Raw genomic sequence first — 62037 nt, forward strand, 5'->3', positions numbered from 1 at the left:
CTCGACATCAGGCTCCTCATCTCCGGGGCGTCGAGCGGCACCGCAGGTACCGCAGAAGAAAAAAGCGGTACCGGTGCCATCCCTCGATGACCGCATTACGGCCATCCTTCAGGTGCAGCTTAAGGAGCAATTAGAAAGGCTCCTTCCTGCTATCATGACACCGAACCTTCCGGTGCCGGCCCGCACCGAGCTATCGGTACCGGTTGTTGAACAACCCGTATCAATACCGATTGTGGAACCCGTGTTACCCGCTTCCACTGTTTCGGTACCGCTTCACCTAACCTCATCGGTATCGATGCCAGTTCTTGCACCGGAGCCGAGAGCTCACCATCAATCGGTACAGACTTCGGCACCGGTGCGACCGATAACATCTCCTGACTCGGTATCGATGAGGTCGGGTAAGTCGGTGCGCAAAACCCGACACATACAAACGTCGACACCTGAGTCTCGGGACCATTCTTCCCATGTCAGGGACCCTGATCTGTGGGGAGACTCAGAGGAACCCTTTCTTTCTGAAGGCGAATGTTCCTCAGAGGAGGAGGATTCGGCTGTCCCTGACCCATCCTCCAAACAGGTCACTTCCTCTTTCTCCTGTTTTTTGAAAGAGATGTGTGAATCCTTGTCCATTCCTTTGGAGGCTGAATCCAAAAAGTCTAAAGCTTTTTTGGATGCCCTTGATTTTGATCAGCCTCCAAAGGAATTTTTGAAACTTCCCCTTCATGACATCTTGAGGGAAACTTTCTATAAGAATTTAGAGACTCCTTTAACTGTCCCAGGGGCCCCACGTAAACTGGATTCTCTATATAAAGTAATTCCCATTCCTGGGTTCGACAAACCTCAACTTCCACACGAATCATTATTTGTCGAGTCCACCCTTAAAAAGACTTCAGGAGCCAGTGTATATGCATCTGTCCCTCCTGGCAGAGAAGGAAGGGCCATGGATAAATTTGGTAAGAGGCTCTACCAAAATGCTATGTTAGCAAATAGAGCTAGTAATTATGCTTTTCATTTTTCTTTTTATTTAAAGCATCTCCTTACCACCATGGCTTCTTTCGAAAAATATCTTCCTTCACGAAAGCATCCCTCTTTTCACACCTGCTTGTCGTCTCTTTTCCAATTACGTAAGTTTATGGTTAGATCCATATATGACACCTTTGAACTTACATCCAGAGCGACAGCAATGTCGGTGGCTATGCGCCGTTTGGCCTGGCTTCGGGTATCCGAGCTTGATGTTAACCATCAAGATCGGTTAGCCAACGCCCCGTGCCTAGGGGATGAGCTCTTTGGGGATTCCATGGACTCAACCACACAAAAGCTCTCGGCTCATGAGACGCGCTGGGATACCCTGCTTAAAAATAAAAAGAAGCCTCCTCCGCCAAAACCATATAGACAGCAGTCGGCCTATCAACGCCGCTTCACAGCTCGTCCATTAACTACCACTGCTCAGCAACCCAGGCGTCAGAGGCAACAACAACGTCAGCCTCCCAGACAGCAGCAGCAACAACAATCTGTGAAACAACAACCTCAGCAGAAGTCACAGCCCTTTTGACTTCATTCTCCACAGTATAGCCAGTATCCCTATTCCTGCTCTCCTGCCTCAGCCTATAGGAGGTCGACTTTCTCTGTTCCTCAGCCGGTGGGAAGTAATCACGTCGGACCAATGGGTCCTCAACATCATCCGCCACGGCTACTCTCTCAACTTTCAGACTCTTCCACCTCAAAGCCTGCCAAAAGAGTCTGCTTTGAACAGTCCTCAATCGGCCCTCCTTATTCAGGAGGTCCAATCCCTCCTCCTTCTGAACGCTATAGAAGAAGTTCCTCTAGATCAAAAGGGGCAGGGATTCTACTCCCGTTATTTTCTAGTCCCCAAAAAAACAGGAGATCTCAGACCCATCCTAGATCTTCGCGATCTCAACAAACATCTGGTAAAAGAAAAATTCAAGATGCTTTCTTTAGCCATCCTTTATCCCCTTCTAAATCAAAACGACTGGCTATGCTCCCTCGATCTCAAAGAGGCTTACACTCACATACCGATCAATGTAACCTCAAGACCATATCTCCGATTCATGATCAATCATTGTCATTACCAATACAAGGTACTGCCCTTCGGTCTAGCCTCATCTCCAAGGGTATTCACCAAATGTCTCATTGTGGTAGCGGCATTTCTACGCTCTCACCACCTTCATGTATTCCCTTACCTGGACGACTGGTTGATCAAAGCCACATCCGCTCAAGCAGTTCTCCTGGCCACCAACCAAACCATCCACTTTCTACAAATTCTGGGGTTCGAGATCAATCTACCCAAATCTCATATCATCCCCACTCAAAGACTTCAATTCATTGGAGCGATCCTAGATACACTCCAAATGAGAGCTTTCCTACCATCCAATCGTCTTCAGACCCTTCAGTCTCTATGTCAGAAGGTGCTTTCACTACCTTCCATCTCAGCCAGACAGATGATGGTACTCTTGGGGCACATGGCATCCACAGTTCATGTCACACCTCACGCACGTCTTCACCTGCGCACTCCTCAATGGACCCTTGCTACTCAGTGGTCCCAAGCGTCGGATCCTTGCTCACGACACATATCTGTGACATTATCTCTTCGTCAGTCTCTTCAATGGTGGTTGGTATCCTCAAATCTATCCAGAGGTCTTCTGTTCCATCAGCCTCCTCATCAACTAGTCATCACCACCGACGCCTCTCTGTATGCATGGGGAGCTCACTTGAACGAGTTCCAGACTCAAGGTTTTTGGACAGCCCAGGAAAAGAAGCATCAAATCAATTTCCTGGAACTCAGAGCGATGTTTTACGCCCTCAAGGCCTTCCAACATCTTCTCTTTCCTCAGGTCCTTCTGTTGTGCACAGACAATCAGGTTGCGATGTACTACATCAACAAACAGGGTGGGACAGGCTCTCGCCTTTTATGCCAGGAAGCCCAGAAGATCTGGACTTGGGCCATAGATCACCATCTCTTCCTGAAAGCTATATACATTCAGGGAAAACAGAATTCCTTAGCGGACAAACTCAGCAGAATTCTCCAACCTCACGAGTGGACACTCGATCCTGTAACTCTGCAGTCTATCTTCACTCAATGGGGCACTCCTCAGATAGACCTCTTTGCAGCTCCTCACAATCATCAGCTGCCCCTATTCTGCTCCAGACTTTACTCTCCGCACCGTCTAGCAGCAGATGCTTTTCTCCTCGACTGGTCGAATCTGTTCCTGTACGCCTTCCCTCCTCTGCCTCTCATGTTGAGAACCTTGTTCAAGCTCAAGAGGGAACGAGCCACCATGATTCTAATTGCTCCGAGGTGGCCCAGGCAACATTGGTTCTCCCTTCTACTTCAACTCAGTTCCAGGGAACCTTTTCTTCTTCCTCTGTTTCCATCTCTGCTTACGCAACAGCAGGAAACCCTTCTACATCCCAACCTCCAGTCTCTACACCTGACAGCTTGGTATCTCTCGGGCTGACTTCGACTGATACTCTTTTGTCGCAGCCCGTTCGTTCCATTCTGGATGCCTCCAGGAAACCAGCCACTCTGCAATGTTACCATCAAAAGTGGACGAGATTTTCTTCCTGGTGTCTTCTTCATCATCTTGATCCCACTTCCCTGGCAGTGGAGACGTTGTTGGATTATTTACTTTCTTTGTCCGACTCTGGCCTTAAGTCCTCTTCCATCAGAGTCCACCTCAGTGCCATTGCAGCTTTTCATGAGCCAGTCCATGGTAAACTTCTTTCAGCTCATCCCCTGGTATCCAGGTTCATGCGTGGGCTTTTCAATGTGAAACCACCTCTTAAAGCCCCTCCTGTTATCTGGGATCTCAATGTGGTTCTTTCCGCCTTGATGAAGCCTCCATTTGAACCATTGGCTACATCTCCTTTCAAGTTTCTCACTTGGAAAGTGCTTTTCCTTATTGCTCTTACCTCTGCCAGGAGGGTCAGTGAGCTTCATGCACTGGTCGCAGATCCACCTTTTACGGTTTTTCACCATGACAAGGTGGTTTTGCGTACACATCCAAAGTTTCTCCCTAAGGTTGTCTCTGAATTCCAACTCAACCAATCCATTGTTCTGCCGGTTTTCTTCCCAAAACCTCATTCTCATTCTGGGGAACAAGCTCTGCATACTTTGGATTGTAAACGGGCTCTAGCTTACTATCTAGAGCGTACGAAACCCCACAGATCAGTTCCTCAACTTTTTCTGTCCTTTGATCCGAATAAATTGGGACGTCCTGTTTCTAAACGTACGTTGTCTAATTGGCTGGCAGCGTGCATTTCATTCTGTTATGCTCAGACCGGACTGACACTGGAAGGTTCTGTCACGGCCCATAGAGTCAGAGCTATGGCAGCATCTGTAGCTTTCCTCCGTTCCACTCCTATTGAGGAAATCTGCAAAGCTGCTACTTGGTCCTCAGTTCACACTTTTACATCTCATTATTGTCTGGATGCATTCTCCAGACGGGATGGACACTTCGGCCAATCTGTTTTGCAAAATTTGTTTTCATAATGGCCAACCCTCCATCCCTCTTTTTGTTAGCTTGGAGGTCACCCATCAGTCAAGAATATGCTGCCTGCTTGTCCTGGGATAAAGCACAGTTACTTACCGTAACAGGTGTTATCCAGGGACAGCAGGCAGATATTCTTGCGTCCCACCCACCTCCCCGGGTTGGCTTCTTAGCTGGCTTATACTAACTGAGGGACCGCGCGCCTCTGTCGGGCGGGAAGGCACTCGCGCGTGCGCGGTGCGGCCGAGCTAGAACTTTCTAAAGTTCTTAGAGTGCAATCACTCTAAAATTGTCCGTACCGGGGCTCCGTCGGTGCCGTCACCCATCAGTCAAGAATATCTGCCTGCTGTCCCTGGATAACACCTGTTACGGTAAGTAACTGTGCTTTATTTTCAATATAGTGATTGAAATGTGTCAGTATTGAGAATTTATATTTGCTGTGTATATGAAAAATGAATGGAAAACATTGCATTACAATTAGTAAGGGAGATGGGATCTGGGGCAGAGCTTGGATGGGCCTAGGGAGGTTTGTGGTTGGGGTACTCAGTTGATATTTGTTAGACTTAGGGGGTACTTAGCTTGAAGTAGTTGAGAAACACTGCTGTAGGCAATCAGCTGGTGCCAGTGCTACTGGCGTCTCAGGGCCCATCTTTAGGGCCTCTGCAAATGCACGGATGTCGATGTGATGATGTCACGCATATGCATGATGTCATCACGGCGATGTCTGCGCACTTCTGCGTGCCTCAAGCCGTGGCCACTACCTTTAGTGTGGCCCGGCTTGAGAAAGATTGAGATACACTGCTTCATTCTCCCCCACTCCATCATAATTTTCCCTTCTACAGCTTGATCTGCAAACCACACACAGGGTTCTCCCTCTGCTCCTTCCTCTACTACTACTATTTATCATTTCTATAGCACTGTACATTTAACATGCAATAGACCACTGTTCTTCAACCACCGGTCCGCGGACCAATGCCAGTCCGCAGGAAATTTCTGCCAGTCTGTGCAGGGCCAGCAAGATTGCTGCTGCTGCTAAAGCCGACAGGAAGTCTTCTTTCCAACGTCGGAGAGGACGTTCTGGGCCAGCCAATCACTGCCTGGCTGGCCCAGAACGTCCTCTCCGACGTTAGAATTGACATTGGAAAGAAGACTTTCTGCCGACCCAGGGAAAGGAAGGAGGGAGGCTTTTTTTTTTTTTTTGCGTGACAGGGAGGGAAGGAGGTAGGCAGGCAATCAGGCTGGCTTTGGCCAGGGAGGGAGGGAGAGAGACAGACAGGCAGGCTGGTTTCAGGGATGGGGGTGGGACAAAGTATGGAAGGCAGTGAGAGGGACATAGGAAGGAGGCACTGGGAGCACTAAAGACAGGAAGGAGGCTCTGGGGGCACTAAAGACATGGGAAGGAGGCACAGAGGGCCCTAAAGACATGGGAAGGAGGCACTGGGGGTACTAAGGACATGGGAAGGAGGCACCGGGGGCACAGGAAGGAAAGAGGAAGGGAATAGAAAGAGACAATTCTTGGGCCTGAGTGCAGAAAGAAAGAAATTAAAGAAAGGATATACAGACAGAAGGAAACGCAACTAGAGACTCATGAAATCACCAGACAGCAAAGGTAGGAAAAATGATTTTATTTTCAATTTAGTGATCAAAACATGTCAGTTTTGAGAATTTATATCGGCTGTCTATTTTGCACTATATTTGTCTATTTTTCTATAGCTACTGAGGTGACCGAGCTCGCGGAAATGGGGCAGAAACAGGGTTTTTTAATTTTAGTCCTAGTAGTTTGCCAGTCCACAAAATAATTCTTTTATTTCTGCCGGTCCACAGGTGTAAAAAGGTTGAAAAACACTGCAATAGACGGTCCCTGCTGAAAGAGTTTACAATCTAATTTGGACAGATAGAGGTTAGGGAGTTTCTTGTAGAGAGAATGATAGGATGGACATAGGTGATTTTATGGTGAGTGGGAGTTAGCAGTTGAAAGCAGCCTTGAAAAAATTGGCTGTAATACAAGTGGGCTGTGCTGTCCCAAGTACAATCAGTCTGTTCTCAGTCTCCAGCAGGTGGAGGTGGTATGCAGTCTTTACCTGGTTTAGTGTAGGGCTGTTGAATTTTGTTTAAATTGTCCTTCTTGTCCCTGTTTATGGTGCTAGATTGAGCTTGGGGAACCCTTTTGGGGTCTGTCTGACCTCGGGGGTGTCACACTCAACTGGTCAAGTCTCTCCCCCCCATTTCCCCCCACCTCCCCAAATTTTTACTTTAGAGGTGCCTCAGCTGTAAGTCTTGTCACCAAATACAGGCAAGGCATATAGCTTTGAGAGCCAGTTGTAAATTAAAGTTGTATTGAAAAAAAAAATGTCCTTAGGCAGTGCCAGTCTGAAGGAAAGCCTTCAATTAAGTTTAATTGAATTTTATTGCTAACCAGCACTTTTCTTTTTCCCTGTAGCGGTTTTTGCAATGAGCACTTTTAAGCTGAAAGTGCTCATTGTGCTCCAAGTGCACGGTTGATGCAGCCAGCATGTGCACAAAGTGCACCGGCTGCCACAAAGGGGAACCTTGTCAGCTTCGGGTGCCAGTGAGCAGGGTTCCCCTTCACATGTGCAGTGGGGAAGCCCAAGCTTCCCCTACCGCCCACAGGAATTACCCCAGCCGCTGACGGTCAGGGAAATAAGGTTTCCCTTACCTCCAATAGTGCTGGGATCTTACTTGTTGCTGCAGGCCTCGGGGGAGTTTTTCCAGCAGGTTTTTCACAAGTTTTAGCAGAAAGCTCCGCCATCTTTCCTTTGGCCTCAGGTAGCCTTCCCCCTTTCTGCTGTGTCTCCTGCCTTGGCAGTGAGTTCTTCTCTGCCGCCAGGGGGGTTTGTCGTCCCTGATTTTGTTTAGGCATGTACAAGGCTTATCTGCAGATGGGCGGGGGTCTCTGGTTTTTTTGGAGGGCTTTTGCCTTCCGTATCTATCCCCATTCAGCCCCTCTTATCATCAGCTCCGACCCAGTCCCTTCCCTGTCTTCATCCTAGCAGCCGCGGGTCTCATGGGATGAGGATTTGTTATTTGCAGATGTGTTTTTGCCTGATGAGGACTTGGACCCCCAAGATCCTCTGGGGGGGTTGGGGGGGTGGATGATACGGACATGTGCCTTTTGGAGACGCTGGCTGGCGCAGATGAGTCGGTGGTGTGCAGTTTGCACTGAGAAGAACTACATTGCTATAGCACTGAAAAGCGTATGCAGCGCTGTGCATTTAACATACAATAGACAGTCCCTGCTCAGAAGAACTAACAATCTGATTTGACAGACAGAACATCTCAAGGTTGGGGAGATTACATTTGACCTCCCGTTCCTTTCCTATGCCTCGGGATATTCAGGATGTAGTGCATGCGCAGTAGAAGATGCCGAATGTGTCTTTTCATTTGGCGTGGTCCATGGCTCGGCTTTATTCTATTCCTGATAGGGATAGGAATACCTTTAAGTCTTCTGTGGTCTCGGCTATTGCGCCGGTTGAAGGCAGTTCGGCGTTGTAGGACTTGGGATCGTAAGTTAGAGTCTCTTCTTAAGCAAAGTTTTGACTAGCTGCTATGGCAGTCCAGGCGGTGATTTTGGCACTCTGGTAGCCATGGCTTGTTTCCGATGATCCGAGCGAGTTCTTGACCAGGAGTCTGATGACTGGTCTTTGGTGGATCAGTGCCAAAATTAAACTAGGTGCTTATCTCTCGGATGCCATGTAAGATCTGTTGCGGGCTTTGGCTCTTGGAGTGGCTTCTCACCATAACCTGTGGCTTTGGGGTTGGTCGGCGGATGCTGCTTCTAAGGCTAAGCTTAGTAAATTTCCTTTTCGAGGCTCTTTCCTGTTTGGGGAGGAGTTGGACAAGTTGGTTCAGGCTTTGACTGACTCTTAAAGTGCCCCGTCTTCCTGAGGACCATACTCAGTCGGAACTTTGCAGAGTGGCCTCATCCAGGGGTGTTTGCGTGATTTTTATCGATACTGCCCTGGTCGGGGTGTGTGTGTGTGTGTCAGGGTCGTGACTCCTCCGGAGGCCCCTCCGCCGCCTGCCCAGTCCAATGACTCCTTATGGGTCCTTCCCCTGATACCGGTGGGAACCCGTTTGCGGGAGTTTTACTAGGAGTGGGTCAAAATCACTACATTTCAGTGGGTCCTGGAAGTGATGTGAGATTGCTATGCTCTGAAATTTTCCTGGCCCTTGCCAGATCATTTCGTCTTAGGCAGCTTGGAAGAAGCGGGCTTTTCATCAAACACTGCAAAAGTAGCTCGACCTCAAAGCGGTGGTTCTAGTGCCTTCTCAGGAGTTTCGCACCAGCAGGTGTTCCATTTATTTTGTGGTGCTCAAGAAAGAGGGGTCTTTATAGCCCATTTTAGATCTGAAAAGTGTCAACAGGGCGCTCCAGGTTCTGTCTTTTCGTATGGAAACCCCGCGATCCGTAATTATTGCTGTTCAGCTGGGGGAATTTCTGACTTCTCTCGATCTGACAGAGGCCTACCTGCATGTTCCAATTCGGGCCTCCCATCAGCTTTTCCTTCGGTTTCTTATTTTAAGAAAGCACTATCAGTTTTGTTTGCTCCCTTTTGGTCTGGCCATGGCTCCACAGACTTTCACCAAGATTATGATGGTGGTGGTGGTGGCGGCCTTATGCAAGGAGAGCATTCTGGTTCATCCCTATCTAGATGACTGGTTGATTCATGCAGAGTCCATTCAGGAGAGCTCCTGGGTTATGACTCGGGTTGTGGAGTTCCTACAGTCGCTGGATGGTCAACTTGTCCAAAAAATGGTTGATTCCATCTCAGCCCTCGGAGTCCTCTTCAACACCAGCTTGGAGAGAGTCTTCCTTGCAGAGGTCCGCATGTTCAAGTTGCAGATTCACTTTCTGATGGATTGTCAGTGTCCTTGGGCTCAGGATTTTCTACAGGTCTTGAGGTTGATGGCGGCCTCCCTGGATGTGGTCCGGTGGGCTCAGGCTCATATGCACCAAGTTTATTATTAATTTGATATACCGCCTTATCAGTTTTTTCAAGTGGTTATATATTAAGAACATAAGAATGTAAGAATTGCCACTGCTGGATCAGACCAGTGGTCCATCGTGCCCAGCAGTCCACTCATGTGGCGGCTCCTAGGTCAAAGACCAGCGCTCTAAATGAGCCCAGCCTCATCTGCGTACTTTCCAGTTGAGCAGGAACTTGTCCAACTGTCTTGAATCCCTGGAGGGGTCTTTCCCCTACAACAGACTCCTGAAGAGCGTTCCAGTTTTCTACCACTCTCTGAGTGAAGAACTTCCTTACGTTTGTACGGAATTTATCCCCTTTCACCTTTAGAGAGTGCCCTCTCGTTCTCTCTACCTTGGAGAGGGTGAACAACCTGTCTCTATCTACTAAGTCTATTCCCTTCCCACCGCCCAAACCATCCGGCCAGCTCCCTTCCCCTCACCTTCGCAGTTGATATTCAACAGTTTTCTCTTTCTGAAGCAGTGGGACATGGTAACTATTCTCTTAAGGCCCACGTGACTGCCCCAAAGCCTCTCCTCTGACGCAAGCCGCCCAGGCGGAAACAGGAAGTGCATCAGAGGAGAGGCTTTGGGGTAGTCACGCAGGACTTGTGAGAATGGTTACCATGTCCTGACACCTCAGAAAGAGAAAATTGTTGAAAGCCTGCAAAGGTGAGAGGAAGATGGCTAGACCAAAGGAAGAGATGAACGGATGGCTTTTGGTTTCTTTTGCTGGTGGCGGGAAGGGAGCAAGTGTCGTGATCGCAAGGAGGGATGGAAAGTGGTTGAGTGGCGCTGGATGGAAGGGGAGAATGAGAGGGGAGCAGACGCTGAAGGGAAGTGGAGAAAGGGTAGAAGACTCAAAGGATGTGGAGAAGAGAGCACATACTGGATGGAAGGAGGGAATAAAGAAAAAAAGGTCACATGCTGGATTGGGAAGGAGATAGAGTTAGTGAGATAGTGGAAGGAGTGGCAAGCTGTAGGTAGACATAATGAAAGGGAAATTGAGGACTGGAAAATAAGAAAATAGACAAAAGGTGGAAAACAAATTGAGAAGGAAGAGCAGAAAAGGAAGGGAGAAGAGAGAGAAATATCAGAGTATTGAGGGAGGGGGAGGAAATAGCTACCAGGTTGGAAGAGAGAGGTACAGTGGACGAGAAGATGAGGAAAGCAGAAACCAGACAACAAAGGTAGAAAAAAATGTATATTTCTTTTCTTTTTTTGCTTTAGGATAAAGTAGTAATGTAGCTGTGTTGATAACCGTTTGTAAACAAAGCCCTGCCAGCTTTAGATCTCTTCCTCTAGTTCATCAGCCAGAACGTGATTTATAAAATGACAATTGTACAGAATATTGTTTCTTTTTATAGTTTAATAAAATAAGTTCAGTATAAAACTATTTGAGGCTTGTGCGGATAGGATAAGATGGTTTGTGGGGATGGGGACCGACCTTGCAGGGACAAATTTTTTCCCCCATATCATTCTCTACTTAATTAGCGGGTACAGCTTTCTTTAAGAGACAGTGCAGAATGGAAGTTCTCCTGCCACCAATTTTTAACTCTCAAGTTGCTCTCTTGCCGTTTCAAACCTGTGCCTAAAGCAAGATAAACCCCCCTGCTGTAAAAATAGTGCAAAATACATATGTACATAAATATTTATTTACAAAAGTTTGTTTATTTTACATTCTATACCATAGAGCAGGGGTAGGGAACTCCGGTCCTCGAGAGCCATATTCCAGTCGGGTTTTCAGGATTTCCCCAATGAATATGCATTGAAAGCAGTGCATGCAAATAGATCTCATGCATATTCATTGTGGAAATCCTGAAAACCCGACTGGACTACAGCTCTCGAGGACCGGAGTTCCCTACCCTTGCCATAGAGAAAAAAAAACCATTAACCTCATTTCAACATTAGTGTTATGCAGACAAAAGGTCTAAAGCCAGTATCTAAAGACAACATAAATTTATTGATGCTTCCTTATCAGTTTTGCTTTCTAGGAGGGGGTGGAAGTATTTGTATTGGAGAATTAAGTCTAGTTTTTGTTCAAGTAAGGAGGCAAATCTGCACCAAATTATATTCAAGGACTCATTGCCTATTCTTAACTTATTAGGAAACTAATATGAAGGTTATTCTACACCCCAGCGGGCAGCAGTAATAGGACATGATATCACGTCCTCCAATTTTCAGCCCAACTTAGGGAAAAATGGGGCTAATGGAAGCTCCTGCACCTAATTGCTTCCCAGATCATAAAATGAAGACAGAAGGAAAGTGTTGACTACTTAGGGACTTCTCCACTTATCACCATCTTCTGCTAAAAGTACTGAACAAACCAGTAACACTAACCAACAAAGGCAAGAGGAATTCTCCCACCTTCCTTAAATGGACAATATTTATTATCAGTCAAAATACTCAAAGCACTCCAGTATATTTTAAATGTATGCATGAAACAATTATTATTAATGAAGGAATAAAGCCTCAGGTTGTCTATAGCAAACATAAGGCACACTAGCGGAGTGAGTATAGTAAGTGGCCTCAGGGCTCAATCTAACTCTACTCCGAACTTACCATCATGGGCATTTAGTAATAGTTAACAATTCAATAACAGTGTATCAGATATGCAGAGCACAACAATCTGTGAAATATATGCAGCAAAAATGTAAACAAATCCATGATCGGTGAGTAACTAAAGATTGCTTTGGCTAAAGTCGCTTATCTGAATAAGAAAACTGCTTCTAGATCCCACAATGGTGACCATTGTTTGCAGCTTACCATTGCCGCTGTTTCAAGGCACTGGATCATATGCTCAACGTTGGAAGCGCTCCCTACTCGATACGTGAGACTTGGGGATATGTGGTCATATTTCTTCAAGGAGAAAATTAATCTTAAGGTTGTGTTTAGAGTAGGGAGCGCGTTTCGAGTAAGGAGTGCTTCCAACGCTAAGCATCTGATCCAGTGCTGCGAAACGATGGCTACTATTGTGGGATCTAGAAGCAGTTTTCTTATTCAGATAAGCTACTTTAGCCATAGCAATCTTTAGTTACTCTACCGATCATGGATTTGTTTACATTTTTGCTGGATATATTTCACAGATTGTTGTGCTTAGCATATCTGATACGCTGTTCTTGAATTAACTATTTACTAATGAAAGTTTTTTTTTCTCCCTGTGATGGTAAATTCAGAGTAGAGTCAGATTGAGCTGTGAGGCCACTTACTATACTCAATCCGCTAGTGTGCCTGATATCTGCTATGGGCCACCTGAGGCTTTACTCCTTCATTAATAATAATTGTTTCATGCATACATTTATTTAAAATATGCTGGAGTGCTTTGAGTATTTTGATTGCAATTCCTCCAGTCCTGCAGCTGTTGTTTCTTGATATTAATTATTACATGTTAACATTTGATTAGGACTCACTAAGGCATGCTGCCATGTTTAAAATTTTACAGAAAAAACTAGAACCAGGGAAGATATTTTTTCACCTTTACATTACTAGTATCACCTTAAGTTCCCAACCATGCAAAAAACAAAACAAAACTGAGCTTTGAACACACTGCTCCTGTAGATGAAACTTTTGTTGAATTTTCACACATCCGGCAGAGTGACCTTATGGTCTTCATCTGTTTCTATTCCAACTTCCTCCTGTATTGAAACAAGAAAAGCTTTATTAAAATGCCTTATGCTTTAAAAAAACATGGCTATAACATAATTGTATTTAATGCATACATTTTCAACTAATAACAGAAATTCTGTAATCACTTAACAAGACGAGTATAATATTTGGCATGTTATACAAAAATAATGCTGTTCATAAGTTACCCAAGCTAATAATGATAATTTGTCCAGTTATCCGATGACTTCATCAGTCTCATTAGTAGCACATTTGATATCCCTTTTCCTTGATTACTGCCTCACATCATCTTGACATGCTGTCCACAAATCTTTGGAGATCAATAGATGTTATTCTGTGGAACCAGGAGCTGATTATTGCTGCTATTAGCTCATGGATGTTGGATGGTTGCTTTGCCTCTACTGCTCTCTTCTCAATGGGGTTGAGATCTGAGTTGTTTCCTGGCCAGTCCTTCAACTCAACCTTGTTCTCTCTGAACCAGGTGAGACATTTCATGGCTATGTGGCATGGGGTGCCATCCTTTTTTTTTTTTTAATAAATTTTTATTCATTTTAGATTTTTCAACAAATGTACAGAAAATCATCAATCAATACATAACATCACTTGAAACTCTACAATTTCTCGAGAAGATGATTTAACCCCAGCCCACCCCCCAAAAATTATAATCAACAAATACATACTACATAATATAATAACATATACCCTTTGTTCTAAAATTTATTAGTGAAATTCAAAAACCCACCCCCCACCCTCAAACAATATATATAGTAAGTAGGGAAAAACGCTGATTATTCATTATAATAACTTATTAATGGCCCACACACATCCTTAAATTTATTAAAATATCCTTTTTGAACTGCTAGTGCTCTTTCCATTTTATACATGTGACACACCGAATTCCACCAAAAACAATAATTTAATCTTTTACAATCTTTCCAATTATATGTTATTTGTTGAATGGCAACTCCTGTTAAAATCATTAAAAGTTTATTATTATTAGAGGATAACTGACTTTTAGCTCTCATAGACATGTCAAATAAAATTGTGTCATATGACAATGCTACATGATTTTCTAGCATACAATTTATTTGATCCCAAATTGACTGCCAAAAAGCTTTAATAAATGGACAATAAAACAATAAATGATCTAAAGTTCCAGCCTCGAGATGACAATGCCAACATCTATTAGACTTAGAGCAATCCAATTTTTGTAAACGAACAGGGGTCCAGAGTGCTCTATGCAACAGGAAAAACCATGTTTGCCTCATAGATGCAGACATCGTACACTTCATCTTCCAGGACCAAATACGTGGCCACTGAGATGCATTAATTTGATGCTTAATCTCAATGCTCCAAATATCTAAGTCCAGTCTATGGTTTCTTATTCAAATAACCAGATAATAATTTATACCACTGTGCGGCTTGGTGACCCAGGAAGTCTGCCTGAAAGCATAAGAAATCTAAATTAAATTGATTATTAAGAGATTTCCATTCAGGGAACCCTGCCTGAATAGCCTGCTTCAATTGCAACCATTTATAACTTTGTTTTTTATCAAGGCCAAATTTATGTTGCAACTGTGAAAAATCAAGCAGTTTACCATTAGATATAACATCATTTAAGGTTCGTATACCGGCTTTAATCCAATCCTTTCAGACAATCTTAAAACCGCCTATTTGAATCCTGGAGTTTAGCCATATATTTTGTTATGTAGATTTTTGAATTGGAAGAGGTGTTAAATTATTAATATATCATAAAGTTTTCCATGTATCCATTAATATTCTATTATTTTTACGTATCCTAGGCATTTTAATGCTGAGAAAATGATGAAGCCTAATAGGAAACATGAGCTGCCATTCCAACCATAACCAATCCGGTAGCTTTTCCATGAGTTCAGGGAGGACCCAATACATACCCTGGCGCATAATATAGGACTGATGGTACCTATAGAAGTTTGGAAAATTTACCCCACCCTCCTCAATTGGCTTTTGTAAGGTCACTAAAGCAATTCTTGCAATTTTACCCAGCCAAATAAATTTAGTAAGAATACTATTCAACTTTTTATAAAAACACTTTCTACTAACCATACAGAAAAGAAATTATCAAAGAAAAATGATAAATTCTTCCTCACTATAATATTGCTATATCATGACCAGAATATACCAGTTTCTATGAAACTTCAGGCTCATACCACCATAGAAGATTCATAATATGACATATCCAGATTTACAGATTACAAGCATCTTGAAAGGTTGCCAATAAATATTCCATCATGTACAATACAGCAACCTCACAAACTTGCCCAAAGCGCTGCATATAATGGCAAACCATAATAAACTGACTCCTTAGTTCATAGAGCAGCGACTAAGCTGAACTTCTGAACCTGCTATCAGATTACTTCTGTTTCAAGGTGCTGTGCGCACAGATCATGACTCATTTTTCCTATACAGCACTATCTCACGATCGTAGCTGAGCACCTTAAATCCTTTTGGTTAGGCATTTAGCTGATTTAAAAGTATGATGCAAGGAAGGATTAAGCTGTATCATACAGGCAATCCTCCCATTCATAGTTTTGCACATCAACTCAATCAAATCTCATTATCTTACTCAGCTCTCTATTTCCATTGTACTTTTCATCCAGTTTTAGTATATATAAATGGATTTAAATCTGAAGACAATATTTGCTCCTCTTATGCAACCAACATTCTACTGCATCTCTATTCCAAGTAACTGCTACAGATGACCACGTGCTGCTGTCAGAATGTTGAGCCCTTTCAAATGTTAACTGTATCATGACCATATTCAAAGTCATTAGCTTTATCATTTTAAATCTTCTCATTAGCAGGTATTAAAGTGTACTAAAATAAAATAAATGAAGCAACAATATAAAAAATATATATAACTAGTGTTTTAGCCCGTTACATTAACGGGTGCTAGAGTAGATGTCTGTCTGTTTTGTTTTTTTTAATTTGTCTCTCTCTCCTTGGATGCTGTCATTCTTTCTGTCTGTGTCTTTCCCTGGCCCCCTGTCTGTCTATCTTTATTTCTAACTCTATCCTCTTCCCTCAATCCTTCATGTGGCCTTTTTTCTTTCTCCTCCCCACTTCCTTCCAACGTCTGCTCCCCCTGTCCTCCACACTTCCATTCGGTGTGTCTCCCTCTCTCTACCCCTTCCATCTACTGTTCACCCTCTGTCTTGCCCCTCTCGTCTCTTTCCATCCAGTGTCCGCCCTCTCTCTCTCTGTTCCATATGGCCTCTCTCCATCTCCTCCTTCCTTTTCCCTTGGTCTGGCATACCTTCCTCCTTCCCTCCAAGCCATTCTCTCCCCCTCTGCTCCCTTTCCTCATTTAACTACTTCATTGGTCAGCAGCAGCATTCACAATTCATTGTTGTTGCTGGCTTCAGGTCTTTCTCTCTGGCCGGTCCTGTCTTCATGAAAACAGGAAGTAGGCAGGACCGGCCAGAGAGGAAGGCCTGAAGCCAGCAACAGCAGCGAATTGTAAACGCTGCTGTTGCCTGAAGCACCCGAGGCAGACGCTTCTCTCCCAGCGAGATGACTTTAATATCAAACCTCCCTCCAGCGTTGGCAGCTGCAGCAAGCTAAACAGGCTGCTTCGCGGCTTTCTTCTGCCGTTGAGTCCCTCTGTCGCGTCATTGATGATGTCATCAGTGATGCGGCAGAGGGACTCAACTGCAGGAGAAAGCCCGAAGCAGCCTGTTTAGCGTGCTGCGGCTGCCAACGCTGGAGGGAGGTTTGTGCCGGTATGTGCAGAACCGGTATGTCCCTCCTCCTCCAGTAGTGTGCAGCACTTTGCGTGGCGCATCCTCTCACGATCCTGGGTCGGCCACACACTTGTGCTGGGGACTCGTACAGTCCAGTCCTTCCGGCGAGTGTAGGGAAGTGCTGGGGATTCGCGCATGCGCACTCATGCGGCCACGGAACTACTGATCATGGAAGCATGCGCGAGTTAGCCTTTTATTATATAGGATTATCAGGATTTGCCATTAAGAAACCATAGGCAATTCATATTGATCTAAAAACTCCTTCAATTTTGCTGCATCCTCAAAATTCAAAGTTTTATTTTCATAAGTTACTCTCATAGTTGCCGGGTATATTAAGCCATACCTAGCCCCTAATGATCTTAACTGAGGACGCAATTCCAAAAGCTGCTTCCTTTTATATGCTGTTTCTTTTGCAAAGTCTGGCACTATATATATCTTTGAATCCTGGCATTTAAGATTCTTTTTTTTTTAAAATTCTTTATTCATTTTATAATTCACAACAAGTGTACAGTAAATATCAAACAATTAGAATACAATACCACTTGAAAATCTACCATATCATACAACAAAAAGATATAACCCCACCCCCTCCCACATACAACAAAAAATATACCACATGAATATAATATCTTATCATTCATATATATTATTAATAGAAATCCAACCCCCCCCCCGATCCACATGTAAGAATTAAAGTTGAGAAAAGTGTAAATCATTCATTAGAATAATTTAAAAATGGCCCCCACACATCTTTAAATTTATTATAGTAACCTTTTTGAACTGCCAACGCTCTTTCCATTTTAAACACATGACATACTGAATTCCACCAGAAACAATAATTCAACCTTGTACAATCTTTACAGTTATACGTTATTTGTTGAATGGCAACTCCTGTCAATATCATCAAAAACTTATTATTATTAGCTTACTTTGGTTTCAAATTACAGGCCTATTTCTTTAATTAATGTTGATGGGAAATTATTGGCTAAACATTTGGCTTTACGTTTGGCCAAGGCTCTTCCTTACATAATTGGAATGCACCAAACGGGTTTTGTTGCTCAAAGACACTCTTCTAATAATACCAGATTGGCTCTTCAGATGTTATATTTAACAAAGGCATTTAAGATTCTTATTTTCTTTTGCCAGTTTAAGAATCTCTGCAACCTGCTGATATCTGAGTAACTTAAAAATTAGTGGACGTGGACCCTTCTGACTATTTAATTTCCTTTTGGGGTCCAATGCGCCCTTTCTATTTCCAAGGGATATACAGTTTTCAACGGTATGATTTTTGTATAAAATTTACAAGAAACGCTACTGGATCCATTTTTTCAATCCCCTCCGGTATCCCAATCAGTCTTAAGTTATTCCTCCTTTCTTGGTTCGATAAATCTTCTAGTTCTTTCCTCAATGAATCTATTTCTTTATGATCCTTCTTACAAATCAACATTTCTGCCTCTGTCTTCTCAGCATGTTTCTCAAGCTGATCTATTTTAATGTCAACTGACTGCATTCTTTTTGTAAAAATTGCCACCTCCTCTTTAACTTCCTTTATGTTTTTAGCATTTTCCATCACTATTTCTTTAATTTTCTGTAATTCCCTCATCAGATCCCTATTTTCAATTTCTTCCGTTGGTAGTGGAACCGCCGATGGGGATACCGAGTCCATCTTCGACCTTTTTACACTACTCAATCCTGACCCCGTCGAAATATTTTTACTTTGTTTACCCCATGCCATTATACTCACACTTTAAGTATTCCGATGTGACTTACAAAAATTTTAACTAACTTATATTACTATAATTAGCCTTTCACCACAGGAGCTAATCAACTACCCGACCATCCCCGTACGTCCCGAAGCCACGCTGTATGGGGTGCCATCCTGTTGAAAAATGAATGCTCAACTGCAACCAAACATGTCTCTGGCTGAGGGCTGAAGGATCTCTATTATGTACTTGTCAGCATTCCATCAAACACTTGCATTCAACCAACATCTCTGGACATGCAGCCCTACACCCATCACACCCAGAGGATGCTTCATGGTGGCAGTAGTACACTCTGGCAAAGAGTCCTTGACTGGTCACTGATGAACATAGTGGACACTCACTGCCAAATGGAGATTCGGGTTTCATCATTCCACAACATCTTCTATTGCTCTGTGGTCCAGCTGGCATCTTTTGCCCATTTCAAATGTTTACAAAGTTGAACTGTGTTGAGGAAGGGCTTCTTCTTGGGAATTCTTGCTCACAGGCCTGCTTTCACAAGTCTCTGGCAAACCGTTCAGTCTGATACCAACACCTCTGTTTCAGCCAGTGACTTATTGATGTTAGCGGCAGTTAATTTCCAATTTCTGTAGAGCCATTCTCACTATCAGTCTGAGGTGTTGTAACCTGTTCCCTTATTGATGTTTCTAGTCTCTTCAAAGCGCTTGCATAGTTTTGGTACCCCTGCCTGTGACACACCTTGACCAATTCTGGCTGCAATCTCTTAGTAACTATAGCCTTCTTTTCTTAAGGTTATAGCTGTTGCTCTCTTTTTAGGCAACCAGGTCTTTAGACAACACCCACAAGCTGTGACATCAGAACAACAAAACACATAACCTACTGTATGCATTCAGAATCTAAGCAATACATATCAAAAGAAACATGCCCAATTAATTACCTTTTTGATATCAAATCGCTAAGCCATTCCTAACCACAAAATAACCACACAAATATTACCAGTAATGTTTATAAACAAAGAATGTTTCTAAATATCATACATTGCAGGATTAAATAAGTTCCTGGAGCAACAGTTGAATAAGTTCAGCGATCTCGAAAAACTCGGTGTTTTCACAATTTTGGTCACTAGTGTAGATCACTTAATATGAAGATGCTTGCCTCTCTTGCTTCCTACTTTTGTCTTATTTGTTTAAACATAGAATCATACATATGATTTTTTAAAAATTGTAAACCAAACCAAAGCTATTGTTATCCAATTTAAGAGATTTCATGTAGTTTGCCCTAAAAAATATGCCAAAATCCCCAACAAATGTCTTGCATTTTACACTTTTACACTTCTCTAAGCTCCTCAGTAATTAAAGGTTTAGATAAACTTTTTTGCACAAATAGTCTCCTAAATAAATAAAACAGTAATATTAACTATCAAGATACCTTAAAGGTTAAAAAAGCATTACTTACAAAAAACTGTTTCTTGTTCTTGGGATAGCCTTCCAGAATTGCATCGAATAAATCTATTGCCTTGCAAAACATAAACAAGCAATGCACAATTAATTCACAGGAAATGCCCAGTCAATTAATCTCTTCTTGTAGCTAATGGTAGAACAGTGACCTTCATTACTTTTTCAAGCAGAGACCATTTTGACAAAAAAACAACAACCCATCATCAACAGGAACACCAGGACTGATGCCAGATAAAGCAGCCAGCATCTTAGGAAAGGAGGAAGGTCCCATTTCAATGATATGGCAAATTTGAAGACTCAGGAACATTCAGAGCAACCTATGTAACTGAAAGAAAGTCTGTTTCCCAAACTCTTTCTTCCCCTCATCCCAGTTAGATTCATTTCTTCATGCTGTTCAAACCTATTACATTACATTAGGGATTTCTATTCCGCCATTACCTTAGGGATTTCTATTCCGCCATTACCTTGCAGTTCAAGGCGGATTACAAAAGAATTATCCAAGATGTATTACAACAAGAACTCACAAAAAAAAAAAAATTGGTCATTTTCAAAAAGAGTAAGAAATGGGTAAAGTTATTTGTTTGGGGTAGTTGGCTTAATTCCCCCATTTCTCCAGGTATATTAGATAGATTGTGAGCCCACTGGGACAGACAGGGAAAAATGCATGAGTGCCTGAATAAGTTAATGTAAACTGTTCTAAGCTCCCTTGGGAGAACAATATAGAAAACTAAATAAATAGTATGAAACGTTTCTGGTAATCAGAGCTGATACTGTGATGTCACAATGCCTCATTCCTCCAATAAGAGCCAACCTCATCAGTGATGTCACAATGGCTTGATTGTCCTTTACTTGGCTCATTTCTACCGATTTTGTGTTGATTTTGATTTATATTGATTTTGTGTCCAAAAAAGGCACTAGGTCTTATTTTTGGGGTAGGTCTTATCTTTTTCATGTACAATGGTCATCTTTCCCTTTCTCTCCTCCACCCCAATTCTTCCTATTTCCTTTCTCTCCCCCACATGTGCAGCATCTTTCCTCCCTCCCATCCCCCTCCCGCTGACCCTTCCATCACTCCCCCCAACTGTGAGATTAAAATATCTTGTAACAAAAGGCAACGTTGGCAGCAATCTAGGCAGTATGCTTCAGGCCTTCTCTCACCCAGGAAATAGAAGGCCCGAAGCAGCCAGTCTAGATTGCTGCCAACGTTGCCATTTGTTATAAGGTATTTCAGTCTTGTAGTTGGCGGGGGAGAGATAGTAGGGTCAGCGGGGGAGGGGGGGGGAGAAAGCGCTGCTGTCAGCGACTACGGCTTATTTTCGGGGGTTGAGCTTATATTAAGACCTGCCCCAAAAATCATGCTAGGGCTTATTTTCAAGGTAGGTCTTATTTTGGGGGAGAAACAGTAATACATTTTGATTTCCAGAGTGGCACAGTGGTTAAAGCTACAGCCTCAGCACCCTGAGGTTGTGGGTTCAAACCCACGCTGCTCCTTAGAAACATAGACCTTGATCAAGTCACTTATTGCCCCAGGTACATTAGATAGATTGTGAGCCCACCTGGACAGACAGGGACAAATGCTTGAGTACCTGAATAAATTAATGTAAACCGTTATGAACTCTCCAGGGAGAACGGTATAGAAAAATGAATAAAATAAAATAATACATACTCTCCAACCCTATCCAGCCAGTCTCAACATCACCCACTTCTCCTACCAGCATCTATCATCCTGTTTCCAGCCCATTCCTCTTCAAGCTGGCTCCCCCTTTTCTCTAAAGGATTGTTTTTGGCACCACAGTGCAATGCCCAAACTCCTGTACTCTTCTCATCATATCACAAGAAGGGGAACAGGGTTTTTGCTTCTTAGCATTCTTATGCGGCTCCCCTGATGGCAGCAGCACCAAAGAGGCTGAGGTAGAGTTAGTTGGACGTTTATGGCCCTGGAGTTCAGGTACCATGGAGAAAAAGCTCAAAGAGCTATGTAGCTCCGGAGGAAGCATGGGCTTCAAGCAGCCGGAAAAGTTAAAGAAGACTGTATATTGGTGATGAGACATTGAGAGTTACCAATGGCTCTTTGGCCTTTCGATGAACAACTGCACTAGAGAGCCTGAACTTTTTCATGAGAAATAATTTGCTCCCCAAGCTCAGTAAAGCACAGTTACTTACCGTAACAGGTGTTATCCAGGGACAGCAGGCAGATATTCTTAACGTATGGGTGACGTCACCGACGGAGCCCCGGTACGGACCTTTTTAACTAGAAAGTTCTAGTTGGCCGCACCGCGCATGCGCGAGTGCCTTCCCGCCCGACGGAGGAGTGCGTGGTCTCCAGTTAGGATAAGCCAGCTAAGAAGCCAACCCGGGGAGGTGGGTGGGTCGTAAGAATATCTGCCTGCTGTCCCTGGATAACACCTGTTACGGTAAGTAACTGTGCTTTATCCCAGGACAAGCAGGCAGCATATTCTTAACGTATGGGTGACCTCTAAGCTAACAGAGAGGGAGGAGGGATGGTTGGCCATTAGGAAAATAAATTTTGTAACACAGATTGACCAAAGTGTCCATCCCGTCTGGAGAAGGCATCCAGACAGTAGTGAGTAGTGAATGTGTGAACTGAAGACCAAGTGGCCGCCCTGCAGATTTCCTCAATGGGCGTGGAACGGAGGAAAGCCACAGAGGCAGCCATAGCCCTGACTTTATGGGCCGTGACAGCTCCTTCCAGTGACAGGCCGGCCCGAGCATAACAGAACGCAATACAGGCAGCAAGCCAATTGGACAGCGTTCGTTTAGATACAGGGTGACCCCGACGGTTAGGATCGAAGGTCAGAAAGAGTTGAGGAGAGGAGCGGTGAGCCCTGGTACGGTCAAGGTAGTACGCCAGGGCACGCTTACAATCCAGCGTGTGTAGAGCCTGTTCCCCAGGATGAGAATGTGGTTTGGGGAAGAAGACAGGTAACACGATGGACTGGTTGAGGTGAAAGGCTGAAACCACCTTAGGAAGGAATTTTGGATGGGTACGCAGAACCACCTTGTCGTGATGAAAGACAGTGAACGGTGGATCGGCGACCAGTGCATGTAGCTCACTAACCCTCCTGGCAGAGGTGATGGCAATGAGGAAAAGCACCTTCCATGTGAGAAGTTTGAGCGAGGTAGTAGCAAGAGGCTCAAAGGGGGGTTTCATGAGGGCTGACAAAACCACATTGAGGTCCCAGACGACCGGGGGAGGCTGAAGAGGTGGTTTGATATTGAAAAGGCCTCTCATGAACCGGGAAACCAGAGGATGAGCCGTGAGGGGTTTTCCAAGGATAGGCTCGTGAAAAGCAGTGATAGCGCTAAGGTGGACTCTGATCGAGGTAGACTTGAGACCAGCGTTAGACAGAGAGAGCAAATAGTCCAGTACAGTCTCCACGGCCAATGAGGTGGGATTGTGATGATGCAGGAGGCACCAAGAGGAGAACCGGGTCCATTTCTGATGGTAACATTGGAGTGTGGAGGGTTTCCTGGAGGCCTCCAAAATGCGACGGACAGGCTGAGACAGGTTTCCTGGAGAGGTCAGCCCGAGAGAAACCAAGCTGTCAGGTGGAGGGAAGACAGATTGGGATGTAGCAGAGACTGACGTTGCTGCGTAAGCAGAGATGGAAATACAGGAAGAGGAATGGGCTCCCTGGAGCTGAGTTGGAGTAGGAGGGAGAACCAGTGTTGCCTGGGCCACCGAGGGGCGATGAGAATCATGGTGGCTCTGTCCTTGCGGAGTTTGAACAGGGTCCGCAACATCAAAGGAAGTGGAGGGAAGGCATAGAGGAACCGATCCGTCCAGTCGAGTAGGAATGCATCCGGGGCCAGACGATGTGGAGAGAAGAGTCTGGAGCAGAACTGGGGCAGCTGATGGTTGTGAGGAGCTGCAAAGAGGTCCACCTGCGGGGTGCCCCAGCGAGCAAAGATGGAGTGGAGAGTGGGAGGATCCAGGGTCCACTCGTGAGGCTGAAGGATGCGGCTGAGCTGGTCGGCCAGGGAGTTCTGTTCGCCCTGGATATAGACCGCTTTGAGGTAAAGATTGTGGTCTGTGGCCCAGGTCCAAATTCGGAGGGCCTCCTGACAAAGGGGACGAGATCCGGTGCCGCCTTGCTTGTTGATGTAGTACATGGCGACCTGGTTGTCCGTGCACAGGAGAAGAACCTGAGGATAGAGAAGGTGCTGGAAGGCCTTGAGAGCATAAAACATGGCTCTGAGTTCCAGGAAATTGATATGATGTTGACGCTCCTGAGGGGTCCAGAGTCCCTGGGTGCGTAAATCCCCTATGTGGGCTCCCCATGCATAGGGGGAGGCATCTGTGGTGATGATCATGGAATGAGGGGGTGGATGCAAAAGGAGGCCCCTGGAAAGATTTGAGGAGTTCAACCACCATTGAAGAGATCGCTGAAGAGACGATGTCACAGAGATGGGATGAGAAAGAGGATCCCTGGTTTGTGACCATTGGTTGGCGAGGGTCCATTGCGGTATCCTCAGATGGAGTCGCGCCAGAGGAACTACATGGACTGTCGAGGCCATGTGACCCAGAAGAATCATCATCTGGCGAGCAGGGATGGATGGTTGTAGGAGCACCTGTCGACAGAGGTGAAGTAGTGTCCGGTGCCGGTCGGCAGGAAGGAACGCTCTCATGAGGTTGGTATCGAGAAGTGCTCCGATGAACTGAAGGCGCTGCGTGGGAAGCAAATGCGACTTGGGATAATTGATCTCGAACCCCAAGAGATGGAGGAAAGAGATGGTGTGGTGAGTTGATTGCAGCACAAGTGGTGAGGTTGTTGCTTTCACCAACCAATCGTCCAAGTAGGGGAACACTTGAAGGTTGTGGGACCTGAGACAGGCTGCTACCACAATCAGGCACTTGGTGAACACCCTGGGTGATGATGCGAGACCAAAGGGTAGCACTTTGTACTGATAGTGGTGATTCAGTATCTGGAATCGGAGGTAGCGACGTGAAGCCTGATGGATTGGGATGTGAGTGTAGGCCTCCTTGAGGTCCAGGGAACATAGCCAGTCGTGTTGAGACAGAAGAGGATAAAGTGTGGCAAGGGAGAGCATCCTGAATTTTTCCTTGACCAAACACTTGTTGAGGTTCCTGAGATCGAGGATAGGACGAAGATCCCCTGTTTTCTTGGGTACCAAGAAGTAGCGGGAGTAAAATCCCTGACCTCTTTGGTCTGGTGGAACTTCTTCGATGGCATTGAGAAGGAGGAGGGATTGGACCTCCCTGAGGAGGAGAGGAGTTTGGGAGGAGTGAGAAGCAGACTCTACGGGAGGATGGTCTGGAGGAAGAGTCTGAAACCTTAGTGAGTATCCGTGACGGATGATGTTTAGAACCCACAGGTCTGATGTGATGGCCTCCCAGCGTCGTAGAAAGATGGTGAGGCGGCCCCCGATAGGTTGAGGCAGAGGCAGCGAGGGATGGAGACTGGCTATGCCCTGGAGAAAGGCGTCAAAAGGGTTGAGGAGGCTTAGTTTGAGGGAGAGGCTTAGCTGTCTGGTGAGATTGCGAGCGAGCCTGAGAGTGTTGTTGTTGTTGGCGAGGCCGACGAGATTGCTGTTGAGGAGGATTCAGTGGCCTAGCAGAAAAGCGACGTTGGTAAGAAGACTGAGGTCTGTATGGTCGTGTCGGCGGAGTCTTCTTTTTAGGCTTAATGAGGGTGTCCCATCTCGTCTCATGAGCCGAAAGTTTTTGTGTGGTGGTATCTAGAGACTCCCCAAAAAGTTCATCACCAAGACAGGGCGCGTTGGCAAGGCGGTCTTGGTGGTTGACATCCAGGTCAGATACTCTCAGCCAGGCAAGGCGTCGCATGGCAATTGCCAGAGCAGAGGCACGGGAGGAGAGCTCGAAGGAGTCATAGATTGAGCGTACCATGAACTTCCTAAGCTGAAGGAGGGTGGAAATTTGTTGCTGAAACAATGGGACCTTGCGTTCAGGGATGTACTTTTGCAGAGCAGAAAGTTGTTGTACCAGATATTTCATATAAAAAGAAAAATGAAATGAGTAATTGTTGGCTCTGCTAGCCAGCATGGCATTCTGGTATAGGCGCTTTCCAAATTTGTCCATCGTTTTACCCTCTCTGCCAGGAGGGGTGGAGGCATAGACACTGGAACCATGAGATTTTTTGAGAGTGGATTCTACCAGGAGGCTCTCATGTGGCAACTGGGGTTTATCAAATCCCGGGATAGGGATGACCCGGTATAAACTGTCCAGTTTCTTAGGGGCACCTGGAACAGTAAGGGGGTTCTCCAAGTTTTTATAAAACGTCTCCCGCAGAATATCATGGACGGGGAGTTTGAGAAATTCCTTGGGGGGTTGGTCGAAGTCCAAGGCTTCTAGAAAGGCCTGGGACTTCTTGGAGTCGGACTCAAGTGGGATGGAAAGAGCCCCAGACATCTCCCGAAGGAATTTTGTAAATGAGGACTGCTCGGGTTTGGAGGTGGATTCAGCCATGGAGGGTTCCTCATCAGTGGAAGAGGCATCCTCCTCGGTACCGAGTGGGGATTGCTCCCATAAGTCAGGGTCCCTGATGGCCGGCTCAGCATGGCGGGTTTTAGAAAGGGACTTGCCAGATCTCATGGATACGGTGCCGGGGGATGAAGACCGGTGCCGATCTCCGTCCCGGGAGGAGTGGTGTCGATCCCGGTCCCGAGACGAACGATGTCGATCTTGGGGTCGGGATGGGTCCTCCGCCGTGCAGGTCTGTAGTGTAGGCTGTGCCGATAAGACCGGCATCGAAGTGTTCATCGGTACCGAGGGGGTGGCCACTGGCGTAGTGGTGCGAGGCTCGGGCCGGACCGGTACCGGAAGGAGTGGTGCCAGCAGGGTTGGAAGCAGTTCCTGAAGCTGGTGTTGGAGTTGTTCCTGTAATTTAGTCTGGAGGATGGCCGAGATACGGTCCTCCAATGGGGGCACCGGTACCGTTTTACTTTTCTTCGGTACCATAGGTGCCGCTCTACGCTCCGGCGATGAGGAGGCCGATGAAGAGGCACTCACCGTTATCGGAGCGGAGCGCTTACGGGACTTGCGGGACGTCGGAAGGACCGGTGTCACCGCCGTGGCTGGAGGGCGCTCGAGGGAAGTGGAAGGCTTCTTAGCCGGCTTACCTGGCGCCATCGACCCCGCAGAAGGATCAGGTGGTGTCGATGTTGACGGTGCCGATTTCGGCGGTGCCGTCGACGTCGGGGTCGGATCCATAGCAGAACCGGTGCCGAAGAGGAGATTCTGCTGAATTTGTCTATTTTTAAGTGTGCGTTTTTGAAGAGTCGCGCAGCGGGTGCAGGTGTCAGCCCGATGTTCCGGACCCAAGCACTGTAGGCACCAGTTGTGTGGGTCCGAAAGGGAAATCGGGCGTGCACACCGCTGGCACTTCTTAAAACCCGGCTGAGGGGGCATGAAGGGAAATATGGCCTCAGCGAAATCAAAGCCGGAGGCTTGTATGATGGCAACAGGCCCCGCCGGGGCCTGTTGAAAAATAAAGGAAAAAATAAAGTTTTTTTTTTTTTTTTTTAAGATTAGAAAGAAAGCAGAAAACCCGAAGGAAAAAAGCAGAAAAAAATCAGAATAACGCGAGCGGGGAAGGCAAAAAAGGAGTGTTCAACAGCCGTTGAATACCACATGCGTCTTCTTCGCTCCGCGGAAACGAAGAAACTGGAGACCACGCACTCCTCCGTCGGGCGGGAAGGCACTCGCGCATGCGCGGTGCGGCCAACTAGAACTTTCTAGTTAAAAAGGTCCGTACCGGGGCTCCGTCGGTGACGTCACCCATACGTTAAGAATATGCTGCCTGCTTGTCCTGGGATAAAACACACTGCCTCTGTCCTATAAAAATCACGTGATGTCTTACTGCATTTAAATCTGGTTCACAACATACACTTAAATGGCTTTCACATCATTCCTCTGTGGGGATCCTCAATATTTTAAAGGAAGAGAGTAACCCAATCTGTGCAAATGTACCTAACAGTAAACAAAAATCTACTGGCTAGGCTAAAATTTTTAAATTTAATCCCCAGCAATTGATGTTGGGAATCCTAAAGCTAACAGAGCTTCCCCAAACATAAGCCATAAGTCCTTAAGATGCTGCTTACAGATCTACCCTTTACACCACCACAATTAAAAAGCATGACTACCATTCTCTTTCGTTTTCTCCATTCTTTACAATACAGGTTTCTTTCATTGTACACCTACAAAATAAAAATACAAAGAAACCATTTCAGAGTCACTGACAAAAGCCTTTGCAAGTCAAATATTGGCATTTTCTTACCTACACAATATGGACGTCTACTGGCAATCATATTTGGTTCATCTGTCCCTCCTACCCCATTTTTGGACTTTTTTCCATTTCATTTCACACACCCATTTTAGTTAAAACAAATTCACACATACAAATCAACTTAAATTCACTTTAACCTACAAATTGACATACATTAAATTGATGTTACACACACAAAATTTTTAAGGCGTAATAATGAACAAATGTATGCTAATGAATGCACATGCTTAATACACAAAAGCAGCACATGCAGGTGAATAACTCTCACTTCCCAGAAAACTGTAAATAATTCTTGAAATCTCATGCTCTTTATACACCAATGGCTGTTAAATTGTGCCTTCAAAGTGGGTCTCACTCACTGACCTTCCTATTTCCCCTTGGCCATGCCATTTTTTATGCTTTGCTGCTCTGTGTAAATTGTTCCTAACCAGATCATCTCTTACCTCGATAATCTTTCTAGTAGACAGGAAACATCAGTCTTGAACCTCTGGGCTGTGTACCTCTGATCGAGAGATCTGGTCTAGAGAGCCTCATTTACATTTTTTCTACTCCACCTCCCATCACTCTGGGCTGTCCTGTAATTCCGCAGTTTGTATCAAAACAGATGGTCAGCTCCAGAGAAAAAAACCCATAACAGGGTTCTCTCCTCGAGAAACAAGTCTGTTCTGCTCATATCACAAAATTTAACACAAAATAATCATGAACCATTTATAACATATAATGAGGTGGAGCGAATAAGCCGCCTACCTGGATGCAAACTGCACTAACAGTCTTTGATTTCTTAAAGAACATAAGAATTAAGAACAGTGGTCCATCATGCCCAGCAGTCCGCTCCCGTGACGGCCCTTAGGTCAAAGACCAGTGCCCTAACTGAGACTCGCCTTACCTGCATACGTTCTGGTTCAGCAGGAACTTGCCTAACTTTGTCTTGAATCCCTGGAGGGTGTTTTCCCCTATAACAGCCTCCGAAAAAACATTCCAGTTTTCTATCACTCTCTGGGTGAAGAAGAACTTCCTTACGTTTGTATGGAATCGATCCCCTTTCAACTTTAGAGAGTACTCTCTTGTTCTCTCTACCTTGGAGAGGGTGAACAACCTGGCTCCTTTTACCTAAACACGACCTTTCACCATTAATATTAGATATGGTCCAGAACAGTTTATCTACTGAAGTGTTCCCACTTGAATGAAAATCTGATATAGTTTATCCAATTACCATAAGCTCCACTCTCCAAAAATTTCATTCTCTAATATCTAACTACTGGCCAGTATCAAATCTGTCATTTATCTCAAAAACTGTATAATGTCTAATTTTCCAGCAACTAACTCAGCATGTAGAAACCTCAAATATCTTATACCCTTCACAGAGGCAGGCTTCTGTAAATTTCATTCCACAGAGACTATAATGGCATCCCTATTAAATGACTGTTATTCAGCTATCGATCAAGGGAATTTTGTTTTGCTTACATTTCTAGATATCTCAGCTGCATTTGACTTGGTGAGCTACTATCTTTTCCTGTGAAGTTTAGCTTCATTTGGCATTTCACTGTTAATTTCTCCTCTTCAAATTCTTACTTGTGGGATCCCGCAGGGTTCTGTGCTCTCACTTTTGCTATTTAATATCTCAAATCCTTTAGCCTTATGTATTCAAGAATTCAATATCAAATGCTACATTTATGCAGACAACATTTTATTGGTATGACCCTTCCAATCTTGATCTATCTCAACTCCAATCATGAAGATGCCACACTTCTGGTCAAATGAGCTTTGACAGAAATAGGCAGCTGTTTGCCACAGCCAATGTACATCGATGAAATTGCCATGGGAATCCATCTGGCGATAGAAGCTTAGAAGCTGGTCTGCCTAGTCTGGACTGGCTAGTTAGCACAAAAAAATGGTCAGAAAGGTGAGATTCATTTGTTCTTTCCAGGTAGCGGAGTAGAACTCTTTGCATATCTTATCTTGCTTGTTTGAACATGTAGGATAAAAAAAAACAGGCAAACGAACCTCTTGGGTGACATGAAAAGCTGACACAACCTTCTGAAGAAAAGAAGGTACCGTGCACAGAGAGATCCCAGCCTCTGAGATCCTTATAAAGGGCTCTCTGCAAGAAAGAGCCTGCAATTCCAATATCCGTCTCGCAGAGACTATTGCCATCAAGAATACAGTCTTCACCGTGAGGTCCAGAAGAGACGCCTCATGCAAAGTCTATGTAACCTTAAGAATTGTCTATATGGTAAACTGCTTTTAAGGCTTAGGTCTTTTATATAGAGAAGTTGTGAAAAATGTCAGTTTTCCTTATCATAATATCAAGAAATGGAATCTCCTTGTCATGATATTGAATTGTAAACTTCAGATGGAACTCCAATAATTTGTCTTCAGGCCTTTTCCACAGAATCTACCTGTAAATACCCAACTCAGTACTACAGTATATGGACTATCCTTAATAACATTCTCTTCAAAATTGGATGTAATATAGCCTACATCATGGGCAAAATGTACCACCTCTTATTTCTGTCTGTAGTGAAAGGGTGGGATTTTCTGTTAATAGAAAGGGTCATAAGTTTGCCTTTTGATTTCAGCCACATAAGTAGTCTTACCCTTATATGCTGGTTTTATCACTAATTCAGTGTTCTTCCATCAGCCCAGGGCAGTCATGAGATTTGCCCTGGATTCTACCACCTAGTTCGGGGGCTGAGGCTCTTCTCCCATGTATATATAGGCCCCTCAGTCCTACCAAAGTACCTGGTGGTCCAGCGGGGGTCTTTGTGGCAGAAGCACTGCCCTGTCACTCCTATCTCCTCACAGCTGCCTTCTAAAATGGCTGTGGTGACCTTTCATGGCGGCTTGTATTATAGAAAATGCTGCGAGCAGCCGCAAAAGGTCACAGCAGCCATTTTAGAAGGCAGCCGCGAGAAGATAGGAGTGACAGGGCAACGCTCCTGCCACAAAGACACCCCCCCTGCTGGATCCTATACCTAGATAGGTCCTTGGGAGAGGGGTTGGGAAGGAGATCAAAGGGTTGGGGTCTGGAGAGGGAGGGAGGAAGGTGATTAGAGATACAGAGACCTGTGAGGGGTTTAAGGGGAGAAAGAGGGGAGAGAAGTTAGACCTTGAGGAGGGAAGAGAGAGTGAGAGTGAAACCCCCTTCTCTAACCACTGCAGCTCTTTGTAAATCTTGGGTCAAACATCTAGGATAAAATGGCTCTTTCCTTTAAAAAGGTTGTCAATTCCTGACCTAGCTGCACAAACATACAACCAGCACAGTTCTGAACTGGATGCTAAACATAATCAAATAGAAAAGAAAAGTCAGCCTTGGTCACCTTTTCTTTTTCTTCAGGTGTCACGTGATTGGTTGCACTTCTGATTCTCTGAAGTTTCTCAGCATACTGGGAACACTCATTTTTCAGTGCTTCGATCTTCTTAACCATTTCTTGTGTTGTTAGGGAGCTGTTCAATTCTTTCAGTTCTAGAATAGAACCACAACTGAGGGTAACGATCACTTATTTGCAGGTTTTACTGTATCAATGATTTTTATTGATGACAAATACAGAACACTAAACAAACAGAACAACACTTGTCATCCATTTTGTTAGCCTGAAGAAACTCCCAGCTCCCACCCAAAAAAGTACAATCTTGGTTTCAAAAGTGAGTCAGATCAAAGAAAACAAAAGAACCCAGATACTAAGAGCCATAATAAGAGAATGGACAAGTTTCTGGAATTCTGTGGATTACAAGACTGGAGACAACATGGATTCACTAGAGGTAGGTCTTGTCAGACAAATATGATCAATTTCTTTGACTGGGTGACCAGAGAATTAGATAGAGGATGTGCGCTAGATGTAGTGTAATTAGATTTTAGCAAAGCCTTTGACAGTGTTCCACACAGACGTCTAATAAATAAACTGAGTGCCCTCGGGATAGGTCCCAAAGTGACAGGCTGGGTCAAGAACTGGTGGAGTGGAAGGAGACAGAGGGTAGTGATCAATGGAGATCACTCTGAGGAAAGTGATGTTACCAGTGGTGTGCCTCAAGGTTCTGTTCTTGGGCCTGTTCTTTTTAACATTTTTATAAATGATATTGCTGAAGGGTTGTCGGGTAAAATTTGCCTCTTTGTGGATGATACCAAAATCTGCAAGAGTAGACATGCCGGATGAAGAAAAACCTGTCAAAGCTTGAAGAATGGTCTGAAATTTGCAGCTAAATTTAATGCTAAGAAATGCAAGGCCATGCATTTGGGCTGCAAAAATCCGAGGGAATGGTACAGTTTAGGGGATGAAAAACTTATCTGCATGACTAAGGTGACCATACGTCCCATTTTGAACGGGACCGTCCATTTTTCAGATCCCCTATCCCCTTGTCCCCATGCACAGCTTTGGGGCGCTGAAATGTCCCGTTTTCAGAGACAGTATCCTGAAGCCATGTGTGGGGACGATGGGACAGGTGATTGTGGAGAATGGGCTCTTTCCTGCGCACTGCCACAACAACCTCAGGAAAGGAAGGTCCAGGTGCCGGCCCAGAAGCCCTCCCCGACGTCAATTCTGACATCAGAGAGGAAGTTCCAGGCCAGCTAGGCTCTCCCTCGACTGGTATGTGAAAAGCTTTAATAGCACTGAGATGGACTCTGATAGACATAGACTTGAGACCAGAGTCAGACAGATGAAGGAGATAATCCAACACCAATTCCACTGACAAGGAAATTGGATCATGATAACGGAGACACCAGGAAGCAAACCGAGTCAACTTTTGTTGATAACTGTTGAGTGTAGAGCTTCCTGGAAGCGTCAATAATACTGCGTACAGGCTGAGAAAAATGTGATGAGGTCAGCCTGAGAGATACAAGCTGTCAGGTGTAATGATTGCAGGTTGGGATGAAGAAGAGCTCCTTGATTCTGTGTAAGCAGAGAAGGAAATATGGGAAGAGGGATGGGCTCCCCGGTGCTGAGTTGAAGTAGAAGGGAGTACCAATGCTGTCTGGGCCACCAAGGAGCTATGAGTATCATGGTGGCTGATTCCTGTTTGAGTTTGAAAAGCGTTTTCAAGATGAAAGGAGTGGGAGGAAACGCATAGAGGAACATTTGTGTCCAATCTGGGAGAAATAGAATATAAGGGTGGTGCCCAGCACGTCACCTACATTGCAAGCCAAAGGCACACTCCTTAGTGTGCTCCTTTGTGCGGTGACATGCACATGAAATAGGAAGCACATGAAGGTGCAAGATTCTTTTTTCTACTGTATTCATGATTAACACCTGATCAGTGAGAAATAGAGTTGGTAATATTAGATCTCCTTCAGTCTTGTCAACCTGATACACTCCGTGCTACAGAATCGAGGCTATTCAATTCTGATTATGTAGTAGTAAATCAGTTAAAAATGTCTGGATTGGGTTGAATGAATATAATCTCCTGCTATTTTCTTTCCTATCATGTTTTACTGATTAAAAAGCTATGAAATCCACCCGGATCTGTGGCCAGAAGATGTGGAATAGTAAATCTTAATAAACAAACTTATTTAATTTTTTTTTTTTTTGAAAAGTATATTTTATTAATTTTCCAAACATAACAGAACACAGGAACGTAAAGTGCAATGCAAGTAAGCAAAATGAGTAAAACAGTTCAGTCCATAACCACTCCGGTCCCCATCAACCCACCCCCCACCCCCAAAACTAAAGTTCACCAAGTATAATAGAAATATTCCAGTCCTGTGTGTCGTATTCCAGTGGAGATCAAACATTCAGCAATTGACTTCGGGCTCTAGGTGTCAAAGTGTTCCAGAATGGCTCCCAACAAGAACAAAATGCTTTCCCCAACACTGTGTCCCATGATGAAAAACACAAGCGTTCCATGGAGGCATGCTGTAACATCAGAACATGCCAATGTGCAAGTGTAGGAGCATCCAAAGAAATCCAACAATGAAGCACCACTTTCTTTCCCAGTAATACCGCACGATCCAGAAAACTCCTGAATCCCCTCGGAGATGTTCGAAGAAGGGACTCCAATGTAAACAACATTACTGGGTGAAATGTGTAGGTATAGTGCCACATAGCCTTAATATGGCGATGAACTTGTTGCCAAAACCGCTGCACCCTCTCACAAGACCAAAACTGGTGTCCAAGCGTAGCTGGGGAATGATGACATTTTAGGCAGCAGTCTGAGGCACTTATTTTTGCCCGATACATGTAAGAAAGAGATCTATAAAGTCACAGCAAAAACTTATAATTCATTTCAATTAACGTCACTTGTGAAGTCAAGCGTATTGTTTTATGAAGTCCTCTTTTGATGACGGAGCCAGAGACTTCACAGGATAAATCCATCGACCATTTTCTGGCATAAAAGTCATATGAAAGTTCACTGAGGCACTCTTGAAGATGACGATGATGAAATCGCAGAGGAATCGGAACCTGGGCAGACAGACTTAAAGCCTCAGATATTAACTCCTTGCGCCGGTCAGTAAGACAGTCCCTCGGCAGTGTGCGGACATAAGAGGACATCTGACAATAAGAGTACTAAGTTTGAGGAGTCTCCAACGATCTCAAGGCTCCATTAGACTGAACCAATTGAAATAAGTAGTGATTAGAAGCCTGAGACCAGATGGAGGAAGGCCCAGAGGAAAGTCTCCACTGCCCTGCAAAGGCAAATATGGGGTTACAGTAGAAGAGATGTGAAGATGCTGACAAAGTGTCCTCCACAGGCGTCTCAACGGCTGTAGAAAAAGTTGCCAGGCTGCCAATGTCCGTTGAGGTAAGCGTTTAGTGTGAAGCAAATAACTAAAATGATAGGGAGCACAAAGAGATAGTTCTTGAGTAGTCGCTGAAAAGTGATGAGTGCCCCGAAACCAGTCATTGAGGTGTCTCATCTGGCAAGCCTGTGACAACAGTCGAAGACTACGCAAACCCAAACCACCTCTGTCTCTTGGTTGGGCCATATGAGACAAAGACATCCTAGCTTTCTTCCCATTCCACAGATAAAGTTGTAAATGTTTCCCAACTTCTTTATCATGCTTAACCGAGAGCAACACAGGTAACATTTGAAATACATCAACCACTGGGGCACCAATACCATGTTATATAAAGCGATCTTCCCCATCAAGGAAAGCGGATATACCCTCCAATTTTGCAATTTTTGCTTTGTGGCAGTTAAGAGAGGTTCTATATTTAATGAATATAATTGGGAAAGATCGGGAGAAATGAATATGCCCAAATATTTCAAGTATCCCGGTGCCCAAGTAAGAGGAAAATCACCCCTCCAAACAGTCGGGATATCTTAAGATAAAGGCAACACTATCGATTTTTGTTTATTCAATACCAGGCCTGAGTACATACTATATTCATCCAGAAGGTCCAATGCTCGTTTAAGGGATCTCTGTGGATCACCCAAAGTCAGTAGGAGATCGTCCACAAAGGCCAACACCCTTAACTGCGAGTCACCCTCAAGCAGACCCTGTAAGTCATCCTCACGGAGAAGGGTACGTAAAAAGGGGTCTTAAGTAAAGAAGAAAAAGAAGAGGTGAGAGCGTGCTGCCCTGTCGAGTACCTCTAGCTATCGGGAATATAGAAGTTCGGGTTCCATTTACCAGTATGCAAGCAGTAAGGTCTTCATATAACAAACGGACCATTTCATAAAACCAACCATCAATACCCATGTAAGTAAGCACCTGAAAAAGATAATGCCAGTTGACTTGGTCGAGAGCCTTTGCGGCGTCAAGACCAACTAAGATTCCCTTAAGACCAGTATCCTTCATGCGTTGCATTGCTGTTAATAACCTGCGGACATTAAGAACTGAGTGGTGATGTTTTACAAAACCAACTTGTTCCAGGACAATCAAGTGTGATAATAAGTGCGCCAATCTATTGGCCAATATTTTGTCCAAAATCTTAATGTCCACATTAATAAGGGAGATCAGACGGTACGATTCAATATCTCCCTCCATCTTTCCCGGCTTGGGTATTAATGTAATATGTGCATGGTTCGCGCCCGTGGGGAACCCGCCCCCCTCCAGGGCCGCTGTGTAATAGGCCGCTAACAGACCATAGAGAGATGGGAATAAGAGTTTATAAAATTCAGGGGAGAAACCGTCCGGGCCCGGAGAAGTGCCATTTTTAAGTTGTTTCACTGCTCCCTGAAGTTCCTTCCCCTGTATAGGCCTATTAAGATGTAAGCAGTCCGAAGAGGATAACCGGGGCACCCCTGCATTCGCCAAATAATCCGTAACCTTCGGTCCCTCTAAGTTGTCCCTCGCGGAGTAAAAGGCTGCATAGTAGGTTCGAAAACTATCCGCTATATCAGGTGTAGTGGTCACCTCCACTCCCGACGGAAGAATGCGAGAAATATGGCGATTAGGCCTCCGGGGTCTAGTCAATGTGGCCAGCAGTCTGCCATGTTTATTTCCAAATGAGTAATAATGAAATTGAGAATAATAGAGATAGCGCTGCGTACGCTCAGACTAAACAAGATGGCGACGAGAGCGGACGCCTGAGTAGGAGGCTCCCTCTCTTGCAGTCGGCAGGCGTTTTTGCTGAAGTGACCTAGCAACCCTCTTACCTCGATATGGGGAAGAGGAAAGGAGCCCTTCGCAGCAATCCTCCGGCGGCGATAGCGGTACCGCGTCTGGTGCAAACTACAATTGAGGGAGCGTTAGCCCGCTCGAGTGAATCTTCGGGGGCTACTTCAGGGGTATGCCCGAATACGTCGGGCGAACTCAGCCAGCACATTCGGGCGTTGTTGAGCCCGGAGCAGAGGCAGCCACCACCACAACCCGGAAGCAGTGCAGAGTCGGGAGTTCCTGAGGAAATGATGACCCCGGAAGGTACATCGATCCCCAGAGAAGGAGGACAGCCAGCTCCAATTCTATCGGGAGCTGAAGAAGCTAGAGAACAGCAGCAGCTTTCCCACTCTGCAGAGGAGTTGAGAGGAGCTTCGGGAGGAAGTAACATCAACTTTGGGGTGTTGGAGAAGCCTAAGGTAATAAATATGGAGGCTTTATGGCAGGCCATATCAGTTATGGACGCTAACCTCAAACTATCTTTTTCCACTTTAAAAATTGATTATGGGACTATTCACTCTAAAGTGGAGCAACAGTAAATGAGAAATTAGAAAAACAGGAGTCAAGAATATCCGAAATGAAAACTTTGGATTTGGAATTGGTAAAAGAAAGATCATTTACTGCCAGTAAAATGGAAAGTTTTGAGAACCAACTAAGGAAAAATAATCTGAGACTCCTAAACTTTCCTAAATGTCCCTTAATTTCACCAATGGAGATGGCAAGAAAATACTTTAAGGAAATTTTGCTAATTCCCACAGAAAGTTTGCCACCAATTGTTAGAGCTAATTATCTGCAATTAAAGAAACCTGTAGAAGTTTCCACTCCTAATGAGATTCAAGGGACAAATAATGATAACATGAATTTAACGACGTTTCTGGAGAACTCTTTAGAGGTTATAACGGAAAGGAAAACCCTGTTAATAACTCTTGCTTTAGAAAGTGATAGAGAATATATACTACGCTTGTTTTTTCGTCATATTAATGATCAATTTTTAGGCTCTAATGTTCGAATATTTCCTGATATGTCATTGAGATCTCAGAGGCGTAGGAAGGAATTCTTGGCATTACGGCCAAGAGTCCTAGCCTTGGGAGCAAATTTTATGTTGAAATTTCCCGTAAAATGTTTTGTTTCATATCAGAATAAGAATTACTTATTTTTTGAGCCTAAACAATTGATAGGATTTATAGAATCTAAAGAGCATGTAGGGCTTGTAGCTGAAAATGAGTAACCTGCTATGAATGGCTGTAGCACCGCAGAAAAATGCCGCTTTCTAAGTTGGATAAGATTCGTCTTATTTCTTATTTTTATTTTTTCTTAAGTCTCTCTCCAAAAGTTGTGGACTAAATAATTTGAATTATTATTGAGTAACCAAAAACACTGTGTTAAGTGGAATTGGGGTTATAGTTTTTTTTTTCTTATAATATTTTGTGTAATCTGTGTACAAGTATGTTTATTGCTTGTTTGTATTAATTAAATTGAATAAATAAATAATAATTAAAAAAAAAAAAAAAAAAGCGTGTTCAAGACAACTTGCGCCGCAGTCATGGCCTCTCTCAATTGAGAAGAGGGGTGAGCTATGTGTGCCCGCTTCGATGTTCGATAGTCCTTTTCCAATCTCAAAATCCCCTGGGAGATTCGCTTTCTCTGGGCTACTACATAAGAGATTATATCTCCTCTAAGGACTGACTTAGCTGCCTCCCAAAATAACGGGGTATCAATATGTTGAGAATTAAAGTTGACATAATCTTCCCACTTTGATGTAAGATAACTAGTAAAGTCTGAATTTTTAGTCAAATAGGAGGGAAATCGCCATAACCCTTGGGAAGGAAAGCCATCACCATGTAAAATATCAACCCAAATGGGACAGTGGTCCGACATGGAGAGGGGGCCAAGCTCAGTGGAATGAACCTGTGAGAAGGAAGTTGCAGAAAGCAATATATAATCTATTCAAGAGAATGTATGGTGTGCCCTTGATTGATGGGGAAAATCACATTCCGTGGGGTGTAAGAGAAGCCACGGATCAGTCAGAGCTAAAGTATCACACAGGTAGGGAACACCTCTAGTTATACTAAGTGGTTGAGATGTACTCGGTCCCGTCCTATCTAAATCTGGGTCCATGACTTGATTTAAATCCCCCTATAGTATCAGAGGAGTGTTTGGATCCCTAAGACCAAGGTGAGCCAGAGAAGAAAAGAAAGTGTGATCATATTGATTTGGAGCATACACCACCAACAGATTATAAGAGTGCCCAGACATTGTGATTTTGCACAAGAGGGTTCTCCCCGCTTTATCTCCGTATATGTACTCCACCCTACCCGGAAATCCCTTCCGTATTAAGAGGGCCACCCCTGCTTTCTTATTAGGTGAAGAAATAGAAATTACCTGACCCACCCACCCCTTCTGTAATTTAGCATGTTCTAGCTCCGTAAGTCTGGTTTCCTGCAGACAAGCCAAATCAGCGCAATGATGTTTGAGGCGTTGAAGTAGCTTTGTTCATTTTACTGGGGAGGTGATACCACCCACATTCCAAGACAATAGCCTAAATGTATTACCCCTCACTAGCCACAGAAAAAGTATGTTGATAAGCAGGCCCACAGTAAAATCCCCCCAGGCGCCCAGCCCTCACCCGAGAGGCAAGTTTGAAATCCCCACCAGATAATTCAAAAAGAAAACACATATCAGATATACATAGATACACTGGAATATACAGTAAGTAAACCCCCAACTCCCTCCCCACCCCCCAGAAACTTATTTAATTTTAACCAATTCCATTGTAACCGTGAATTAAAATTACATCAAATTGTGGCTTAGGAAGATAAGTGGACTGAAATATGGCTAGTACTTCAAACTCCCAAGCACCCTCTGAAGGTAGCTGGAAACACAAACATGCTACAATACCTATGTCCATCTGTCGGCAGCTCTGCTGGATGTTCTGCGCTTGGGAAGACATCTCAGCAATCTGACTGTCTAGTCTCTTCAGCTCCGAGTCACTTACACTGGGAAACTGATCCTATGAACAAAATATCATAAAAGAATGCTACTACTACTATTTATCCCTTATATAGTACTGAAAGATGTACGCAGCGCTGTACATTTTGACGTTTAATACAGTCCCTGCTCAGAAGAGCTTACAATCCAACTTGGACAGACAGACATGGGTTGGGGATGCAGAACCCAAGGTGAGAGGAGTTAGGCATTGAAAACACTCTTGAAGAGGTGGGCTTTTAACTTGGACTTGAACACTGAGCAGGAAACAAACTGACTTTAAAAACAGAGATGCAACAAAAGCCAAAAGACTCAGTTCCTGCAGCATCCACACAAGGGATTTCTGGCAAAAAAAAACACTTGAGAAAATGTACATATCTATGACAAAATACTAGGGTGAAACTATCTTGTAGCCAGTGGCATTGCGAGGGTGAGAGGTGCCCGGGGCGGAGGGCACCCCTCTCCCTCCCCCCCATCTCCACACGCTCCTTCCCTGCCCCCTCCTACTGCACGCGTGCCGCTTCCCTTCCCCCGTACCTCTGTAACATTTGTGATGTGAGCAGAAACCCCCAAGTTGCTGTCACACCAGCGATAGCTCTTCCTCTGGCATCACTTTCTAGGTGCAGGTCTAGGAGGTGACATCAGAGGATGAGCCGATGCTGGAGCTTGGGGGTTGCTGCTTGCGCCACAAACGTTACAGAGGTACGGGGAGGGGAAGAGAAGTTGCGCACAACAGTGGGGGTGGGGGGGGTGGGGGGAGGATGGGTGCCCACGTCCTCACCAAGACAGCGGCCGGGGCAGATCACCCCCCCTTATTACGCTGCTCATAGCCTGTGTGCCTAAGAGTAAAATCAACTGGTGTGTATAACTACTTTTCATGAGAAAGGTTAGGAAAAAGGATGCGTGTTCTCCATGTCATATAAAAATATTCCAAGGATGAACCTCCCCCCTCAAAATCAAAACCCACACTTGCAAGTAAGCTATTATTGCTATAATTCGGAAGAACTCATTCATTATACTAGGAATTGTAGAACGCAGCAACAGGAAAGAGATTATTCTAAATATCAACTTGTTTTGATGCTATTATATGCTTTTTGGGCCTTATTTCTAGGTCTCCTTTTGTTTTGCTTCAGTCTATTTTCTTATGCTTTTAAAATGAAAGTCAAACACAGAAAAGGAGAAAAAGATCCTCATGGGTCTAAGTCAGCAAGCAAACCAGTGAGGTCCAAACAGGAAGAAGTCCAAGGACCTCCTTCATTTGCTTGCTGCTTTAAAATTAAGGTCTTGCCAGCTAAAAGATAAGTTTGCTGAGTTCTTTCAAATAATCTAATGCATATCTTTTAAAAGAACTTTTTAGCCTATTTGGGCTTCTTACGATTTACATCTTTAAAAGACTTGACATAATCTGCAGTACATGCGATGATTGGGTGGTGAGGTGGTCTTTTCTGGGGTTCTCCCCAGTTACCCCTCCATGATTCTGAGCATAAAAATTTTTGTAGACCTGATTATACCATCTCTATTGCACCATTTATAAGTATTATCTAGAGTGGTTTTTTCGTTGCATTAAAATTAAGGTCTGCATCTTATTATGGTCATCTTTTCAGTTCTTTCAGCTGTCTATATTGCACTTGGGGCTAGATTCACTAAGCAAACTGATCGTGTATTGATCGGATTGCGAGCCCTTTGTGACCCGATTTCCCTCCGACCCAATTCACTATCCTCTGTCCCAAACATCCTCTGAACCGCGCATGCAAATGAGGGGGAACGGCATTCAAATGCAGACAGGAAGCGATTCACTAAAATAAAAAAAGCAACACTGACTGGGCTGGCCGATCCAAAATAAGCGACTGCTGAGGACCAGTCACTGAGGTCCTTTCCGACTACCCTGCCTTCTGCCACCCTGCTTCTCTGCCATGACCTGCTGCCCTGTCTCAGCCCCGATCTCCTGCCTGCCCCATTTCCTACTGTCTCCTGCCTGCCTCGATCTCATGCTCTGCCCTGAATCTCTCCTGCCTGCTGCCCCAACTTGCCGCCCTGCTCTTGCCCTGAATCTCTGCCTGCCGCCCCAACTCGCCCCGAATATCTCCCGTACTGCGAGCCCGTGGTTTTAACCCACAGGTTTAAAGTCACGGCTCTTAGACGCATGCGCAGACCATCTACAGATTATTTATGCATGCGTCGGGATCGCACACTCATTTTAATTTTTTGGATTTGTAAATTGGTTGGGCCTACACGGATCAGCCATGGATTGGGCACGCAAAGGAGGTTAGTGAATCTAGCCCTTGGACTTTAAGAGGGTAACTTCCACGTTCTCTGCAGTGCCTGGATTTTCCCTTTGAGAGCAGGAATGCACACCATAGAAACAAAATACCTGCTTCAAGGTACCCTTGTGTAAATCCCCACATTTACTGTCCCTCCACCAACCAAATCCTACTCCTTTTTAGCTCTATACTTATACCCATGTATGGAGGTGTGGGAGGGGCAATTTTCATGCCTGTTCACACCCTTCCTTCCTATGTATAGTGTAACCCTAGTGAGACTTGGGAAGGGAATAAATAGAAACTAGTATGCTCCTTAAATGCGAACCAAAATTTTAAACTGCTTTTGCTACTACTGATGCTTTAAAGTATCAGTGTTGGACAGAATTAACTTGTCTACATTTCAATATTCTTGTTCACAGTTATTTAGCAAAATCTAAGGGGAAACAAGATCAGAATATATTGCTTGAAAAATACTTAGGTCATCTTGAAGCCTGTGTTAATCATCACCTCTCTTGAGAAGCTGTTTGCTGCACCCGCCACCCTCTCCTGAATCTACTTTCTCTCTCGTGAAAAAGGCTTGCATTATTTACGCCATTGAAATATCTGAAGAACTCTATTGTACCCCCACCTCCATCTCCTCTCCAAATAAGCCCCATTTCACAGGGCAGAGTATGCTCTTTGTTTTCTCTCTATCCTGTCCATACGAGGTGTTACCCAAAAGTTCGGGACATGTGAACAGCATGCGCGAACTGGATATAATATGCCCTTCTGCTGCTAGAGGTGTCTAGCAGTATGCTTTGTGAATCAGTGTGCCAATAGGCGTGCAGCTGAGTGGTCGCATTGTTTTGTTCTGTAAGGTTCTTTAATGTTCTATAAGGTTGTGTTTTAGTGACTCGGAGGATTTTGATAAGACAGATTTTACTGAGGAAAGAATCTGCATCAAATTTTATTTCAAACTTAAAAAAAAACTGCTACAGAAACCCATCGTATGCTCCAGGAAGCCTTTGGAGATAATGCCATGTGTCAAAGCAAAATCTCTCTTTGTCACAAACGCTTCAAGGATGGACGAACATCTGTCCACGACGATGACCATTCCGGACAACCGTCAACAAACTATCCACAATGTTTGTGAGATAGTAGGACAGTCATACGGGGCAGTAAAACAAATTTTGTTGGACAAATTGAATATGAGATGCATTTCTGCGAAATTTGTGCCAAGATTGCTAACCGGTGAACAGTAGGCCCATCGCGTTTCTGTCTGTTTGGAACTTCCAGAAACATTACAGTGATTACGCATCTTCCCTATTTGCCTGACCTTGCCCCCTGTGATTTTTTCCTAGTCCCCCAAATGAAATTACGACTGAAAGGGGCCATTTTAATACAATTGGAGAGTTCCAGGCAGAATCGCAATAGGTCCTCAAGGCACTCACCCAAGATGGCTTCCATAGATGCATGGACTCATGGAAAAAATGCTGGGATCGCTGAATACATTCTCAAGTGGACTACTTTGAAGAAGACGGTGGAACTAGGAGTTTCGGTAAGCAATTTTTATTTTACAATTGAATTCCCCGAACTTTGGGGTAGCACCTCGTATTCTTTCACCTGCAAAACTGATTAGCTTGTGTGATAAAGACTTGGAGCACTAGCATGTGCAACTTCTTGTAACTTGACTTTTGAGTCAACATATCACAGAAAAGTCAGGTGGACTTGTGTGCAAGAAGAGCTACAACAAAACCTTACCTGATCAGCAAAATAAATCTTCTGTTTGCCATATACCTTTTCCTTGATTTTGCCTTGCTGAGCGAGCTGCTCCATAGCTTTAACTACTGCCTATAAAAATAAAGTCACAGTTACATTCAGGAGACTCACTAAAGAGAACACAATCGTGCTCGAAAGCCACAGAGTGGCCAAGTTATCACACAACAATAGCAAGAAGAATCACTGGAGACGTCACAACCAGCATGGGAACTTAAGTCTTTTTATTCAAGTAAAATATTAAAAAAATCATAAAAAAAAAAAAATCAATGAACAAAATCCCATGTTAATACAGATAAAAAACCACCACGGATGCTGTCCTGTACCCAAAATGGGATTTTGGTATGTATTTTTCAAAGTGGGCTACCCTGAAAATTATTGATAGTTGAGGATATTGAGAACCAGTTAGGAACTTTCCTCAGAAGCTTATGTTGAAACACACTGAACTGGTTCAATAAAAAGCAACACAAGATAAAGGATAAAATCTTGTGCTTCCCAAAATGACCTCCTTTAACTAAGATTTATATATAGCACTTCAACTATCATTGTGCTACACCAGTGCTTATCCTAAATAGGGCCATGTTGCCAATAATTCATCTCTGATTTCTGACATGGAATAAAATAAGATACCACCTTTTTATATTGGAATAGCAATGCATTTTTTTGATTAGTTTTCAAAGGCAATATCTTCTTCAGATCCGATATCTGGCATCATTCGCTCATTTCTGAATATATACAGTAACTGAAACATTAAAGCATTCTGACAGTGTCACAGAGAAAGGGGCAAGGGTGAGAAACAGGAGAGATGGATGGGTGATCAGAGGGTGACAAAGCAGTAAAATTTATGGTCTTGCGATATACCAAGCTGCAAATTGTGCCATTACAAATCACAGGACCCCACACAGCCTTCACCTGGAAAAAACATTCAACGTAAGAGAACCTATTCATGCTCATCTTCAAAGGTTGTCTAGATATCATGTCAGAGAGACAGACCAGATATTTAAGACAAAAATCAATTTACATAGATACCACAGGGCTAACTAGGACACTTCTGTAGGACAGCTTTTTGTAAGACAGAGCATTGCATCAAGGATTTTATGGTGAGAATACTAAAAGAAAATTTTAAAATAATCCAGGAATGTAAAAACTGTGAAGCTGAAATGATGAAATATTATGATACTCAAAGATCTGGATTTCCTATTACATTACAAACCATAAAATTATATTGCTTTGTCACCTTCTGATCACCCATCGATCTCTCCTATTTCTCACCCACCTACCCCTCACTTGGAATACTTTTATGTTTCACTTATATATTCTATTCGCTGAGGACATATGGAATCTGGCATGGATAGTCAAAAAGTGTATTGTCACTTTAAAACTGCCTGTACCGCGCATATGCTGGTACCTTCCCATCCAACATCAGCTCGCAGTTCATAGTTTTCCATGGAGCTGAGAAGCTGTGTTTTAGAGTCTCTCTAAGCGCTTCAAACTTTTATACTATTTTGTGTCTTCCTGGGGTTTTTCTTCAGTTTTTGTCTCTATATTTTATTTTCCATCATTTCTTCCCCTTTTATCAAAATTTTCATTTATTCCTAACTCTGGGTTTTTCGGGTCTTTGGGCTCTTTTCAGCCTTTTCCTACACTGGGAGCATTGACTCTTTTTTGGTATACTATCTATTCAACCTCCAAGGGCCATTGAGCCCATGCTCCTAGCAGCTTCAAACAGTGCACTTGTCAACAGACCATTTCAGGTACAGACCTGCATAATTGGTGTGCTCCTACTCTCACATGCAGAAGTTGCAATTTGAGAAACTTTTGAGAACATCGAGTATGGCTGCAAATTCCAACCCCGACACACAGCCATGAACTACTCCAGCTTCGATACTGGCACTGGCTGCATCGACTACAAGTTCAACATCTTCATCTTTCAGTGCCACAGATATCAGCGAAGCCTCATAAGGGAGCTGAGAAGCATAAACATATCTCCCCCTCAAAGCATGCATCGACATTGTCTTGTGTCTTCATCGTCTTCATCGATGCACTCTTACAATTGGGGTCTTCTCCAAGGCAGGCCTAGACATCGAGGTCCCCAACCCCTCAACACCCAACATAGCCAGCACCTAATGTACCTTTGCCAATGTCAGTGCCTGTGCTATCGCTGCAAGATCAGCTTCAACTGCTGTTACACTAGGAACTAGCTGAATCAATTTTCAGCACCACCTCTCCCAGCCTCAACCCAATACAAGTATTGACCATATAGTCCATCAAAACATCGATCTTGGACTCTTTGGACGTTGAGCATCTGCATCGAAGAGAGACAGGCATGTGTCTTCTTCCAGAAGCAGAGCACACCAACTACTTGATGTTCATTGTCCCATTCTCAACGCTCCTCTCAATGTTCCTCTTCCAAAAGAGCTGACACAGAAAAATCTGATTCAGATTTGTCACCACACTCTTCGATCAGCTACCCAGACTTTTCTCCTGATGAGTCTTATGGGATACAGTCAGACCCTTCATCACCAACTTTTCTACCTGAAAGTCTGTCCTTTACCAAATTTCTCAGACAGTCAAATACTCCCTATTAACTTGGAGTCAGAGGAGGAATCCAGGGCAGAGCTTATGAAGCCTTAGACTTCAAGCAGTGGCCTAAAGACTGCATCGCAGTGCCTCTACAAAAGCTTATAAAAGGACACCCTTTTTAAAAACTGTGCCAGTATGTGTTGGCTTTGGGGTGTCCTGCCTGTTCAGCTGATAAGGGATTCCTGAGCTGTGATCAGCTGAACCAGTTTTTTTTAAAAAATGGACACATGTGTAAGTACAACAGCTGTGCGCATTAAATAAATAAAAAGTTCCACCATTGGCCCGGGACCCCCAACACCTCCACACCTTTTTTCCAAATCAGCAGGAAGGATGCCCAAGTTTCAAGTTTCTTTATTTTTGATATACCGTTTATCGAGCAGGCATCTAAACAGATTACAATAAAAAATATATCTAAAGTTAAAATAGATAAAGTAAATGGGAGTAAGAAATAACTGACGTACATGAAACGAGTTGGAGGAGACAAAAGGTAAAATACATCGAGAAAAATGAAAGAGAGGTGTATGTGTGTGTGTGTGGGGGGGAGTACATTAGCAAAGGGCTCGCTCCCTCCTGTCTGAAGGACCTTCCATCCCATCGCCTCAGAATCCCCTGATACTCCCCCTACAAACCCGTACCTTTTAGTAGAAAATCCAGTAGGAGGTTATGTCCACTCCCTCCTGCTGGCAGGCCTGCCTCTTTAAAATGACAGACCTTCCCCTTACTGGTGCATCCTGGGATGAACTGGGATGGGCTTGAGGCCCCGACTGGCTCAGGTGCCTAAGGCCCCTCCCCTTTGAGGGACTTTAGGTGCTTGAGCCAATCAGGGCCTTAGGCCCCTTCTATTGCATCCCAGGATGCATCAGGCCTACCATTTTGAAGAGGCGGGCTTGCTGGCAGGAGGAAATGGACATCCCTCCTGCTGGACTTCCAGCTAAAAGTTATGGGATTGTGGAGGAGATGTCAGGAGGTTCTGGGCCAATGTGTGTGTGGGGAGGTCTTTCAGACATGAGGGAGTGGGCATCCTTCCTGCCAATTTGGAAAAAAGGTATGGGGGGGGATCCCGGTGGGAAAATGCAGCATCAGTGGAGGGGGGCACTAGACCACCAGGCTTTGTTTTTGGGCTTGGCGGGGAGTGGGGGCGGGGGGTGTTGGAATTGGAGGTATTTTTTTCAGTGGCAGGTCTGAGCTACTCTAGCCTTATTTTCCTAGCTAATCAGTGCTCAGGCACTGCACTGACAGGAACCTAAGGCTACAACAGCTCAGACCTTGCAAAAAATTTTACCTGTAAAAAGTGGTCAAAAAGTTTATAGCATTACACAGAGTACTCATTATAATACTAATGAGCTCCATGTAATTCATTAGCATAGGATTCTCGGTGGCTGCTATGAGGATCGTTAACAGCCACAGAGAACCCTTTGGTGCATTGGGAGGGGAGTTTTCTGTGCCAGTAAAACTGCTTTAATGAGCCTTACTTGCCATGGAAAACTTTAGAGCATCGGGGCCTGTAACTAGAAAACTACACATAGCAATCCTTCAATTGTTCAGTACAATATTTTAATATTTGCTAAAAGCTTCACCTGCACAGCAGGATACTATTGCACCACCAAGCAAAGAATCCAACAAGACTGCAATAAAATATCGAATCGAAGAACAAAAGCAAAAACTGTGGAAAATTGCGAGCTTTGGAATCGAGGGTAAAATACTCACGTGGGTTAAAAACTGGCTAGAGCACGGGAAACAGAGAGTGGGAGGTAAATGAACAATACTTGGACTGGAAGAGCGTCACCAGTGGACATGCAGGGCTCGGTGCTTGGACCCGTACTCTTCAACATCTTTGTAAACGATCTGGACATTGGTACGACGAGTGAGGTGATTAAATTTGCGGATGATACAAAGTTAGTCAGAGTACTGAAGACACAGGGGGCTTGTAAAGATCTGCAACGTGACATAATCAAGCTCGAGAAATGGGCAGCGACATGGCAAATGAGATTCAACGTGGATAAGTGTAAAGTGATGCATGTCGGTAACAAAAACCTCATGCATGAATACAGGATGTCCAGAGCGGTACTTGGGAGTTATGATCAACAAGTTGATGAAGCCGTCTGCGCAATGTGCGGCGGCGGCGAAAAGGGCGAACAGAATGCTAGGAATGATTAAGAAGGGGATCACGAACAGATTGGAGAAGGTTATCATGCCTTTGTACCGGGCCATGGTGCGCCCTCACCTGGAGTACTGCGTCCAGCACTGGTCGTCATACATGAAGAAGGACACGGTACTACTCGAAAGGGTCCAGAGAAGAGCGACTAAAATGGTTAAGGGGCTGGAGGAGTTGCCGTACAGTGAGAGACTGTAGAAACTGGTCCTCTTCTCCCTTGAAAAGAGAAGACTGAGAGGGGACATGATCGAAACATTCAAAATACTGAAGGGAATAGACAACAGATAAAGACAGATTGTTCACCCTCTCCAAAGTAGGGAGAACGAGAGGGCACTCTCTAAAGTTGAAAGGGGATAGATTCCGTACAAACGTAAGGAAGTTCTTCTTCACCCAGAGTATGAAAACTGGAACGCTCTTCCAGAGTCTCTTATAGGGGAAAACACCCTCCAGGGATTCAAGACAAAGTTGGACAAGTTCCTGCAGAACCAGAACGTATGCAGGTAAGACTAGACTCAAATAGAGTGCTGTTCTTTGACCTGGGGGCCACCATGTGAGTGGACTGCTGGGCACGATGGACCACTGGTCTGACCCAGCAGCGGCAGTTCTTATGTTCTTTAATGAACAAACAAATATAAATATAGTCCCGGTTTACCAACTGTTTTGCATACAAACTGTTTTATGACTATATTTATGTTTCTTCATTAAAGACTTGGCATCTTGTACACCATTCCTACAGATTTTGCTTTTGTTCTACTATTGCACCACACCATATCAAAGTTAATTTTTTTTTAAAAGTGAAACCATTTAATTGAACAAATCAAACATGGGTGCTCTGATACATATCATTTTTATAATACAAAGTCAACCAATATCAGGAAAAAATGCCCACTTTTCTTGCCCTCCAGGTCAGCTCCCCCATGTCTCCTTCCTGACCAGCAGCCAAGCTTCTTAAAACATGTTATATTTACCAAAAAGCAGACTTCAAGCCTCTGACTACTGTGACAAAGAACTGTTCCCATCTTTTCATAATCTAACAAAATTCTCCATTGGATTACATTTGAAGATTCAGGGCATCTCCAATTAATTCCTGCCCGCCCCCCCCCCCTCCTGGATTCCATATATCAGTGGTTCCCAACCCTGTCCTGGAGGAACACCAGGCCAATTGGGTTTTCAGGCTAGCCCTAATGAATATGCATGAAGCAAATTTGCATGCCTATCACTTCCATCATATGCAAATCTCTCTCATTCATATTCATTAGGGCTAGCCTGAAAACCCGATTGGCCTGGTTTTCCTCCAGGACAAGGTTGGGAATCACTGCCATATATTATGCCTAAATTTGTACATGCTGCCAAGATAGACACACAAGTTAATTGGCCAAGAAGCTCTTACTCATCAATAATTAGGTGCCAACAACCAATTACCAATGTTAATGGGCATGTATTAAAATTTGCAGGCACATCTGGCTGCATGCTATTCTATAAGGAGAGGTGCCTAACTCCCCTAGCATGCATCTCAAAAAGGGGCATGTTAGAGGAATTCCAAAAAAGTTAAACAAGTACTGGTAGTTATAGAATACAGGGTAAGCACATCCAACTTGGGCACCAGTATTTTTACCAAGTTTCAGCAGTTTCAAGTCTGGAACCTATAGTTAAGTGTAGGAATCAATGCTAGGTGCCCTTTATAGAATTGCACAGTTTGAGTCATTTATAGAACTCCCTCCTAAGCGCTTATGCACCAGAAGAAGTGCTTTGCAAAGAAAACATTTCTCTATCTTTCTAAGCCAGGAATGGGCAGAGAAATCACCAAACAGCAGTAGGATTGCCAATACTGAAATTTGTTCACCCATCACCATAGTCAAATATCTTGAAACAAAGACAAAGTAAATGGCTCAAGGTAGCTCCAGTCTCTGTATACTTCAGACACCCCCATAATTCTCTAAAATTGAAAGGGGATAGATTCCGTACGAATGTAAGGAAGTTCTTCACCCAGAGAGTGGTAGAAAACTGGAACGCTCTTCCAGAGTCTGTCATAGGGGAAAACATCCTCCAGGGATTCAAGACAAAGTTAGACAAGTTCCTGCTGAACCAGAACGTATGCAGGTAGGGCTAGTCTCAGTTAGGGCGCTGGTCTTTGATCAAGGGCCGCCACGTGAGTGGACTGCCGGGCACGATGGACCACTGGTTTGACCCAACAGTGTCAATTCTTATGTTCATATGTATACAGAAGCCCTCGTATAACAAATTGATAATGTTCCTGCAAAGCAAATGTCATTTAGGGATTAACACTTGTTTAATTGCTCTACCATTAAGTGGAGGCAACCTTTCTAGAAGCTATTTGGATGTTAAGAGTAATAAAATCAAATGTTTTTCACCACTTTACTAGAGTTAGATAGTACTTTAATATTCTGTTCTCAACATCCACAACTATTGTAAGTGGTGGAAAAAACCTTGACAGAAAAAGGTCAGCTCTTACAGTTTTTCCTAATCCGTGTTCCCTTTGTAGATTTCCAAACACATCTTGAGTGCTGTAGGGCCTGTTTTGATCATTTAAATACTTCAGGATCACGGCAACAGCTGTGAAATAAATAAATAATCAAAAATTAATACCCATTAACAGTAAAGTTAATAAAGCCCTAGCCTGTCTAAAGGGATCATCTCTTGGAGATCAAAGAAATAAACCGATTATCGTATTGTACAGCAAAAATCATTACCTGATACTCCTACCCAATAGTGTAGCCAGAAATATATGTGAGGGATAGGGGGGGAAATTTAAAATGAGTGGGCACTAAGCATCCCATTATCTCTGCCTCCCTCCCTCTCCCTGCCCCCAGCAACATTCAAATTAAAAATACCTTAGCTGGAGGGTATCCCCAAGCTGCGCTGGTGTAAGAAATCCGCTGTCAATGGCACTGCTAGAACATGAGTACTGGTTGTTTTCTTATTCTCTGTGACTGTGCAGCACTGCGTGCGTCTGGTAGTGCTATAGAAATAATTAGTAGTAGTACTGGCAAACTAGCACGATCCAATGCTGATTTTGCAAGATAAGCATCAGGAATAGCTCCCGCAAGAACTTAATGTGCTTGCGGTGCCAGAATCAGAAGCTCAAAGTGCTGCTGCTAACTGCCTGCCGTGCTTTTTTGATGCTCAACTGATTCTGCCTGTCGATTTCTTCAGCCAGCAGGGTTTGGGGATCCGTACCAACTACAGAAATGGTGTGCCCAACTACTTGGTGGGGGAGGCCTGTGGCAAAAGTGGCCAGAGCCAGGCCCACCTCTAGTAACACCCTTGTTGTTACCAATGAGATCACAAGTTCAGAAGAGGGAAAGTTAACAGCACCTCTTTAGAGAAAATATACTCAAGGATCAAAAAGAAAAAATCACTACGTGTGAAAGTGTCACCAATAGATAAGTTCAAAGAGAGAAACAGGCTATTAATACTTTTTGAAGTCACAGCATTTCTGGGGTTGTAATAGAAGAGGCCAACATGGATTGGTGGTGTTCAAGGAGATGCATTTCATTGAGCATCATTAGATATAATGCATCTTAATGTCACTTGATACAGTGATAGTGAAACAGACTATGTCAGAAAGTGATCCCCTGATTTATTCAGGAAGATGGCGGCATGAGTAAGTAGCTCCGTGCTATCCTTGCTAGTGTAGCTTGTCTTTGCTGTTCACACAGCATTTTTTTAATCTTTTTGCTCCGTGCCTGGCGTTGGCTCTTTTTCTTTTCTCAGGGAGTTTGTTTTTGAGAGGTTGCTCGGAGTTCCACAAATTGGTCATGGAACTGGCAAACAGCAAGCTGAAGCCTGTCTCAGAGTGCTGGATGACTGGAGTCTTTTTAGGGGATTGGTGTTTTATACTATTGTGAGTAATACAGGCTTGAAGAACAGTGCAAGCACCTTAATTGAATCATCAGTAGGACAAGAGTTAGCATGACTCGCTTGTCGACATCATATGATAGAACTGGTATTTGGAAGTGTCTTCACCCAAATGTTTGAAGTTAGTGGAATACCAGATGTTGAGGTGTTCAAAAAAATTTCAGCAAAATTGGCCATACATAGACCAGGATTCGTATGAGGTTGCTGTAGACGATATGTTTGATGCAGACACATTAGTCTTTTGGGAAATAAATTGCAACTTTCTGCAGAACAGCCTTGAATGCATCACATCCAAGGGAAGACTACAGAGTTTCTTGAGCTCTGTTTAATTTTTCTTGGCAGCTTCCCAGATACAGATAATGTGACACCATCATTACGAGCACCCGGGGCCTTCCATCATGCACAGTGGATAGCAAAGGCCATCTGCAGTATTATGATATTACTCTTGCAGCGTCAGAGAGAAGAACCATTGGCTCAGTTGTGATGATGTGATGCGTGTATACCATATGTACTCGTATTACAAAACTTTGCTCGTTTAGAACAGTCACTACTGGGGCGCGCAGAATTCGCTCGCTTCGATTCGGAGGGAGGGTAGCGGCGCCTCTGGGTCTGAATTCCTCCCAGAAATGCCATTATTGGAAACTCAGGAAAGTGATGAACAGATATTTGAGAAAAATGATATCTGTATGGAAGTCCTAACTCAAGGCTTCGTTATAAAACAAAAGATTGGGCACTAAAGAAAGAAGAATATGAAAATGAGATTGAGAGATTGTCAAATGAGGTATCAAGCTGTATCAACGTTACCAACTTCTGGCACCAGGAAGTAGAACGAATGAAAGAACCAGAACATGGCAGCTTATCAAGCAACCAGACAAATCAAATCAATCAAAGTGTTGGTGTTCCCTGTGAAAAGATCCAGAGGGAATCAAAAAGCACTGAAACGGATAACATCCTTGAGCTACAGAAAAGGAATGCTGCCACACAGACATGTGAAGATGACATAAGAGAAGTAACTGAAGTCAGTCAGGATAAGGACAGATGGATAAGGTTTTCCTTTTCTCGTTCAAAAAAGCGAAGTGAGAATAAATAAAAGTATTGAACTAGAAAATTCTTTACGTTATTCTAAGCAACTAAAAAAAAAAGATTTTGCATGAGATATGTAATAGCAAATACTGAATAAAGGTAGAGGATTGTCCCCGTGTCATTCTCTACTCAGCAGAAGAGCTTTAGCACTAGCTGCTTTTAGGAACTGATTTGTGTTGTCTAGTGGTTCTTTCTGCACATTGGTGTGTACACAACCTTGGTTAGGAAACAAACTATATCAGACCTTTTATTAGACTAATATACGATGTCCACTCAGTTTTTGAGAGCTGCATTGCCTTGATCAGGTCAAAGTCAAACTGAGCAGCTAAAAGCCTGGGCTGCCACTATCTGAACTATGGCTTGCATTATCCCAAATAATGAATTATAGAAGTCTGAGGAAGAGGAGTATTAATAAAGGGGTAGGAGAGCTTAGAAACAGCAAGAGAAGCCCTGACCCTCTTATATCCTTTTATCTTTCAATTTGAATGTTGCTCCCTTTTGGGAATCCTGATCCTTACTGCTCTAAGGAATGAGTGGGGTTGATCTTTCTGTCCATAGTTTATAATATAATAAAGCTATAATATTAAAAAAAAAAAAAAAAGGAAAAAGAACAGTCACTACTCTTGCAGTGTCAGAGGGAGAAGATCCATCGACTCAGTTGTGATGTGTGTATACTGTAACTACTTGTATTGCAAGACATTGCTTGTATATCAAGTTAAAATTTAATAAAATGTTTTGCTTGTCTTGCAAAACACTTGTAAACCAAGCTACTTGCAATCCAAGGTTTTACTGTACTTCTATTTTTAATTTGAACTACTTATTCCATACTGGGTGAGGGTGTATCTGTGTTCATGAAAGACATGGTTTTCTGTTAGTGTTGACTAACCTTGTTTGGCGAAATGCATTGGGTATGGTTCTTGGGAGCACCTTAAATAAGCCTGATTTGAATCTCCTTATTTTCTGCCAATCTTCTTTTGTTTCATGTTGGATTCTTTGGTGGACTACTTGCCTTGTTGTTTCATTATAAGTTAACATACATTGAGTGGAACGTACTACAGGAGTTACAGATTTGGTTGTTTATACATACATATGGGTTACAGTTGGTCGACATAGAGTGAGGGAGTTGAGAGGTGTTGTAAACTTGGTTATTAATATAGACTTATATTTTTGATAGTATTACTGCTTTACAATACAGTATATTTGAACTTTTATATACCGTATTTTTCGCTCTATAAGACGCACCTGACCATAAGATGCAACCTAGATTTAGAGGAGGAAAACTAGAAAAAAACATTCTGAACCAAATTCTCCCTGCCAGGCTCTGTACCCAAGCCCACACTCCTTGCCAGGCTCTGTACCATGTCCCCCCTCCCTGCCAGGCTCTGTACCCTGCCTGTCCTCCCTCAGGTGGTCTAATGGTAGGACGGGACAGGGCACAGGGTGGGCAGGCCTAGTGGCAGGGCCCCCCTGTACCCCCAAACTCCCTCTGTTACCTTATTTAGCTCCTCCAGCAGTCCTGCCCTTCCCTCTGGCTCTCTCCTGAAGCTGTAGCAGTGTCACAGCAGCTGTCCAGTCACACAACACTGTCCCGAGCAGCAGCACTTATCTGCAGGTATTCCGTCCCACCACAACCTTCACCACTATTGGTTGTGGAATTCTAACTGACAATTCCATTAAAGGCCCGCCTCCCCCTTCCTGTTTGTACCACTGGTCAACAATGTAGCGCTGCCCCATTGGTCCTCCTGTGACTTGATCCTGCCCTTGAAGATGTGAACCTGTCCGGCATGGTACCAGGCAACTTGTATGAGTTGCTGCCATCTTTCCTCCAGGGGAGTGCCGATGCCAGGGGGGGGGGCATTCATGCAGCAGTGGGACAAGGCAGGCGCGCAAAAAGCTTGCACCTGCCTTTTGCTCCGCTGTGATGCTGCTGCAGCTTCAGGAATGAGATGAAGGGCAGGACTGCAGGAGGAGCTAAATAAGGTAACGGGGAGGGAGGGAGGGGGGAGGTTGTGGTTGGGTATTTGCTCTTTATTTCCACCCCCTATTTGGTGGTATGTATGGAAAGGGTTCAGAGTTAAAACCTGGGTAAGTAGGTGGGAAGGGAAGGAGGATTTGTTCAGAGATGTTTGGGGGTTGTATAGAAGAAAAACTGTGCACTGGTATGCTAATCTTTGTTTTGAATTAAAAAAAAGAAAGAAATACAAGTGGAAATAAAGAAGTGAACAGATAACTGGGGGCATGCGAAATAAGGCTAAAGGTTAGCGTGGCTGAGGGCAGTGCAGGGTCGCTCACCCGCCGTCTCCTTCGACTTGCTCATTCTTCAGGCCGCGCTCTTTCCTCTCGCGAGGAGCGATTCGCGCGTCCTCTTTGGCTTCAAACACCACTAGCGCCTTTTGGGTAATGACGACGTCACTGGTCTACAACGGCTGCTCGCTCGTCTTGGTGAACTTCGCTGTTTAAAACTTCTGGTAAGGTGAAAATAAACCCAAACTGTTAAAAAAAAACCGACTTCTATTATTTATCATTTTCGTAGAGAATGACATGGGGATAAACTGTCCCGAAGCGCGAACACTTCTAGTTAAATCTTTTCGGAAGGATCCACGACCACCTTAACAGCCCTGCAACGTCTTCTTTGCTTCTCTGCCGGTGCCTCCCCGTGAATTTTAGTAACTTGGTTTTCAACTAATTACTAGGCAAGTTACTGCTGCTGTCTTTTCAACAGTGCTTCTCCTTCCGTTACTGTTTCTAAACCTGCAGCAGGAGAAGATCAGACTGCTGAAAAGGTGGAATCTGTCTTCTGCTTGGGGAGGTGCGAGTTTTTCAACTTTAACAGAAAAGCCTAACCTAGAGTGTCAATTAATTAATTCAGAACGTGAACTCGCAGGCCTTGAGCATGCGCAGATGCTCAAGGCCCAACAGAAGAGGAGGCCGATCTTCGGGCACCGGCACCAAGTACAGGACGTGCCGGTGCCCGGGTAAGGGGGGGGGGGGGGAACGCATCAAAGTGAGTTTCTATTATTTCCTATGGGGAAACTCACTTTGATAAACATGCATTTTGGATTACGAGCATGCTCCTGGAACCGATTATGCTCGTAATCCAAGGTACCACTGTATTTATTGAGATTCTCTATTCTCCTACCTTACCAATATGGCTTTCGTCCCAACTTCAGCACCGAATCCCTACTGACCTCCTTAATCTCAAAGGTTCAACTACTTCACTCTCAAAATAAGTTTGCCGTCCTCCTACAATTCGACCTTTCCACTGCTTTTGACGTTGTTCATCATGATATCCTAGTCTACCAACTCTCTGAGATAGGCATTAACTCCACAGTCCTAGACTGGCTCTCAAAATGCCTACGTTCTCGTTCTTACAGAGTCAACATGAATGGTACCTCATCCGCCCCCTGGAAACCAATTTGTGGAGTCCCGCAAGGCTCACCTTTATCTACTATTCTTTTCAACATCTATATATCCTCCTTTAAACTCCTCCATCTATCCCCCCTAGAAACAATTTACACTTATGCTGATGACATCCTAGTCCTCCTCGAGACCGACCCAAACCTTACCAACTTCTCGGAGAACATATCCTCCTGTATAACGAACCTTCAATCCTGGGCTCATACTATCCAAATGAAACTGAACGAGTCCAAAACTAAACTACTTTGGCTAGGCCCAAAACTAGACCAACCTCCCACCTCCCACTTCTGTCCTCTGGCGCCACTCTGCAGCTTGAGTTCTCAAGCAATGTTTTGGGCATCATCATCGATTCTACTTTGTCTTTCAACAACCACCTCAATTCCTTGGCAAAAAAATGCTTTATCAGCCTTCACATGCTGAGGAAAGTAAGATCCTGTTTCCATCGAAAACACTTTACCATCATGTCCAGATTGGACTATTGCAACTCAATCTACCTAAGCCTTACCAAGAAAAACCTTCACAGACTTCAGCGGATTCAGAATGCCGCGTCTAAGCTTATCTTCGCAAAAAGTAAATTCGACCATGTCTCACCGCTCCTGTCCAAGCTTCACTGGCTTCTGATAAACGCCAGGGTCCACTTTAAATGCGCCTAACTTTCAAAATCCTTCTCGGCATCCTCCCTCCCTTTATCCCATTTTCTTGGAACTCCTCAAATTCTAATACCACTAGACCCACCCACAAACTAAAACTATCCTTTCCTTCATTAAAAGGCATTTCCCGTGCAGCAAAACTAGGGACCTCCCTCCCCTTCAGATTCACTGAGCTCTGGAACAACCTTACCTCCCCCCTTCGGGTCCTGAGCTCTCTCCAACTCTTCCGCAAACATCTGAAAACCTGGCTATTCCCAAAAATTTAATACTTACTCCTTCTCTGGCATCCTAAGCCCTCCACATATTCTTCTCACTATATCCTTTAACCTTCATTGGAGTTCCTTTCTCTCCCAACTCTTGTAAACCGTGCCGAGCTCTACGATTGTGGAGAGGACGCAGTATACAAACCTAAGGTTTAGTTTAGTTTATCCTAGGATAAGCAGGCAGTATATTCTCATATGTGGGACTCTCTAGCTGAAACCCAAAAGGGGTGGAGGGAAGATGGCATCTAAGTAAAGAATAAATTTTGTAAAACTGTTTGGCTGAAATGACTATCTCGTCTGGAGTGATTCGCCAAACAATAGCGTGATGTAAAGGTATGAACTGAGGACCAAGTTTGACTACCTTACAGATGTCACCTATGGAGTGTATCAGAGTTGAGCTATTTAAGTTACTATTGCTCTAACTTTATGTGCTGTGACACGACCTTTCAGTGTCAGCCCAGCCCGAATATGGCAGGAGATATAGGCCCAGATTCACTAAAGATAGTGATTCAATCGCTGTTGGCCGATTCCAAAACAGTGATTGATTCACTATCTTTTTTGCATGCAAACTCCTGACTCAATCACTCAGTGAATGATTGAATCGGGGAAGAGCTCTGACAGTAGTGATGGGAGAAGCAGCCTCCTGTCACTACTGTCAGGGCTTCTGCTGTTTTTTGTTGGCTTTTTTTTTTTTTTTTTTTTAAATCAGCAGATGCGGGATTATTGGCTCCTGACTTCTGGTACCTGAAAAGGAACCTTAGTCCTCTAGCCAAAAAACTGCATGCTGGGAAAGTAAAAGCATTGAGACTGAACTCCAATCCTCTCAGTCCTGGTCTGTGTGGTCACTCAGGCTGGGAGCCAGATTCCTTAGTGGAGGGAAGGTCTCCCAGGAAGGACTCTCTCCTTGGTTTAATGCTGGTGTATCCACAGGCAGCGCGGAGCATCCCAGACCCATCAAATAACCTTTCTACAGATTTGCAAAGTCAGGGGTAAACCCCTGAATAGGAGGCCCCACAGACCCCTACAAGACCTCAAACTGGCTTCTCTTGGGCTCCACTGCTCCCATGTACTTGCTTTATACGTAATCACTATTTGGAGTCACCTGGAGGGATTTCTTCCCAGCTATCCGGACCCCCTGCAGTTCGCCAACCCTAGAGGACTCCGAGGTGGCTAAGCCCAAGGATTCTTCACATGCCCTGCGGATGCTCCTTGGCCATCCATCCAGCACTAACTGGCATGATATGGGGGTAGAACAGGCTAAGGAGTCCATACCAAAAGAAAGGAAGGGGATAGTGTAAACTCATTCCTCACTAGACTGCACTTCCTTGTTGGAATTCAGTGGCACAAGCCGGTGGTGAGAGCCTTGCATCGACTCAGTTGAAACAACTGAGCTTTTGGGGCCTGTTACTCTTTCTCTCTCAAAACCGATACAGCTAGTCAGAGGTGGGATTGTTGCCAGAGCAACAAGCGATTGTCAAAATGCAATTGCCAGGAAATCCAAGTGGGGGTGGCTACCCACCAGAAAGATGCCAAGATCGAGTGTTCAAAAAAACAGAATTTTTAGCACTTCTAAGGCAATTACACTCGGAAAGCTATCATGGATTTGACATCAGTAGTGGAGAAATCATTCTAATGAGGTTTCTAAAATGGACTTAATTTCAAAGCACAGTGATTAAAGATCAAACATTGCTGATAGAAGATTGAATTTGCATGTTTTAAATTTTCCAATGGCCCCAGGGAGTCTATCTCTTGCTATGTTTAAGAAATATCTAATAGAAATTCTTCACTCTTCCTGAGAAATGATTCCTTTGACTAAGGCTTTTTACTTGAAAGAATCACTAGGATGAAGATATAGGGCTCCTTTTACAAATGTGCAATAGTGCTTTTAGCGCATGCACTAGATGAAAAATTACCACCTGCACTAAAACCGCTACCGCACCTTTGTAAAAGGAGCCCATAGTATTACAATATTTTCAATCTTAGGAACAACAGACATTAGACTTAAAAATTTGTCCACTATATTAGAGCAATCTATAAATGAATTTACTCCAACAGCTTATTTTTGAACAAGATTTCAATAATGTTATGAAAATGTATTTCCATAATTCTAAGACTTTTTTTCTATGGTCAAAAAGTTTGGATTTTTCCAGACATTCCTAAAATAAAACAATGACGAAGAAAGGCTTTTCTTGCTTATAGAAAGGAGACATTGAATCTTGGAGCCTCATTCAGGTTGCTTTTTTCCTTGTGTTTGGTACAGTTGGGTGGTTTTAAGATATATTTTCTTAATTCCTGAACAACTGAAAGCATTTATAGATCTTAAAAAGATGGCTTAAATGTTCAAATGTATCTGATCGGTAATTAAGTTTGCTGCTGATAGTGCTATGGCCTTATTTGTTGTGATATATTTCTTTATGTGGGGATCTCCTTATCCTAAAAGCTCACTCCCCTTTATTCTATTGTGGTCTAAATTTGGATATTTTCTTTGATTTTGAATATCACTTATTTTCATTTGTTCTTTTTATATACATATGCTGGTTTGGTTGTTTTTTTTTTTGAGGGCCCCCCCCCCCCCCCCCCACTCTCTAGGCACCTAAGCTTCACAAGATGGATAAAATACACCTGAAAAAAACAAACCAAACAGAGCAGATCAGAACACACCTTCAGTTCACTTGCAGAAGGAAACACTGAAGGCACTATACTCCAGCGGGAAAGGAGGAGATTAAAGATGTGATTGACATCCTTCCACAACGGAGGATATTCACCTAGACGTCTATGTTAATGTAACAGAATGTATATTTAGAGGCTGATCCAAGTCATTCATGCTCACCACCTCCTGCTTGGACCAGCACCTCATTCACAAGGATCTGCCAAGGACTTGTCTATCTCCACTAAAGTCTATGCAGTTACATTATCAGAGCTGCCAAGGGGGACCAACCTACTCAGCAGGAGACTCGGTTGGCCCACAGCCTTATCATTTCAGCCAGCTCCACCCCTGGCCCAGCCGATTCTGGACAGAGGTAAAAGGAGTTGCCTCCTGGTGTTGTGGCAGCTTGAAAGGCCTTCATAAAAGGTCAATTTCTGTTGCTATAGGATTAACAGCAGCAGGAAATGACCTTCTATGAAGACTGCTCCTGCAGCAGCCAAGAGCAACACTGGGAAACGTGGTAGGTCTGCATTACTCAAGGGTTGGTATGACCATGTTTACTTACCATGGCAGTTCCCTATCTCCTTTTGGATTTGGTTAAAACTGCTCCTTCTCACAAGTGCCTTCACTTTACAGGTCCCAGTACTGCTACCTCCTGATGACCTCCATTGAGCAAGCTTCTTCTCTCTGTGTTCTTTTCTACTAACTGCAGACGCCACTCTGTCTTGGATACGTATGTCTTGACAGTGTTCCTAACGTAGTGTGTGTTCAATGGGTCTATTCCTGGCATTAGATTAGTTTTAAATTACAAACTCAGGCTAAAGATCAAGAAAAGTCAATCACATTAAACATTCTTCACTGTATTACTTGTACAGATTCCATAAGCCTAAGTCCAGCAGAGCAGTCCTAGCTCCTGCTCCAGGCTCCCATTCCATCTAATCCAGGGATCTCAAAGCCTTCCTTGAGGGCCGCAATCCAGTCAGGTTTTCAGGATTTCCCCAATGAATATGCATTGAAAGCAGTGCATGCACATAGATCTCATGCATATTCATTGGGGAAATCCTGAAAACCCGACTAGATTGCGGCCCTCAAGGAGGGACTTTGAGACCCCTGATCTAATCCCAGCAGCTACCCCTTTGCTAACATATGCCACTCTGAAGTTCAGTTTATTAAATATATAAATTATGAGATATTGTAATGTCTGTGTATCTTAAGTAAAGTGTAAGCGCTGTAAAGCAGAGACTCTCAATTTTAAGAATCTGTAAAGTTCTGTATATCTCTAGTAGTGCTGAAGAAATGTTACATAAGATGCTCGTTGCTGTTGTGCAGCTTAGAAGCCTGAGGCTTGGTGAGACAATTGTATACCTCAGTGGTCTCAAACTCAAAGCCTTTGCAGGGCCACATTTTGGATTTGACGGTACTTGGAGGGCCTCAGAAAAAAATAGTTAATGTCTTATGA

The 62037-nt window shown here is 44.0% G+C and overlaps 1 protein-coding gene across 1 annotated transcript; it reads right to left on the reverse strand.

Annotated features, from left to right (window-relative positions):
* Positions 1 to 12850: 12850 nt before the first annotated feature.
* Positions 12851 to 56424, reverse strand: PSMC3IP (PSMC3 interacting protein). The gene is made up of 8 exons (XM_033918154.1): positions 55894 to 56424; positions 51113 to 51213; positions 43887 to 43976; positions 39799 to 39910; positions 31685 to 31830; positions 28222 to 28275; positions 20075 to 20134; positions 12851 to 13127 (listed from the first exon to the last, which is right to left on the reverse strand). The coding sequence occupies exons 1-8, from the start codon at positions 55916 to 55918 to the stop codon at positions 13071 to 13073; spliced, it is 645 nt and encodes a 214-aa protein (XP_033774045.1). The 5' UTR covers positions 55919 to 56424; the 3' UTR covers positions 12851 to 13070.
* Between the last annotated feature and the right edge of the window lie 5613 nt (positions 56425 to 62037).

Source organism: Geotrypetes seraphini, chromosome 13 (genome assembly GCF_902459505.1).
Source record: "Geotrypetes seraphini chromosome 13, aGeoSer1.1, whole genome shotgun sequence".
In the NCBI taxonomy this organism is placed as follows: Eukaryota; Metazoa; Chordata; class Amphibia; order Gymnophiona; family Dermophiidae; genus Geotrypetes; species Geotrypetes seraphini.

Coding starts and splice junctions, on each gene's coding strand:
- PSMC3IP (XM_033918154.1), bottom strand. CDS start 55,918: ATGAGCAAGTCGAAGGAGACGGCGG. Junction 51,214..55,893: donor CAAGTCGAAGGAGACGGCGG/GTGAGCGACCCT, acceptor TTTATTTCACAG/CTGTTGCCGTGATCCTGAAG. Junction 13,128..20,074: donor AGAACAAGAAACAGTTTTTT/GTAAGTAATGCT, acceptor GTTTCAATACAG/GAGGAAGTTGGAATAGAAAC.